This window comes from Glycine max, chromosome 8 (genome assembly GCF_000004515.6).
Source record: "Glycine max cultivar Williams 82 chromosome 8, Glycine_max_v4.0, whole genome shotgun sequence".
NCBI lineage: Eukaryota > Viridiplantae > Streptophyta > Magnoliopsida > Fabales > Fabaceae > Glycine > Glycine max.
Genome location: NC_038244.2, coordinates 37,567,413 through 37,639,501, shown reverse-complemented (window position 1 = coordinate 37,639,501; position 72,089 = coordinate 37,567,413). Strand labels below are relative to the sequence as shown.

At 38.0% G+C, this 72,089-nt stretch overlaps 1 protein-coding gene and 1 pseudogene across 1 annotated transcript; both read left to right on the top strand.

The window, feature by feature from the left end:
• The first annotated feature begins 26,360 nt into the window (after positions 1 to 26,360).
• On the top strand, positions 26,361 to 27,137 carry LOC100780701 (zinc-finger homeodomain protein 2-like; annotated as a pseudogene).
• Positions 27,138 to 46,831: 19,694 nt separating this feature from the next.
• Positions 46,832 to 55,086, top strand: LOC100780164 (ATP-dependent 6-phosphofructokinase 5, chloroplastic). Its single transcript, XM_003530568.5, has 13 exons — positions 46,832 to 47,400; positions 48,260 to 48,350; positions 48,848 to 48,921; positions 50,477 to 50,588; positions 51,004 to 51,099; positions 51,223 to 51,324; positions 51,451 to 51,525; positions 51,830 to 51,970; positions 52,076 to 52,192; positions 52,274 to 52,378; positions 52,496 to 52,576; positions 53,618 to 53,746; positions 54,510 to 55,086. The coding sequence occupies exons 1-13, from the start codon at positions 47,093 to 47,095 to the stop codon at positions 54,675 to 54,677; spliced, it is 1,599 nt and encodes a 532-aa protein (XP_003530616.1). The 5' UTR covers positions 46,832 to 47,092; the 3' UTR covers positions 54,678 to 55,086.
• The last annotated feature ends 17,003 nt before the right edge of the window (positions 55,087 to 72,089 follow it).

Below are 72,089 nucleotides of genomic sequence, written 5' to 3'. Positions count from 1 at the left end.
AGCCCGAGACATCCTTGAAAATAAAAGAAGAGGTAAAGAAACAATTTGACGTTGGTTTTTTGGTTGTCACTCGGTACCCAGAATGGGTTGCCAATATTGTACCAGTCCCTAAGAAGAATGGGAAGGTGCGAATGTGTGTAGATTATCAGGACCTGAATCGAGCCAGTCCCAAGGACAATTTTCCTCTGCCACACATCGATATCCTCATGGATAATACGGCCAATTTCGCTTTATTTTCCTTCATGGATGGGTTCTTCGGTTACAATCAGATAAAAATGGCACCGGAGGATATGGAAAAGACTACCTTCTTCACCCTGTGGAGAACGTTCTATTATAAGGTGATGTCCTTTGGACTCAAGAACGCCGGGGCAACTTATCAACGGGCTATGGTGGCTTTGTTCCATGATATGATGCACCGAGAAATCGAATTCTATGTGAACGACATAATTGCCAAGTCTAAGACCGAGGAGGAACACCTTGTCAACCTGCAGAACTTGTTCGAAAAGCTTAGGAAGTATCAATTGAGGTTAAACCCCACTAAATGCACCTTCAGGGTCAAATCAGGGAAATTGCTAGGTTTCATCGTGGCCAAAAAGGGATAGAGGTGGACCCCAAAAAGATGAAGGCCATCCTCGAGATGCCAGAACCCCGTACCGAGAGGCAGGTCCAAGGTTTCCTGGGACGTTTGAATTATATTTCCATATTCATATCACAGCTCACCGCTATTTGTGAGTCGTTGTTCAAACTCTTACGCAAAAACCAATTCGTCCACTGGAACGAGGATTGTCAAGAGGCGTTTGAAAGGATCAAACAGTGTCTCATGAACCCTCCTGTGCTTATGCCGCCAGTACCCGGAAGGCCTCTCATCTTGTATATGACGATTTTGGACGAGTCAATGGGATGTATGCTGGGGCAACATGACGAGTCCGGGAAAAGAGAGCGCGCTGTCTACTACTTGAGTAAGAAGTTTACGGCCTATGAAATGAATTACTCCCTACTTGAAAGAACGTGTTGTGCTTTAGTCTGGGCGTCCCACCGTTTAAGACAATACATGCTGAGCCATACCACCTGGTTGATATCCAAGATGGACCCGGTTAAGTACATTTTTGATAAGCCTGCTCTCACAGGACGGATCGCTCGGTGGCAAGTCTTGCTATCCGAGTTTGATATAGTTTACGTCACCCAAAAAGCGATAAAAGGAAGCGCCTTGGCAGATTATTTGGCTCAGCAGCCTCTCAACAACTATCAGCCCATGCATCCCGAATTCCTGGATGAGGACATCATGGCCTTGTTTGAGGATAAACTAGACGAAGACCGGGACAACTGGACCGTGTGGTTTGATGGAGCGTCAAACGTTATAGGCCATGGCATTGGAGCAGTATTGGTCTCTCCAGACAATCAATGTATACCTTTCACGGCCAGGCTGGGGTTTGACTGCACCAACAATATGGTTGAGTATAAAGCGTGTGCCCTGGCCGTCCAGGCGGCAATTGACTCTAATGTCAAACTGCTCAAAGTGTATGGGGACTCAGCACTAGTGATTCACCAGCTGAGAGGGGAATGGGAAACTAGAGACCCCAAGCTGATACCCTACAAAGCCTATATCAAGGAGTTGGTTGATTCCTTTGATGATATCTCCTTCCATCACATTCCCCGGGAGGAAAACCAAATGGCGGATGCGCTTGCTACTTTGGCGTCCATGTTCCAGCTAACACCGCATGGGGACCTACCATACGTTGAGTTCTGGTGTCGTGGCAGACCCGCATTGTTGTCAGGTGGAAGAGGAATGGGACGGTAAGCCTTGGTATTTAGATATCAAGCGATTCGTTGAAAGCAAAGAATATCCACCGGGGGCTTCCGACAATGATAAAAGGACATTGAGGAGATTGGCGGCCGGTTTATTCATGAGCAGTAGCATACTATATAAGAGAAAGCATGACATGACCCTCCTGTGATGCGTGGATGCCAAAGAAGCAAACCACATGATCGAGGAAGTCCATGAGGGTTCGTGTTGAACGCATGCCAATGGGCATGCTATGGCCAGGAAGATCCTGAGAGCAGGTTATTACTGGCTCAATATGGAAAGTGATTGTTGTACCCATGTAAGGAAATGCCATAAATGTCAAGCGTTCGCGGACAATGTCAATGCTCCGCCACATCCCCTGAATGTCATGCCCGCCCCTTGGCCTTTTTCCATGTGGGGGATAGACGTCATAGGGGCCATCGAACCCAAAGCTTCGAACGATCATCGCTTCATTCTCGTGGCAATAGATTATTTCACCAAATGGGTCGAAGCGGCTTCCTACACCAATGTCACGAGGAGTGTAGTGGTCAGATTTATAAAGGAGCTGATTTGTCGGTACGGACTCCTAGGAAGATCATTACTGACAATGGCACCAATCTGAATAACAAAATGATGCAAGAAATGTGTGCGGATTTCAAAATCCAGCATCACAATTCCACGCCTTACCGACCAAAGATGAACGGAGCCGTGGAAGCAGCCAACAAGAATATTAAGAAAATTATTTAGAAGATGACAGTGTCATACAAAGATTGGCATGAGATGTTGCCTTTTGCCCTGTATGGATACCGAACTTCGGTATGAACTTCTACTGGGGCAACACCGAATTCCTTGGTTTATGGAATGGAAGCGGTACTCCCGTTTGAGGTAGAGGTCCCCTCCCAGAGGATACTAGCAGAATCAGGCTTAGAAGAATCGGAGTGGGCTCAAACACGCTACGACCAACTCAACCTTATTGAAGGTAAGCGCTTGATGGCCATGAGGCATGGGCGCTTGTATCAACAAAGAATGAAGAACGCGTTCGAAAAGAAGGTGCACTTACGCAAGTTCCATGAGGGGGACCTTGTGCTAAAGAAGATGTCCCACGCTGTTAAAGATAATCGAGGAAAGTGGGCCCCAAACTACGAAGGGCCTTTCATTGTAAAAAGGTCTTTCCTGGAGGGGCCCTGGTGCTTACCAACATGGATGGTGAGGAGCTACCTTTACCCGTGAACTTCGATGTTGTCAAGCGATACTATGCTTAGAATCTGGGGCAATTGAGGAAGTCGCTGCATGTTCTTTTATTTTTATGTGTTCTTCTTGGTTTCCCCCAGGGATTCCTATCCGCTGTAATTTTTTTTGTCACAGTCTTTTAAAAAAGGAGAACATGAGATTGAGGCTTCAGTCCTTACTTTGTGCTTTAAACCATGTGCAGTTTTGATAACCTGAGCCTTGTCACTCAATTCATGGGATGCCCCAAGCGCTTAATTAAAACTGAACCTGACCAGCTTTCACTAAAAAGATTGTTGCATTTGAAAAAATCCATGCATACTCATACACATGCATATTTGTTATCTTATGACAGGAGCAGAATCGTCTTAGGCAGTGGTCAAAGGCCGGGACGAGGCTAAAGGCAGAAACCGATCAAGGTAAAACGGTAACGCGGCCACAGTTTTGTTGTGCAATGTCGTTTCCTACTTTCAAGTACTTAGGGACGGACACAAGTAGAGGCTAGGGTCATGACCGATAGATCGTCATCCCATGCCCAGCTCTGGACAAGCGGAAAGCGCCGCTGGGAAGCAGCCTAGTATCCTTTAAATTCCCAGTAATTATTACTATTGTGTCTTTAAAGTAAATATTGGATGCCTAATCTACCTTGAGTGGGTTCGAGTAAGCAAACACCGACCCGTAGAGAGCCATACTTATGTCTTCCCTAAAAAAAAGTAGAGGTTAGCTCGCCTGGGCGAGCACCCCTGCACCTGGAAATATAAAAAACGAGGGAGGGGGAGTTTTTCTCCACCCAAAACTCTCCCCCCTCACTCAAAAAATGCCAACACCACGGGAATTACGGATTTTCACCCCTAGGCCACCATTTTTGCGCTTTTACTTCCATTCTTAGTATTGCTACTCACTCCATCAAGTAAGTATCTCATTCTTGGGCTTTCTAGCTTTCCATTGGTGTATCTTAGTCTTCTTTTAGTGCTTTAAATTGTGTGAATGTGCCCAAATCTATGGAGCAATTTGGCTTTGTTTTATGCTTGTTGGTTTGAGTTAGGGGGTTGTAAGGGATGGCCCTAGGCCTATGGTGCATTCTAAAATAATGGGGCAAGCCACATTCCCCCTATCCCCTTTTTATTGGCATCTAAACATGCGCCCACCAAGTGTTCGGTGAAATGCCTCAATGGAATTTGTGCATGATTTTGTGAAACTTAGCTTGTGGAACGAATTATGCACATATGGCTGCCATTGTGAGTGTGTGGGCAGTTTTGTAGAAGCTAGACTAAAGTGCCAAAAGCATGACTTATGCCTAGGAATCTAAGTTTTTGGTTTTGAATGTAAAAGATGCATGAATATTAGAACATGTTTGTGAGGTTTTTGACTAGAATTTGAATTTGCTGCCTCATGAGGAGTACCTTGCACCTAGGTAGCATGAAAAATACCCTTCAATAGTATGTATATATGTTGAATATGTAGCATGAAAATGCCTTGCAAAGTGTGTGAATATATAGCAAAAAATGCCTTTCAAAATATGTATATGTTGGATAGGTAGTGTAAAAATGCCTTTCAAAATATGTATATTTGTGAGTAGGTAGCATAAGGAGCCTTTCAAAAGAAATGTGCATATATGTGGGATGTAGCATGAAAATGCTTGTCAAAAACATACGTGGATATGTGTCATAAAATGCCTTTCACCAAAAAAAATTATGTGTGTGTGTGTGTGTAAATGCATGTATATAGGTATGTGTCATAAAATAGCACATGCCCCAATGTGATTGTTTTGTAAAGTGCATGTTGACACTCACACCATATAAGTGTTGTTTGGCTCTTGTTCGTAATGATTGGTATTTCCTTTTAAATTAACTTTCCAAATGTTTGTCCTCGCAGGAAATGGCTCCGAAAAAGCTTTCCGCGAAGAGATCTAGGAGGGACGCCGCGGCTGAAGGGACCAGTGCCGCCCCCGAGTTTGATAGCCACCGTTTCAGGAGCGCCGAGCACCAACAGCGCTTCGAGGCCATCAAAGGATGGTCGTTCCACAGAGAGAGACGTGTCCAGCTCAGGGACGATGAGTACACAGATTTTCAAGAGGAGATAGCTCGCCGACATTGGACGTCGCTGGTGACTCCCATGGCTAAGTTTGACCCTGATATAGTCCTGGAGTTTTATGCTAATGCTTGGCCCATAGAAGAGGGAGTACGAGACATGCGGTCATGGGTGAGGGGTCAGTGGATTCCCTTTGACGCAGATGCCCTCAGCCAGTTCCTGGGTGACCCGCTAGTGTTGGAGGAAGGCCAGGAGTGCGAGTTCAGTCAGAGGAGGAACAGGGCCGATGGGTTCGACGAGGAGGCCATTGCCCAGCTATTATGCACACCGAGGTAGGATTTCGCCCGGACCACTACAGGGAGGCGGGTGAGGATCATGTGCACCAGCATGACCACCTTGACCCAGATGTGGATGACATTGCTGCTCAGCAATGTCTTGCCTAGTGATCATAACTCCGACCTTCCTCTGCCGAAGTGTCAGCTGGTGTATGCCATCCTGACATGGATGAGCATCCATGTGGCTCAGTTGATTGCTGATGCCATCTATTTATTTGCAGGTATGCCACCCACCAGGCACCCTCTAGACCCGGATAAGTCTAACAGGGCCCTGGGGTTTCCGGCATTGATCACGGGCCTCTGCCAGTCATTCGGGGTTCTCGTCACTCCTACTAAGGTGATTCGACCGCCAATCACCTGGGCCTTCATTGAGAAGTATTACACGCCTAGGCAGACGCAGGGTCATGCACCTCAGGCCGCAGACGTGCCGCCACCACCTCATCAGGCTGATCCCGCTGGGTCACTAGGCATGAAGCATTATCTACAGCACTTGGTTCGCCAAAAGGCGGTCAACCACCTGGGGCAGGTGCAGATACATGAGTGTCTCTACCAGCTCAGCCTCAGTCAGCAGGGGTAGGGTTTCGCTCCTTTTGCTTGCCCTACTCCAGAGCAGTTTAGGGCTGAGGTAGCATGGCCCGGAGATTGGCCCGAGGCCCAGGCAGGGGAGGCGCCTGCAAGAGCTCCCGGCGATGCAGAGGAGGCCCGTATGGATGAGGAGATGATGGACTTGCTCGGTTTCTTGGGAGGAAGCGGAGCCACGTGACCGAGGTCACCGCACCTTTTTATTGACATTTTTCTGTTAGTTTGCTATTGACGTTTTCTGTTATTGTCTATATTGTTGTTGACACTATTATTTTCTATTTTTGTTCATATGGTTACTAACATTACTATCATTATCGTTCATTTTTGTTAGAAATTTTTGGCGTTATGGCTCTCAGTTATTTCGTCACCGTTTTTTGTGACTTACCATTTCGTGCGTTTTTCGTTTACCTTGTGGTTAGACGTAAGTAGGTAGTGTGCGCCCTCGTCCGCACGACCTTTTCAGAGAAAAGAAAAAGAAAAAAAAAGAAAGACAAAAAAGAGAGAGGAAATGAACAAATGATAAATAATTTAAAAAAGGAAAAAAGAGGAAAAGGAAAAGAGAGGAAAAAGAAAAGAAAAAGAAGGAAGAAAAAAAGAAAATAATAAAAAATAAAAAGTTGTCTAGCTAAAAACAACATGTTTGTGAAAAGAGATAACTTCCAACTTTTCTTTGAAAAAAATTCACTGATCATAACCAGTTTTTGAAAAAAAATATGTATATACTTGAAGGGTGAATGCTGTGAAAGTTTTCCCGAATGCCCAAAAATGGACTCGGATGAATGCCGAATTGATAAAAGAACATATTTAGGAAACACTGGGTTGACTAAAGTAAAGAAAATGAACCATGAGCCCTAGCATCACATGACCAAAAATTCTTTCGACTCTTGAGTGTCCACATAGGTGCATGCATGACTAGTTTTGCATAAAATTTCCAAATCATCATTGTTGCATTTGTGTCATGGAAATAATGTGGGACATCCCCTTTTATCCTTGAAACAAACCAAAACCTGACATATATCATGTCCAGCTGTTCTACAAGCCTTGAGCCAAAATCCTAACTTACCATAAACCTTGACCCAGGGTGAGAATGTCAATCCTTGCCCTCGGAAGAAAACAAAAAGAGAAAATTCCCAATCAATGATTGAGAGAAAGCAAAAAAAGAAAGGAAAGAAAATTCCCGATCAAGGATCGGAAGAAAACAGAAGAAATACACAGAAAGGTCTTTGGACCAGACAATATCTGAACAATACAGAATTGTCACCAAGTAAACAAGAAAAAGAAAGGAAACCACGACCTAAAGTGGTCCTCTCCCTTTGATTGCCAACCAAAATCTTGTGTGCTAGCGACTTTCTCGCCCCACATTAAACAAAAACAGAAAAGGAAAAGGCCGAGAACACTCAAAGCCAAATTTCCCACAAAAAAAACAAGTCATGACATATCTATGGTTCAGAATTAGGATGAAACACTTACCCGTGTGAGATTGATACACTTTGACTGATTTTCTTCTATTTTTTGTTGAACCCAGTGTTTCCTCTAAATGGTCATTTAGAAGCGAAATGCTAAACATCCAAAATCTCATTTATGGTTATGAGAAAATTTCATCAGCATACTCTCCTTCCCAGATAGACACATTTGTTTTTCATCCAAAAAGCATATGTTGCTCTGATCAGTTGGAAGTTTTGTTTCTTTACTTAAGCATGTTCGCATTTTAGTGAAGAAAACACCGAGAATCCTTTTAGTCTCACAAGTTATCCAGAACTACGTAGGTCTGAGTTCCTCATCGAGGATATGTAGGAGCAAGAGCCTCGCTTTTGTCGGCCGCCCCACAATCTCTGTCATACTGACCCTGAGGTCATGTGACATGCGGAGACCAATTATGGTCATTCCGCTCTCCTTTTTGCCATCCAGACACAATCATGTCCGATGGCGTGTGGAGTTAAATTATGGTCATTCTGCGTCTTTTGTCACAATGGACATAATAATTGGAAATAGATAATGTCAAATCACGAGGGAAATAAAAAAATAATTGAAAGAATTAATGAAGGATAAATCACAAGTTTGGTGATTCCAGTCGTATGGCTTTGCCTCCTCCAAGGAAATCCGAAAATTCATCATCCCTTAGCTGCCTCTGTCTCTGTCTGAGGAATGACCATCCCTCGATGGCCTCGAAATGCTATTGATGTTCCATGCTCTGGAATCAGTGTTTTTCGAAGCTTGTGTCGGCTTGTGGGGCCGCATTGGAACCCTCTTCAATGGTGCCCTTCCTGTACCTTTTCGCGGGGAGCTTCTTCGTAGCCAATTCTAGGTTGCCTCCTAGTAGTGCTTCTTTAACGTCTTGAGCCGGATGCATGATGACGATTTGTTGATCATGGGTCCAATACTTGCTCGTACCTGCCTGGGTGGTTGGTCGCTTACTGGTCGGCCACGTGTCGTAGGCAACACTCCAACCTTTGTAGATGAGCTGAGGTGGACCCTGAAGGTGGTGGCGGTGCGTCTGTTGCCCCTGCTGGTCGTCCCCAGGCTGATGTGGTGCCTCGCCCTGCACCTGCTTGGGGGTGCAGTACTTCTCGATGAAAGCCCAGTTAATGGGGGCCTGGTGATCAGAGCCAGGAACCCTAGGGCCTTGCTGGACTTCTCCGAGTCCAAGGGACTCCTCATTGGGGGCGCAAACCCTACAAATAGTAGATGGCATCAGAAATCAGTTGAGCCACATGCATACTTACCTATGTCGTAACGACAGAGACCAACTGATACTTCCACAGGGGGAGATCGACATTGTGGTTGCCGGGAATAATGCTGCTAAGTAGCAATGTCATCCATATCTATGTAAGAGTGGTCATGTTGGTGAGCATGATTCGCACTCGTCTCTTTGTAGCGGCCCGAGTGAAATCTTGCCCCGGTATGCAGAGTAGCTACGCGATAGCCTCCCCCTCTAGTTGTGCTCGCACAGTTGGCCCTCCTCCAATATCAGGGGGTGGCCCAGGAACTGATAAAAGAAAACTACTAGCCCCTCACCCGGGAGCGCAAGCGTCGATTAAGCATTAAAAGCGAAGGACCTTGAGTTCTCTAAAGGCATAAATGTGGAGCCCTCTAAAAGCGAGGACGTGCAGCCCTCTGAAGGCGAGGACGTGCAGCCCTCTTAAGGCGAGGACGTGTAGTACTCTGAAGGCAAGGACATGTACTCCTCTAAAGGTAAGGGTGTGTAGCCCTATGAAGGTGAGGGCGTGTAGCCCTTTAAAGGCGAGGATGTGTAGTCCTCTGAAGGCAATGACATGTAGTCCTCAGAAGGTGAGGACGCGAAGTCCTCGGAAGGCAAGGGCGTGTAGTCCTCGGAAGGCGATGGCGTGTAGTCCTTTGAAGGTGAGGATGTGTGGTCCTCTAAAGGTGAGGGCGTGTCGCCCTCTGAAGGCGAGGACGTGTAGTCCACTGAAGGCGAGGACGTGTAGTCCACTGAAGGCGAGGACGTGTAGTCCTCTGAAGGTGAGGACGTGCAGTCCTCTGAAGGCAAGGACGTGTAGTCCTCTGAAGGCGAGGACATGGAGCCCTCTGAAGGCGAGGACTTAAAGTCCTCTGAAGGTGAGGACCTGTAGCCCTCTGAAGGCGAGGACATGCAGTCCTCTATAGGCGAGGGTGTGTTGCCCTCCGACGGCGAGGGCCTGCAGACCTCTGAAGGTGAGGACATGTATCCTGTTGGATCAAGTGGCCTCAGAATAATTAAGAAGGGGAGGTTGAATTAATTATTCATAAACCTTTACTAATTAAAATATTACTCTTCTAAGGCTTTTACTATGTTGTTAAGTGAGTAATGAGTAGAAGAGAAACTTAACCAAAAGTAAAAGTGGAAAATAAAATGCACAATGGAAATTAAAAGAGTAGGGAAGAAGGAGACAAACACACAAGAGTTTTTATACTGGTTCGGCAACAACCCGTGCCTACATCCAGTCCCCAAGTGACCTGCGGTCCTTGAGATTTCTTTCAACCTTGTAAAAATCCTTTTACAAGCAAAGATCCACAAGTGATGTACCCTTCCTTGTTCTCTTTGAACCTAGTGGATGTACCCTCCACTAGATTTGATCCACAAGAGATGTACCCTCTCTTGTTCTCAGTCAAACCCAAGTAGATGTACCCTCTACTTGTACCACAAAGGATGTACCCTCCAATGTGTTAAGACATAGATCTCAGGCGATTAAAAATTTGAAACTTTGTGAATGGGGATACAAAAGAATTCTCAGGCTATTAGTCCTTTGAAATCTTTTGTATAAGGGAAAGGGAAGAATCAAAAGAATTCTCAGACTGTGTCGTTTTGAATTCTTTGAAAAGGGAGAAGGGAGACACAAAAGAATTTAGGCGGTTAGTCCTTCGTTCTTTTGGAAAAGGGAGAATAGAGACACAAAAAGAATTCAGGCGGTTAGTCCTTGTCGAATTCTTTTTGGCAAAGGGAGAAGAGAATGAAAAGATATAGCACACTTTTGTTTTCTGTGAAAGAACAAGGTTTGGGAACCAGAAAACTCAGAAAGCTTTTGGCAAAGGAAGAAGAAGAAGTTCAAATATATGTTCAAAGAGATTCAAAGGTTGTAAAAGTATATATATAAAGTTATTGAAATGCAAGTCAAGGTCTTGCTTTTATAGACTCTTCATGTCTGGTCAAGAAAAACCATTGGAAGAGTTATAACCTTGAGAAAAACCTGAAAACCATTTGAAGAGTTACATCTCTTGATTTTTATTCAAAACTTGTCACTGGTAATCAATTACCAAAACTATGTAATCGATTACACAAAGCATTTTATGAAAAGATGTGACTCTTCACAATTGAATTTGAATTTCAACGTTCAAATACACTATTGCTCGATTACCAATATATTGTAATCGATTACACCATTTAAAAAACAATTAGAAAGTTGCAAATTCAGTTAAAAGCTTTTGAAATCAAACTTTGCCACTAGTAATCGATTACAGGAAACTGGAAGTCGATTATCAGAGAGTAAAAACTCTGGTAACTTAGAATATTTTGAGAAAAACTCTTTTGAAAAATAAAACTGTGCTATGTTTGTTTTTTGAAAAATCTTTTCAATACTTCCCTTGTGAGGTCTTCGTGATTTCTTCTCTTGAATTCATCTTCTCTTGAATCTTGAAATCAAACTTCACTTGATTCTTGAATCTTCTTGATTCTTCTCTTGAAATTTATCTTGATCTTGAACTTGTTGACTCAATCTTGAAATCATTCTTTTGAAATTTTTGTCATCATCTTTGTCATCATCAAAACTACTTGAATCAACTTGATTCATCATCATGAATCTTTCTTCTACAGTCTCTGCATGTCAACGAGCTCACTTGCCTCTGGTTGACAAAAGGTGCGGATAACCATAAGGTGTGTCCGCGTGCTACCGGACCCTTTGGTCACGATAGCATAAATGAGACTTTTTTGCGGTCTCGGCCGAAAGACGCTGACATCTCCGGGAAGGATGCAGATGACCACATTGGTCTCTGCGTGTCAACGGGCTCGCTTGCCTCTGGTTGACAAAAGGTGCGGATAACCATAAGGTGTGTCCGCGTGCTACCGGACCCTTGGGTCACGATAGCAGAAATGAGACTTTTTTGCGGTCTCGGCCGGAAGACGCTGACATCTTCGGGAAGGGTGCAGATGACCACATTGGTCTCTGCATGTCAACGGGCTCGCTTTCCTCTGGTTGACAAAAGGTGCGGATAACCATAAGGTGTGTCCGTGTGCTACCGAACCCTTGGGTCACGATAGCAGAAATGAGACTTTTTTGTGGTCTCGGCCGGAAGACACTGACATCTCCGGGAAGGGTGCAAATGACCACATTGGTCTCTGTGTGTCAACGGGCTCTCTTGCCTCTGGTTGAAAGAAGGTGCAAATAACCATAAGGAGTGTCTGCGTGCTACCGGACCCTTAGGTCACGATAGCAGAATTGAGACTTTTTTGCGTTCTCGGCCGAAAGACGTTGACATCTCCGGGAAGGGTGCAGATGACCACATTGGTCTCTACGTGTCAACGGGCTTGCTTGCCTCTGGTTGACAAAAGGTGCGGATAACCATAAGGCGTCTCCGCATGCTACCGGACTCACGGGTCACGATAGGAGGATGGGGTGGTCGACAAAAGCGGGGCTTTTGCTCCTACGTATCCTCAATTTGTGATGAGGAACTCATACCTACGTAGTTCTTGATTTTGTGAGACTAAAATAGTCTCGGTGTTCTTTCACTAAAATGCGAACATGCTTTAGTATAGAAACAAAACCTCCAATTGATTAGAGCAACATATAATTTTTGGAGAAAAAGAATGTGTGTATTGGGGAAGGAGAGTATGTTGATAAAATTTTCTCATAACCACAAATGGTCCAACTAAGAATAGAGAAAAAAACCACTCAAAGTGTATCAATCTCACACAGGCAAGTGTTTTATCGTAATTCCGAACCATAGATATGTCATGATTTGACTTTGCAACTCATTTCCTATCAAATCAAAGATAACATGCATGATCATGGATCAATAGGACTTTTTCAAGAATGGTGTTTTTGGTGGGAAATTTGGCTCTAAGTGTTTTGGCCTTTTCCTTTTCGGTTTTTGTTTAGTGCAGGGCGAAAAAGTCGTCGGCGCACAAGATTTTGGTTGGTAATCAAAGGGAGAGGACCACTTCCAGTCCTAGTTTTCTTTCTTTTCTTACTTGCTCATGACAACTATGTATGTTTTTTCACATATTGTCTGGTCCGAAGACCTTTTTGTATAATTCCTTTTTGTTTTCTTCCGATCTTTGATCGGGAACTTTATTTTTCTTTTGTTTTCTTCTGATCTTTGATCGGGAACTTTCTTTTTTTCTTTTCTTTTGTTTTCTTCCGATCTTTGATCGGGAAATTTCTTTTTCTTCCTTTTTTTGTTTTCTTCCTAGGGCGAGGATGGACATTCTCACCCTAGGTCAAGGTTTATGGTGAGTTGGGATTTTGGCTCAAGGCTTGTAGAATGGTTGGACATGATATATCTCAGGGCGTTGGTTTGGCTAGCATTTCAGGGATAAAGGAATGTCTCACATTATTACCATGACACACATGCAACAATGATGATTTGGAAATTTTATGCAAAACTGGTCATGCATGCACCCATGTGGACACCCAAGCATCAAGTTTTTATGGTCATGTGACACTGGGGCTCATGATTCATTTTCTCTATTTAAGTCAACCCAGTGTTTCCAAAACATGTTCTTTTATCAATTCATGCGTTCATCCGAGTCCATTTTGGGCGTTCGGGAAAATTTTCACAGCATTCACCCTTTAGGTGCATACACATTTTTTTCACCAAAAACTGGTGTTATGATCAGTGAATCTTTTTTCAAAGAAAAGCTGGAAGTTATTTCTTTTCAAAAGCGTGTTGGCTTTTCAACCGAAAGATATATTTTTTGTTCTTGTTTGTTTTTGTTTTTTCTCTTTCTCTTTTTTTTTCAAAAGATTAAAAACAGCTTGTAACCTGGTTGATGCCCAAGATCACATCTTTTTGAAAAAGGCGTGCGAACGAAAGTGCACAAGTCATCGTAAAGTAAGTACGACCATATGCCCAAAGCGATAAATTACTCGCAATGCGACAAATAACTGCATGTTCAGTTTAATCACAATGGACATAATAATTGGAAGCAGATAATGTCAGATCACAAGGGAAATAACAAAATAACTTAAAGCAATAATGAAGGATAAATCACAAGTTTGGTGATTCCGGTCGTATGGCTCTGCCTCCTCCAAGGAAATCCGGAAATTCATCATCCCTTAGCTACCTCTGTCTCTATATGAGGAATGACCATCCCTCGATGGCCTTGAAACGCTACTGATGTTCCATGCTCTGGAATCAGTGTTTGTCGAAGCCTGTGTCGGCTTGCGGGGCTGCACTGGAACCCTCTTCAATGGTGCCCTTCCTGGACCTTTTCGCGGGGAGCTTCTTCGCAGCCAATTCTAGGTTGCCTCCTAGTAGCGCTTCTTTAATGTCTTGAGCCAGATGCGTGATGACGATTTATTGATCATGGGCCCAATACCTGCTCGTACCTGCCTGGGTGGTTGGTCACCTACTGGTCGGCCATGTGTCGTAGGCAACGCTCCAGCCTTTGTAGATGAACTGAGGTGGACCCTGAAGGTGGCGGCGGTGTGTCTGTTGCCCCCTACTGGTCATCCCCAGGCTGCTGTGGTGCCTCGCCCTGCGCCTACCTGGGGGTGCAGTACTTATCGATGAAAGCCCGGTTAGTGGGGGCCTGGTGATCAGAGCCGGGAACCCTAGGGCCCTGTTGGACATCTCCGAGTCCAAGGGACTCCTCGTAGGGAGCGCGAACCCTACAAATAGTAGATGGCATCAGAAATCAGTTGAGCCACATGCATACTTACATATGTCGTGACGGCACAGACCAACTGATACTTCCACAAGGGGACATCGACATTGTGGTCACTGGGCAGAATGTTGCTAAGTAGCAACGTCATCCATATCTGTGTAAGAGTGGTCATGTTGGTGCGCATAATCCGCACTCGTCTCTTTGCAGCGGCCCAGGCAAAATCTTGTCCCGGTATGCAGAGTAGCTATGCGATAGCCTCCTCCTCTGGTTGTGCTCGTATAGTTGGCCCTCCTCCAATATCAGGGGGTGGCCCAGGAACTGATAAAAGCAAACTACTAGCCCCTCACCAGGGAGTGCAAGCCTCGATTAACCATTAAGGGTGGAGGACCTTGAGTTCTTTAAAGGCGCAGATGTGGAGCCCTCTGAAAGCAAGGACGTGCAGCCCTCTGAAGGCGAGGACGTGCAGTCCTTTGAAGGCGAGGACGTGTAGTCCTCTGAAGGTAAGGGCGTGTAGCCCTATGAAGGCGAGGGTGTGTAGCCTTCTGAAGGTGAGGGCATGTAGCCTTCTGAAGGTGAGGACGTGTAGCCCTCTAAAGGCGAGGACGTGTATTCCTCTAAAGGCGAGGACGTGCAGTCCTCTGAAGGCGAGGACATGTAGTCCTCTGAAGGTGAGGGCTTGTAGCCCTCTGAAGGTGAGGACGTGAATTCCTCTGATGGTGAGGAGGTGTATTCCTCTGAAGGTGAGGACGTGTATTTCTCTGAAGGTAAGGGCTTGTAGCCCTCTGAAGGCGAGGACGTGACGTCCTCTGAAGGGGAGGAGGTGTAGTCCTCTGAAAGCGAGGACGTGTAGTCCTCTGAAGGCGAGGACGTGTAGTTCTCTGAAGGTAAGGGCTTGTAGCCCTCTAAAGGCGAGGACGTGAAGTCCTCTGAAGGCGAGGACGAGAAGTCCTCTGAAGACGAGGAGGTGTAGTCCTCTGAAGGGGATAAGGTGTAGTCTTCTGAAGGCAAGGACGTGTAGTCCTCTGAAGGTGAGGACGTGTAGTCCTCTGAAGGTGAGGGCGTGTAGTCCTCTGAAGGTGAGGGCGTGTAGCCCTCTGAAGGTGAGGACGTGCAGTCCTCTAAAGGTGAGAGCGTGAAGTCCTCTAAAGTCGAGGACGTGCAGCCCTCTGAAGGCAAGGACATGTAGTCCTCTGAAGGTGAGGACGTACAGCCCTTTGGAGGCGAGGACGTGTAGTCCTCTTATGGTGAGGACATTTAGTCCTCTGAAGGCGAAGACATGTAGTCCTCTAAAGACGAGGTACTAGTACCCAAGGGTCCACCCTTATGAGAAAGCAAGAGATTGACTCACTGAGAGGGTCGGTCATCTCAAATTCAAAAGATTGGACATTAGTTGTAGGAAATCTATGCAGTTAGCACGATTTTTAGGGATGCTGATGCATGCAATCTTTGTATTGAAATGCGGTAATTGCGGACTTCGTATGCAACAATGCAATGTAATGGAAAGTTGTACAATGTTCATGACATTCTTTCCCTATTTTGTGATTTTGATTTGAGTTTTGAAAGAGGTGATAATTCATGCAACCTCATCCTATCTTTTGCAAATCTCTTCGGGAACTCACTCAGAGTGTATGTCCTATTTTATTTACTCACTTGAAAATTTTGGAGTGACGGTGATGGAGTTGTTTAATCAATCCACTGAAATCCCAGGGTTTGTCACTCCCCCTTTTTTTGTTTAAAAACATCGACAGGTGAGAACTTTTGACCTACCCCTAGGTTCGCCGGAGGCTCACGCATGGTGCCTTTCATTGCCCCAGTGTAGGGCTCTAAGGTATCCATCATTGTTTTGTTTTCACAACCTTGTAGCAAGGAAGAATGAAAGAAGCGGTTAATTCTCAAAAAGGATTTTCAAGGACGAGAAACAGTTGAAGGATTTTTCAGTTCACAAATTAAGTCAAATGACTCCTATTCTTGATAACTCACTTCTATCTCAAAAAGACAAACTTTTAGGAATGATAAAATGAGGTCACATAAATGTCTATATTTTTACTTGAAAACATAGTCAATCAAATGCTTTTTTTTCTTTTTCTTTTTGAACTTTTCTGCTTTACTCGTTGTTTACGGCATCCTCACCAATTGTGTAGCACGAGTAATTTTTGATTGAATGGTCTTGGAAGTCCAAACTTAGCAGCGCAGGTTGCTTGAGCAAACAAACCAATGGCTTGCACCCACATTCTAGTGGAAGCAAAGATGTAATTACAAGAGTATGAGGGACAAAGATGTCAAATTTATCCATTTTATTTAGCATTGTAACTGTGGTTTACAATAATGGCATAAACTTGAAAATCCTGATGAGTCATTAGAGACACTAACAACAGCTTTCAAAGTTGCCCCAAATGTGGTGTCGCTTGTCAATGTTAGGATTCACAAGCGATTCTCCTCAAATTTCAGCCAACCTGCATTAATTAGACTTTGCACCTTACGCTTCAAGGTCATACAGTGCTCAAAGGAATGTCCTGGAACTCCTCCATGATATGCACATGTTGCATTCGAGTCGTATCCTCAGAAAAATGGAGGTTGAGGAACCTTGGCAGGGGTTATGGCTACCATTGCATTATCAAGTAGATATGGGAGCAAATCAGCATAGGCGATGGAATTGGGGTGAATTCTACAGGCTTTTTCGCTGCAAAATTCATTTCTTGGTTGGTGTTTCGGTTTGCCCTTTACATTGGATGTGCGGCTAGCAAACTTTGTGGATGATTTAGGGATAGCCTTTATGGATGATTGGGTGGTGGGTAAGGAGAAGGGCCGATATTGGCTGAGCGATGACATTGTTGGGCTGGTGGGAAGTTTGGCCATGTAGGAATGACAGCCACAACACGGGTTCCTTCCTCATTCTCATCCTTTTCATTTGCCCTAGTTTTCTCATTCATCAAAGCAGGATGATCAAATTTGCCTATTTTTAGACCCGTTTCCATCCTTTTGTCGGCGAAGACCAAATCCGCAAAGCTTGAAGGTGCGTACCCCACCATTTTTTTCATAGTAAAACACTGGTAATGTGTCTACTATTATTGTGATCATCTCTTTCTCCATCATTGGAGGTGCCACTTGAGCTGACAGGTCTCTCCACCTTTGGGCGTATTCTTTGAAAGATTTGTGCCCCTTTTTGCACATGTTCTGTAGTTGCATCTTATCCGGAGTCATATCAGAATTGTACTGATACTGCCTAACGAAGGTAACCATTAGGTTCTTCCAAGAATGGACTTTGGAAGGTTCCAAGTTAGTGTACCAGGTAACAGCTACCCTAGTAAGACTTTCTTGGAAGAAATGTATCAGCAGTTCCTCATCTTTTGCGTATGCCCCCATCTTCCGAAAATACATCTTTAGATGGTTCTTGGGGAAAGTAGTCCCCTTGTACTTGTCAAAGTCCGACACCTTGAACTTGGGAGGGGTGATGATATTGGGTACTAGGAACAACTCTTCTAGGTTAGCAAAGGCATAATCTTCTCCTCCTTCACTGACCCTGAGCCTTTCCTCTAGATGATCCAACTTTCCCATTTCTGCCATAGCATGAGGGTTTTTACCCGCTGTGGAATGCAAGGGGTGTGGTTATGGGTGATACTGAGGGCCCTCCAAAGTGTTTTGCAGGGGTATACCACCAACTGCTTGCCCTTCAGTGGCATATCCGAGGCAAGGCTCGAAGTCGGCTAGATTGTGGTGGGGCATTTTATGTGTCTCCCCCATGGGTTGATGTAGAAGCAAGATATTTTGATGTTTTGATGATGCCAAAGGATCAAGTGCTTCTCAAGTTTTATTCAAGACAAGAAACCAAGAATCCAAGAAAATCAAGATGTATGATCAAGTTGATCTCTAGAATATTAGGAAGAAGTTTCCAAATTGAAAAAGAAAAAGGTTTGGCCAAAGAATTTTATCTAAATCATTTTAAATTTAGATTTACTCTCTGGTAATCAATTACCAAAGGATGTAATCGATTACCAGTGGCCAATATGCTTTTTGAAAAGGTTTTAAAAGGTTTTAAATATTTTAAAAAGCATGTAATCGATTACACATGGCTTGTAATCGATTACCAGAGGTTTGGAACGTTTTAAAACAGCCATAAGAAATTTGAATTTAAATTTCAAAATTGTGTAATTGATTACAGTAAGTTGTTAATCGATTACCAGTGTTTAAATATTCATATTTCAAATTAGAAGAGTCATAACTCTTCAGAAGTAACTGTGTAATCGATTACACCATTATTGTAATCGATTACCAGTGAGGATTTTTGAATATAACTCCCAACAGTCACATATTTTCAAATGTTTTTGAATGGGCATCAAAGGCCTATATATAAGTGACTTGGGATACGAAAATTCTTGAGAGTTTTTATTGCCCAAAAAGTCTTACCCTCTCAAAAGATTAAGAGAGTTTTTCTGAACTGAAATGTCTTATCCTCTCAAAAAGGATTCTTTGGTCAAACACTTTTATATTCAATAAGGAATCTTGATTGATCTTCAATTGTAATATCTTTCTCTTTCAAGAGAGATTTCTTTTTCTCTTCTTCTTACTTTTGAAAAAAGGGATTAAGAGACTGAGGGTCTCTTGTTGTAAAGGATTCCTGAACACAAGGGAAGGGTTGTCCCTATGTGGTTCAGACTTTGTAAAAGGAGTTTTACAAAGAGAGTGGAAAATCTCAAGTGGGTTGCTTGAGGACTGGACGTAGGCACAGGAAATGGTCAAACCAGTATAAATCAAGTTTGCATTTCTCTCTTCCCTTAAACTTCTTTTATTTATTGCTATTTATCTTTTGCTTTAAAGAAGCTTATTTTGAATTGTCTTTTGAGTAATTCATGTTAAGGGTGCATTGTTAATCCAAAAAGAGAGAGTGAAATTTTAATTGGGGAATAGTCTTTGTATCTTAATTCAACCCCCCTTCTTAAGATTTCTGAGGCCACATGTCTAACAGTTGAGAGACATGTGTATGATCAGATTGAGGTTGTTGGCTCTCAATGAGTATAGGAGTGGAGTTATTGACATTCTCATTGGGTAGAGTATAATTCAGAGGCAAACCATATGGCAGGAAAACCTGCTTGTTTTGGACTTGCACAAAATGGGGGTCGCCCGTATCCACGGTTGGATGATTTATTAGGTTGAGGCCAGATAGGGGAGTCGCGTCCACCCCATAAACTACATCTGCATTGACTTCTATTATCTTCTTCATGCTCATCATGGCCTCCATCATTGTGATCATCTATTCTTTCATGGCCTCCATGTTGGCCTTCATCCACTCGTGCACCTTGTTTACTTCAGCCATTACTCCAGCTCTAGCATGCGTTCGGTAAGGGTGTTATAAAGTGTGTTCTTCCCTTATGATAACAATGATTAAAGTTTTGTTTTTAGGGAAAGAATGCAATGAGCAATGCAACCAATGAAAATCACGGATGTATGCGAATGATGCATTGTTTGAGCTTTATCGTGACTTTCTTTGTTATGCAGAGGAAAATGTAAGGATCAAGCATGAGTGAACATGAAAAAGGTGTGCAAAAACATGTTAGATGCAGATGCATGGTGAAGAAATGACTTATGCAAAATGCAATGCATGAAATGATAAGTGACAAATTTAGGAACGATATGTCCATTACGGTGCCATGAAGAGATGCTTATGCGATGGATGATATGAATGCATTTATGGACACGAGAGCCCGGAAAATCATCTCTTCTTACTTGCGCATTTGGGGGCGAGTGCCCCATGTGTGCAGTTAAGAAGGTGATATGGACCTTATGGCTTCCCGTTACATAAGACGAGACCAACCTACAATGTGTGTGTGATGACATGATGCAGACGCGCAAAAGCACAACACAGGGATGTACACAGTATGGCAATATCCATAAATAATCATCCAACAAAGGCGTACATGACATTTAGGTTATATGCATGGCAGTGTTTAAAAGGCACGCAGCGTATTCGCTTCGTGCCCCTATTTTAGGGACCTAACAGGAGGAACTAAAAGGCTTTTAGTGATAATTCTCAAGGTGGTCATATCTCTCTTGATGGTTTCTAAAGGTATCATCCCCTTCGAAAAACATATTGCAGCAGTAGGGACTACCATCAACAATATGTTATCAAAGAGAAAAACTCTAGATGAGGGTTCACTGTTATGAAGCAAGTCGGAGACCCAGCATAACCACATATTCACCTCCACTTCTTATGTTCCCATGGACCCGGGTATAAGGCCCCTTTTCAACTCACTGTGTGTGCAAAAAGTTGTTGGTGTTCGTGTGCATCAAATGAATAAATATCTATTTCATGCATACATTAAAAAGCACACCAAAAGCATCAAAGAGTTATATACAAGAACGTAAGAGAAATAAAGGGAAACAAACAAAAGAGAAGTCATGGTAAGGAATGCACATAGATCAAAATGGCCCAACTCTCTTAACACAGTCCACAGTGGAGTCGCCAACTGTCGCAACCTACCCTTCGGTGGGAGGGCGACGCGGGGCTCATGGGTGCGTCTTCCAAGAAAGGAAGGCGCGCGGAATCACCACCAACGTTTATTCGAGGAAAATGTTGAAAAAACCGGAACGTGTGGTCTACGAACTTTAATTGTGAAAGGTTCGGGAGTTGTTTTTACGCACGAGGAAGGTATTAGCACCCCACGCATCCATCACAAGGGACGACAGCCTTTAATCAAGTGTGCAAGACATGACTTCAAAATTATGTATTTTCCCTTTTTTATGTTTTTGTGGTTTTCTATGGGGCATTTTGTATTTTTTATCTTTTTGTGGTCGACAAGGGTGTTTCCCTTGCTCCTACGTATTCCTCAATTGCGACGAGGAAATCAGACCTAAGTAGTTCTTTAGAACTAAACATTGGTTAAGTTGTTTTTTTATCTTTTTTCGCAAGATATATTTTAACCGAACAAAAGGTCATTTAAGGCGTTGGACCATTAAACGATCTTTTGATTTTGAAAGGAAAGAAATGTTAAGGCATTGGACCATTAACGATCTCTTGTTTTTTAAAGGAGAGAAACGTTAAGGCGTTGGACCATTAACGATCTCTTGGTTTTTGAAAGTAGAGAAACGTTAAGGCATTGGACCATTAACGATCTCTTGGTTGTGAAAGAAGAGAAACGTTAAGGCATTGGACCATTAACGATCTCTTGGTTTCTTTGAAAATGGGTGGTCGACAAAAGTGGGACTTTTGCTCTTACGTATCCTCGATTTGTGGTGAGGAACTCAAACCTACGTAATTCTTGCAAAAGCGGTAAAGTTACGTGTTGATTTTATGCTTTTGAACGGTCCATGTTAACCGATAAAAGCAAAGAGGATCGTTTAAGGCGTTGGACCTTAAAACGGTTTTTAGTGATTTTTACGGACAAAGCTTGATTTATGAGTTGATTTTAGCCTTAGCTTCACTTTGGTTATTAGTCAATTCATTCAAGGAAACTTTCAAAGAAAAAATGTCTGATTAATTATTTTGATTATTTTATTATTTTTTTTTCCAATATATTTTGATTATTTTATTATTATTTTTCTTTTTTTGGTTTAACCGAGGTTACAGTGTGAACGATCGGTTAGATTTTGCTTTAACAGTGATTAAATGAGAGTACAATGCAAATGATCAGTTGAAATTCATTTTATCATTTATTAGGTGAGATAACGGCTTAAACGATCAGTTAAAGCTCTTTAAAAATGAAAGAAAAGAAAATCGAAAGTAAACGAAATAAAGATGAAAGCCAACAAAACAAGAAATGAATTGAAAGCCTCGGATTCGAAAACTCACCGCGGTTGAAGAACGAAGAAATGAATTGAAATCCTCTAGGCCCAGATTTAAAAATTGCTATCTACACCCCCTTTTATTAAATACACCCCTCTCTTGAGTTTTTTTATCGATTTCTTTCCGAAACGTTGTGGAACTTTACGGATTATGCAAAGATACCTGTTTTCCTTTTGAAACATCACAAAACTCTACAGATTACGCAACAATGCTTGTTTTTTATTTCTAGAATGTTGCGAAACTTTACGGATTATGCAACAATGCTTGTTTTGACTTCCAGAATGTTGTGAAACTTTATGGATTACGCAAAAATGCTTGTTTTGAGGGTTCCGAAGGGAGCAAACAAGGTTCGAAAGTCGACCGCAAGTACCCCCGTACGAAATTAGGGTATGACAGTTGTCATCATAAAAAAAGGGGAGAATGTGAATGTATATCATGCAGGTTTTGATGATGCCAAAGTATTACCTAAAGATGGTTGTCATCATCAAAAAAGGGGAGAATGTGAATGAATATCATGCGGGTTTTGATGATGCCAAAAAGGTTACTTGATGAGTATGGATTGAATCAAGTCAAAAGAACAACGTCAAGTAAATCTAAGATAAGAACATAGTAAGTTTGTTTAAAGAATCTCAATTTGAGAGAGTTAGGCCATTTTTATCAAAGGCTAAATCAGTTCAAAAAGATATTTTTGAACTAGTAATCAATTACCAGATTGTGTAATCGATTACCAGAGATTTTGTGAAGATTTTTTTACTAATGACACAAAACTGTTTGAATTTTGATATGTGTAATCGATTACCAGTGAAGAGATTAAAATTTCTTTTGAAAAGTTATGACTCTTCAGAAATATAACTATGTAATCGATTACCAGAATCCTGTAATCGATTACCAATGAAAAATCTTCAAAAAAGCTTTTTGAAAATACTCATCTCTTCAAACCATTTTGAAAAGGCACAATGGGTCTCTATATATGTGTGTCAGAATTTGAAAAGTACAAGAGAGATATTTTAAAAGAGAACTTAGTTGTCAAATGCTCTCTAAACAACTATTGGCCAAAAACTTGCAAATAAATTGAGTATTCTTCTAAGACCTTCAATTTGTATTACCATCTCTAAAAGAGAGAAATTTTTCTATAAATTCTAAAAACATTGTTGTGATCAAGAGATTGTTCGTCTCTTGACTTATGAGAATCCTGAACACAAGAGAGAAGAATCCCAAGATGTGTTCAGAAGTTGTAAAGAGTTTACAAAGATAGTGGAAAATCTCAAGTGGGTTGCTTAAGGACTGGACGTAGGCACGGGGAGTGGCCAAACCAGGATAAAATGATTTTGCAATTCTCTCTTCCCTTATCTCAGTTATTTTATTGAAGTTTACTTTGTCTTGCGCATTTAAAAGAACATTATTAAATTGATTGTTTCTTTTTCTTCTTCTGCATTCTGAGTCTATCATGTATCATTTAAAAGGGGGTTAAAATTTGTTAGCGGGAAAATTTTAAAATTTAATTAATTCACCCCCTCTTAAGTTATTGAGGTCACTTGTCCAACAAAAAGTAATAGTCTAGAATAAATCAAATCTTCAACTACTCCCTGAATAATCCGCCCATTTATTATATTAAATGAATTAATCACACCTCCTAATAAAGACTCGCATTTATTATTCAATTAAATTAACATGTCTTTAATGCATTGCTTAGTTGAACACATAGTTTCGAAGGGGCATTGAACCTTAAGTGTAGTTAAGCTTTATACTAAGGGTTAGTCTCATAATTGGTCTAAAGAATTAAAACTAATGGAAAAATCTGAGGAACTCATTGAAGAATCAAAGAACCTAATTACAATTATCATAAACGATTAAAACTAATGATCCACCGTAAAATCACATCTTTAAATGGTCATCAAAGAATCCATTAATTTATTATTAAAACAAATTAATCACGCCTCCTATTAAAGGCTAGAATTTATTATTCAAATAAATTAACATGTCTTTAACGCATTGCTTGATTGTCCCGAACTACAATGCATTGCTTAGTTGAACACGTATTTTGGAAAGTGCAATGAACCTTAAGCGTAGTTAAGCTTTATACTAAGGGTTAGTCTCATAATTGGTCTAAAGAATTAAAACTAATGGAAAAATCTTAGGAACCCATTGAAGAATTAAAGACCCTAATTTCAATGGTCATAAACGATTAAAACTAAAGATCCACCGTAAAATCACATCTTTAAATGGTCATCAAAAAATCCATCAATATATTATTCACACAAATTAATCACACCTCCTATTAAAGACTAGCATTTATTATTCAAATAAATTAACATGTCTTTAACGCATTGCTTGATTGTCCCAAATTACAATGTATTGCATAGTTGAACACGTATTTTTGACGGGGCAATGAACCTTAACTCTAGTTAACCTCTATATCAAGGGTTAGTTTCATAATTTGTCTAAAGAACTAAAACTTATGAAAATATCTTAGGATCTCATTGAAAAATCAAAGACCCTAATTATAGTGGTCATAAGCGGTGAAAACCAATGATTCATCATAAAACCACATCTAATCACAAAAAAAATCATCAAACCATATCTTTAAATGGTCATCAAAGAATTTTTTGATCTACTATTCAAACAAATTAATCACACCTCCTATTAATGACTCACATTTATTATTCAAATAAATTAACATGGTTTTAATACATTGCTCAGTTGAACACGTATTTTGCAAGGGGAAATGAACCTTTAGTGTAGTTAAGCTTTATATTAAGGGTTAGTCTCATAATTGGTCTAAATAACTAACATTTACACAAATATCTCAAAATCCCATAGAAGAATCAAAGACCCTAATTATGGTCGCCATTAAAGGTTAAATCTAATGGTCCACTATAAAATCATATCTTTAAATGGTCCTCGAATAATCCATCAATTTATTATTCAAATAAATTAGTAACGCCTCCTATTAAAGACTCACATTTATTATTCAAATAAATTATCATGTCTTTAATGCATTGTTTGACAATCCCAAACTAAAAGAGTAGATTACAGTAATATCCCCTAAGATTTCTTGAAATTACACATAGTACTCCTAAGTTTTTACACCTACACTAAACCCCGATCCTTGTTTGAAGAACAATATATTGACACCGGTTACAAATTATATTAACCCCCCTTAATTGTTTGAAAAATATTATACCATGTATCCTATAAGGGAGGTTGTTGCATTGGTAAAAAAAAAAAAAGAGGTTTATGTGTAATTTCAAGAAACCTTAGGGGGTATTGTTGTAATTTAGTCACACTAAAATGCATTGTTTAGATGAACACCTATTTGGAAAGGGACAATGAATTTTAAGTGTAACTATTCTCCATATTAAGGATTAGTCTCATAGTTGGTCTAAGGAACTAACACTTATCAAAATATCTCAGAATCTCATTGAAAAACCAAAATCCTAATTACAGTGATTAGAAAAAATAAATTGTTTAGTTAACAAAATTTGCTTGCTTAAAATGGTTTTATTACATAAAAATAATAACAAAAAATGACTTGAGTATTTTAAAGTGAATGTAAGGTAAAATAAGTAATTTCAATCATTTGAGAAAATTAATGATTGATATTTTAGAAAATTCAATATTTGTTGTGCATATAAATGTAAAATCAATCATGGATTTTCTCATCAACATATAAAACTATTTTTGTTAATTTGCATGAAAAAAACTTTAACTGTCAATTATTTGGAAAATGCGGGGAGCATGAGTTAAAAGAAATGTGTTATAAAATGAGTCGGTAACAATCGTCTAATATTAATGACATATATTTAATTTGCATTATAATTACAAAAGCATACTTGTATATTATTTACCAATAAAGTCCTTACATCTACAAGATTTAAATCTTCATTATTTATGTAAGATAAGATTTTTACCCATCAGATTAACTTTTGTTTGCTTTCTTATCTATCAATATTAGGAGTGATAATAATCTTAGATTAATGTTTTCCACCAATAAGAAATTCATGTCTCCTCAAACATACATTAATGCTTTTGTAAGAGAGAGAGAGAGAAATTACCAAGGTAATTGGATTTACCCGGTGGAAGACAAGGATGAAGAATTAAGAGTTGCATAAGAGGGGATATCGGGGATAAAACAGAGAAGCGGAAAAAGTGTATGAAATTGAAACTGCTATATGAGAGAGAGAAATTAAAAGAGTTCATTCAATACTTCTTGTTTGTTTCCTCTTCAGCACTTGTTTATATGTTCAATCACCCACCACCCTCAACGATCACACCTTTCAAGCAAGAAATTCTCATATTTCCAAAATGGAACTTCAGGAGAATCATGAGGAAGCTGAGCTTGGGCTGCCCACAGCAGTAGCAGCAACGAGCTATGAAGAGTTTGGAATGCCACCGAATCATGACGAACAAGAGCCAGTGGTGGAAGTGGTGCCAATGGTGGTTCCAATGGCACCACCCACCAACATTATGGCCCAAAATAGTGGCAAGTGAAAGTACCAAGAATGCCTCAAGAACCACGTTGTCTCAATCGGTGGACACGCTATCGACGGCTGCATTGAGTTCCTACCGGGGGGTGAGGAGGGCACCCTGGACGCGCTAAAATGCGCTGCGTGCAACTGCCATCGAAACCTCCACCGTAAGGAGACCCACGACACCTACTCAGTGCCCTTCCGCCACCACCACCACCCACTGCTGCCACCCCCAGTGCCATTAGCAGCTTACTATCGTGCCCTGCCGGGGTACCTACACATGACGGGGCACCAATGTGCCATGCTAGCACACCCGTCCTTGTCGGGAAGAGGTGGGCCCCAGCCCCCCTGGGAAGACCTGGAGGACTCAGACCCTACGAGTGGTGCCACCACTCATGATGGGTCTGGGTCGAGCAGCAAAAAGCGCTTCAGGACCAAATTTACCCAGCATCAGAAAGACAAGATGTTGGTCTTCGCTGAGAAACTCGGGTGGAGGATGCAAAAGAACGATGAGAGCATCGTGCAAGAGTTTTGCTCCGAAATCGGTGTTCAACGTCATTTGCTAAAGGTGTGGATGCATAATAACAAGCACACCTTAGGTAAGAAGCCCTAGAGGCTAGAAGGAAAAAATAAATCCACCCCCTTTCCCTCTTTCTATTTCTCTCTCTTGCTATATGTATGTGTGTGTGTGTGTGTGTGTGTGTGTGTGTGTGTGTGTGTGTGTGTGTGTGTGTGTGTGTGTGTATATATATATATATATATGCTTCTATGTTTTTAGTTAGCATAACAATAATAACAGCCATCATTCCAAGCTGGAAGCTCAACGTTGAAGCCTGGGAGATTGCGTTGCTGAATGTCTAATAAGTCTGGTCATGCCAGCTGATCAAGACATTAGTTCTTATGGTTTTTTTCTCTTTATGATCACCTTGTTTAATTTTAATTTCTTAGGACATGGGAGAAGGGTGGGGGTATTTTCGATAATCCATTTGGTTATGTTGGTTAGTATAATGTTTGAGGATCCATGATTCTAATTCCAACAACATTGTTGTTGGTGGACTGGTTTACTTGGTTCTGAATATCAATCGACGGTGTTTGTTTTTCTCAGTGCATGTTTTGTTACTTAAAAAAAAGAATGTTGATGTGATCCTGACTAGCCTTTAGCCTGTATTTGGCCAGTTTCAGGATTCTCATCAAATGTGCATCAAAGATTAATTCAATTGTCGACACAAAAGACCAAATTTACGGGGATAATGGGGTTTCACTGGTGACCCAAAAATTCTAATTATGGTTATTACAAAAAAAAAAAAGTGTGTGATGGTCGATGAAACCCGTTTTTGGAACATTATTGCATTAACGAAGGAATAGGGATTAGTTTTATTCTAATTTGAGCACGTGAATAGTGACGTTGACAAAGGTAATTGAATTATTTTTGTTTTTGTTTGTTGATTCTGAAACTTTCATATGGTCCATATCCTAAGATCACATGAGAGCCAACAACTCTAATTACGATCATTATAATAAAAAAAATGTGTTATGGTTGGTGGAACCATTTTTGGAACATTGTTGCGTTGATGAGGGAATAGGTATCAGTTTCATTTTAGTTTGCGTGCATGAATGACAGTGGTGACGAAAGCTAATTGGATCATTTTTATTTTTGTTTATTGATTTTGAAACTCTCATATGGTCTCTTATATCCTAAGATAGTTGTTGGGAGGAGAAACTTTCTCGATACCATCAATCTCTTCCCACTTGCATTTTTTAGGCGAAAAGATATAAAAGGGGTAATTTGTTTCTAAATTACCAAATGGGGTAAATTTTAAATAAAATTATTTATGATTTTAAAGTTGCAAATCTACTTTTATTGTAAGCAAACATTAGGATGTTCATTTTACAAAGTTGAACAATCTAAAAAATTGACACTTGTCCAATTGGAGGCTATTTTTGTCAATCCACTCATTTTTTCTTTTTGTTTCAAAATCCTCTCCCCCATGCACCATCTAGGTATTGTTGAATAGATATGCACAATTTAGCCCTCATTTTGAATTTTAAAAATATTCTCCACTCATCTCACACAAACAGCACTACCACACCAGCATCACTGCGCTGCATCATCTCCGACCAGAACCATCTTCTCCATCCTTCATCCGCCATGACCAAAATTCGACCACCACCAAACAACATTGTTGCTCCATCGTTGTCGCACCTCACTAACAGGTATTTCAATGTGATAGATCAAGTTTGAAATATTTTTCTTTTTTCGCTTCTTTCTTCTCATTACATATGGACTTTTTATTTGATATAAGTTCCAATTTTTAGCTGATGTTTTTTAGTCTTACTTTTGCTTCTTATATCATAAAAACAAATTCTACTTAAAATTGTTGAAATTTGTTTTGCTTATGAGGTGTTTAACAAAATGCCTCACCCAAATTCCATTATGATTTCTAGCAAGTCTTAGGTTACAAAAGCAACAATGACCATTAATTGACAGACCAAAAAAATTGCAAGCTCTTGTACACCATCTAAGCATATGGATATTGTTGAACACCATTGATGAAATGTTGAAGAAATGTTGAAAATTGTTTTGCTTATGAGGTGTTTGACAAAATGTCTCACCCAAATTTCATTATGATTTCTAGCAGAATCAAGTCATGATGGTTTTAGTGTCAAATTTCCTTTTTTTGAAGGATGCAACAAATGTCACTATTGTCACTAACTATGAGTTTCTATTTATGTGGGTTAGGTGTCAAGGAATCAAGGTTAGAGCAATTGGATGAAATTTAAGTGAAAGCTATCAATACTTCTATTGGGAAGAATTTGCCTAAATGTCCAACTTTAATCTTTGAATTCACAGGTGTTGCTTTTGGTAATATAGTACATCTCTTTGAAAGTCTTGGGTTAGTTCCTTAGCAAGTTAAATTTTTTTTCTTTGAAAGTCTTGGGTTAATTCCTTAGCAAGTCTTGGGAGAGTTTATATATACATATAACATTGAGTAGCTTATGAAATATTTTTCTTTTCTAGATATGACTATGAGGTAGGTATGCATCGTTGTAATTGAAGTTCAATTTTGTAATGTATTATGGGCATATTTGTTTTAAATTGTTTGATTTTTTTGGTTTTGTTAAATTATTGTTATTCTTATTATGTAGGTTCTAGCTGAAGGTCCTTTAATTCAACCGCGAAACTTTGTTGTGATGATGGGATTTCTAGTCTATGTGAGTTTTATGCTTCACATGATACAATTGTATCATCAAATGAGTTTTGAAAAGTTTTTTTTCTTTTTCTGTGGCAGCTCTTTGTGTTTGTATTTTATTCTTCAAAAATCTTCCATACATGCTCTTCATTTATTTTGATCAATATATATTTTTGGATGTGTGTCTATTTGGTATGAAGTTTAAATTCGATTGAGCTTATGTAGTGTTTGTCTAAGTTGGGTGTTCCCGGCTTCCACTTTCTTAATATTTAAAGAATTAGTACCAAGTTTCTCCCTTTTCTCTTTTCGCTTTATCTTTCTCTTCTAATTTCTTTTCTGAATCTGATTTTGTATTTGGTAGTAAAGGAAGATGAGAAAACACGATTTATTCAGCAAAATGTTGGTATAAATTTGAAGTTTGATGATGACAGCTTAAGAGTTCTCTACTTTTGGTAAGTCTTCCCATTTCTCTTTCCAACTATTTGGTAGTACAGAATATATTTATATATAAAGAGGGATATCATGTTCTCTATATACACGATTCATTCCTCTTCTCTCTCTTATTCCTCTTTTTTCATCTATTTTTTTCTTTTAATGTTTCATTCATATGATTTTATTAGTTTTTGTTGTTCCATTGATTTTGGTGTGGCTTTATTGATGGGTTATGGAGAAATAGCTAAATATTTATTTGATTTTATTATGTACTACTTTGCGGGTTAAAAGCTATGTGTTTAGTTAAATGTCCAAATGTACTTTGAGATTTTCTTTGGCTATGTGGAAAAGATTTCTACTCGTTTGTTCTTTTAATGTTTTATCTGGATAATGTTATACGAGTCTTTGTACATTTTGTTTGAATGATATTGTGCTTTTTTATTCGTTTTGGACTGATTTATGAGTTGTAAGTTATGTGTTTGATCTAATATCCAAATGAAATTTGAAATTTTCATTGGCAAGCTTTATTGGTTGGTTTTTTAAATATAAACATTATATCGAGTGTATACTCACTATCACACTACATTCAGAATATAGTTTAACTTTTTTTAGTGGACAAGTTTAGAATGATGTATGGTTTTTGGACTCTATTATATGGGTTTTATTTCTCAGTTATTTTCTTTTCTTTTCTTTGAAGCTTAGGTATGAAAAAGGTTGTAAAAGTTTGGATTAATTTTTTTGGCAGCCCCATGACAAAAAATTGTAGAGCAAGATATGAAGGCAGAGTAATTAGAGAAACTAGCAAAACTAGAAGATTGGTGTAAGCAAGTTCTTATTATTACTTTCTTGATAAGGGTATGCATTTTGCCAGTATTTTTAAGTACATATCTTTTTTATACTAAAGAAAAAATTAAAATTGTAAATTATTGATTTCTTTATATTCGTAAGTGTGCTAACATGGTAATTTTCTTGATTTGTTTTTACATGGATGTTTATCCATGTTTGTTTTTGTGGATTGATGGGATAACATCATTATCCCAGGCAAAACAACCACATCTGGTGATGTTATTACTGTAATTTTTCAGATTGAAATGGGAGATTTATTTATTGGATGTCTCTCAACAGGTGATTTCATTGTTCTTCAATGCTAGAAGATAATTTTAGTTGTCTTCTTGGGGAGTTATTTGGAAATAATTGAGTGGTCGAAATTAAAGGATTTACAATATGGTATAAGGAGCAAACTTGGTGTGTATTTTTCCCTCCTATATTGTAGTATATTTTAAAGAAACATGATCAATCTGTAGCATTTTGCAGATTAAGTATTCTATTCCTGTATGCAAATCTTCATGATGAACCTTTCTACTACCTTTATCTGTGAGTTCTCCAAGGGTGCACTGGACAAAGTTATGTCATAAGGATTCTTCTTTGTTAAATTCAAAGAAAGAAAATTTTACATATTGATTTTAATAATGTTCATTTTGGGATTCAGATATATGGACTACGTTTTTGGAAATGAGACTGAAGCAAGAACATTTTCTAAAGCTCAAGGCTGGGAGGTAATCATTAATTAATAGGTTTGAAGGCTTGCCGTTTTTGTTTAAGTTTTAATTTGTCATGTATTTTGACTCTTTTCCTATTGTCCTATTGAGCAAACTAATAATGTTGAGGAAATAGCTTTGAAGATTTCTCACTTGCCAAAAGCATCATAAAACATAAAAGGATTACCGTTATCACCCAAGGTGCAGATCCTGTTTGTGTTGTTGAGAGTGGGAAAATGAAATTGTACCTTGTGATACTATTACCTAAAGACAAATTAGTTGATACAAATGGAGCAGGTACAAACCTATTATTTAAATGTTAAAGTTATATGTGTAGTTAAGTTTATGGGCAATTGGTATGCTCATAAAATGCTTTGAATAGTAAATCATAGTCATGCAACCAATACATAGATATTGCATCTTGATGATACTGGCAAACTAGATTATGATTTTATCTATTCTAAATGTTTGTAGAATGACTTAAGCTACTTCATAAAATGTTTTGAATAGTAAATCATAGTCATGCAACCAATACATAGATATTGCATCTTGATGATACTGCCCATAGTTTTTTTTCTTCGGTGAAGGATATGTTGTTGCTAGGTACAATGACTTGAGCTACTCCTTTAGCTTTTGATAGGAATCCATGTAGAGTTATAGCTCAAGTAAAAAATATTATCATCTGATTCAAATACAGAAAATTATTTGCTTTCTCTATCAACTATTTTTTTCTATAAATATATATTGTTTACTACAGTTTACAATAACAATTTAATTATATTTAAAATTAATTTTAAATGGCCTAAGATTATAATTTTATGATATTCAATTTAATTATATTTAAAATTAGTTTTAGATTTAAAATTAGACAAAAATTATGTATTTTATTGTTTATAAAATTTTAAAACGTGAGTAACCATATATATCATCCAAACTAAATAGATAGTATTATTTTATAAAATATATTACATATCTCAATCTTATTAGTTTTGATTTTTATTTATTAAGTTTTACACACTTACAACTAAATATATGCTATTATATTATACATTTAATTTTTTGTAGATTATTCGTGCTGGGCATGGATACTATACTAGAATAGTGTTCTTTCCTTTTAGTTGTGTCTATTGAGCTAAAGTTTAACACCAAATATCACATATGTTTTGATTGTTGTTTTCCATACTTTAGTGCACTTTTGATTATATATTTTAACGTCGTAAACAATAAAGTATAATAATAATTATACTTAAATTACATATTTTTGTTTAAATTGTTATTCTTAAATCCATTAAAACTTTAATACACCCCAATTAAAGTCTACGTTATTTTGTATTATTAATTTTGATTATTAATTTATCTCAAATTCTCATTTTTTTAAACATTAAAAAAATTAACTTTTTATTCTAAGCACAATTTCAGTACCAAAACAAAAAAATAGTGGAGCAACTCACGGTAACTAACTAGTAATTTATGATTTCAAAGTCAAATTTAAAAAAACTAAGTTGTAAATTTTTTATGACTTCAGTAAAAATAAAAAATAACATTGGTAAAATAAGTATATCTTATGATTTATCCTTTTTTATATTTATTTAAAATATATCTTTGATAATTTAGTAAAAAAAAATTCCCTGAAGAGTCGTTTAGCCTCATATTCCGTTTTACATGTCTTTCTATACGTCTATGGGTCTTCACTTTCTTCCTTCTGCTAACTGCAAAGTGCGCAAACCATTACAACTCCTCCACGCACTGAAAAAAAAAAAAAAGAAAACAAAGTGGGGGAATTCTAATTAATCCCAGTGGCTGCTATGGCCCTACACCTCCTTCATGCATTTTCTTTTATTTTTACACAGAACCTTAATTGTTTCGTTATTTCCCTTGTTGTCACCATTTTTTTTTTTTTTTTGCTTTATATAAATGAATTAAGCTTATATCTATTAATTAATTAATTAATTAATACTACTATAAAATGTGCTAGTTAATTAACTCGTCGGGTTTCTGTTCCCCTATACACAGGGTGTACTACGTATATCCTTTTGATTTTTTGTGTTCACTATTTACAAAGTGAAAAACCATTCACCCGTTCAGGAATTCAGAACGTACAAATTAAAGATTGGATGAAGCTTATTTTTTCTTGGTCATCCAACTTAGATCAACTTAAAATATATGTTCAAGATCTCAATCTTCTAATCTTTTATTTACTATCCAAAAATTATAAATGCATTGAATGTATGGAAATGTGACTGCACTGAATCCATTTCCAAAACATTTAAGCATATAGTATGACATGGAGTGATATAATCTCTTCTTTTTTTTTTTTTACCAAAATATAATATAATATAATACAATTATAAGTTATAATTGTGTTTTACGCTTAATCCGTTATGGAAGGTTGAACTAGGGACAAACACAAAGGTTTGTATCAGCCATCGAGTTCTCGAATAGGGGCACGTGAACTCAAATGAGAATTTTTTTTTGCAGACTCAAATCCTTATGTGGGACAAACCCATGTTGGAGAAACAATTCAATTATCTCCTCTTTATTTGATATTTTATTTATCTATGTCTAGCCCTTTCATATTAATCTTTCTCATTGTTTTAACCAATATTGTGTTTTAAGAAAAATGAGAAAGCTTTATGCTACCACCCTAGCAAGAAGGTAAAATTTGTTGGGTAATCAATGCTCCTACAAATAAAATTACTCACACCCACAAAAGATCATGAGAACATAACAAAAATTACGCCGTATGAAAAATAATAACAAACACAAGAATTTAACGTGGTTCAACACCTCTTGCCTACGTCCACAAAATCGTCTTAAAAAATATTTCATTATCACAAAAATGATTACAAAATTGTAACCCACCCCAAATAGTGTATCACTCTACAAATCTAAGTACTTCACTCAATGGTTACAAGAAATGATAACACTCTTACACAAAGACATTTTTCTCTCAACAAAGTGACTTGGTTTCATAATCTCTCTTCTCACACACTCTCTCTTCATGTGTTGTGTTTTTTCACTAATTCTCTTCTTTATTTATAGTGAAGATTGTCACCAACTATAATAAATAAACTCTCTTAAAAGTTAAAAAAAAACAACTTCTAATGCCTCCATTCAACTAAGGTTCATCTAGTAAAATGCAATTTTTCAATTTGCATTTAAGCCACCTAAACCTTAGTGATAAAAATTCAATTCCCAATGTGCATGCACTTTATCTTTTGACTTAAAACTCTACAAAATTAATGCATGCATATAATAATGTAATAGATATGCACACACTAGATCGATCGAGGGTGTCAATTGATAGAGGGACATGACTTTTTTTTTTTGCAACTCTCCATGCCATCTACTACCTATCACTTAGAGTCACGTGAATACTTGAGGGATAATCTCTCTATTATAATATATACTTAAATTAATTAAGTTGCACATTTTTTATAAGCTTAAAATGATACTCCCTCAACTAACTTAAGTATATACCCTAATAGGCAGCTTAATTATATATGCAACCTAATTAATTGTAAGAGACAACTTATGGGTTAGTATAGCTTTAATGTACACGCTAAAGGAGGGACCTGATTGATTATTTCTGGTAAAGATAGAAAAATGTACTTAATTTGGGACCTTTCCTAATTTCTGATATATTTAAAGTATAGTAGGAGGACATGTATGTATATGTGTGCTTTTTTCTGAACAGTTAACTTTTTAAGGAGTCCAAAGTTTGGGGCCACATTGAAGATGCTTTTCTTTGCTTGTTTTGGGGGACTTAAGAATCAGTTAAAGTTTTGTAGTTTTATATATGTGGTCCATTGTCCATTATTGCACTATGTAATGAAAATCATTGGCCATAGTTAGCAGTTGGTATACAGTTTCAGGTCCATAGGCCGATCCGTTAAGCCCGCGAATCGGGCGAATAATGTGTCTTTTTTTTTTTGCAAACATGTATAATTATAAGCAATACATCAGTCTGGTCCGCTAAGTTCACAGACTTAATGGATTTTATCCGCGGGCTCACGGGTAGCTCATATAAGAAAAAATTAGTTTTAAAATAAAAATTATAAAAATTAAGTATTTGAGTTGAGAGTTGAGACTTCGGACTTTAAAGCCTCCCCTTCCCCAGTCGTCTCCTTTCCTGACCCTCACTCCACTGCGAGGCCTGCGACATCACTTTCTCTTCCATGGCTCGTGTGTGCCATCCCTATCAATGCGTCACACCTCTCTCTTTCACGTCGTGCCTCTCTCTTGCTTGTGGTTGTGCCAAACAACCAAAAACATATTTTTATTTATTTTTAATTACTAATTGAACTCGCGAACAAGTCCGTTCATCCGCGGGATTGACGGACCAGATATAGACCTAAAAAAATCCATATATTTTGCTGAACGAATTTACCCAGTCCGCATAAAACGCGAGTTTCACAGGCTGGGTCTTAAACGGACCAAACCGACCCATATACCCACCCTTAGTCATAGTTTAGGCTCATCAGATAGTAAGAAAAGACTTAAATAGCCTTATACCCCTCACATATATAGACATGTTTATGACTTTTGTCTATATGCTCCCTTCAGTGATTCTATTATTGCACAAGCACGTTATTTTCTCGGTGATCTCTCTCTTATCTATCTATCTTTCCCCAAAATCACAAAATGGGCTAGTTCAGCCCACGTTGGCATTTGTATTTCGACCTGACCTTTGACTACTAGAGGTATTTTTTTATTATACTCTTGAGAGAGTGAATTTTGGATTTTAATTATTTAACCTAATAAAGCAAAAAAGTTTTGTTTGTCTCAATAATCTTGGTTGCATGTAATATCCCATGTCACATATTCACTTATCATCATTTTTTTGTTACTATAAGTATTTCAATATTCTATGATTTATTTCCATGTTCTCATGCCATAATACACTAAATTATACTTTTTAATTTGTCATTGAAATGTTGGCCATCTCGTACCATAACTAAAAAGCCACTTTTTGGACAAACAAATATTCAAAAAAATGACAATTGATGGTTACTTATCTTTAATTTATTTTTAAAACCTTTAAAGTCAATGCGCCCTATGCAAAATATTAGACATGTTGTCATTCTAATTCTAATATGGAAAATTTTACTCAGTATGTGGGCCAATTTGTTGGACACCCTTGCCTCAAACACTCCTCACCAATAAGGGAGTTGAACCCTACACCCTCGATACCTGTATCCCACATCTCCCAACTACCTTTGAAATTATTAAATTACCCGTAATGAATGACACCCTCAACCCTAACACCTTTCTCTTTCAAAAACTCACCCTAACACCTCCTTCCTCGCGATAGCAGCACCCCTCATCTGCCTACAACCTCCTTATCACCATTGAAGGTAAGTAAGTTCTTTTCGTCTCTTTTGGCATGGGGTGGGGGTTGGCTTCTAGTTTTGGTGGCAGGTTAGTGGAGGGTTAGGTTTTGGTTTTGGTGGCAGAGAGTGGTGGGGGTTGGGTTCTGGTAGAAAAGATCTACAGCTATTTCAAAACAAGTGTCTAGAAGAACTATTTTGGAACACTTGTTTCAGAAATAGGTGTTCCGAAATGCTTATTCTAGAATAGCTATTCTAGAATTGGTGTTCTAGAATGCTTATTTTGGAATAGTTGTTTCGAAATAGCTATTTTGAAACAAGTGTTCTGGAATAGCTATTTCGAAATAGGTGTTACGGAGTAGCTATTCTGAAACACCTATTCCAAAATAGGCATTCTGAGACACCTATTCTGGAAGCCATTTAACTATTTTTCTAATTTGTGTTGCATATGCATTATGCAGGACATTTAACTACCTGTATGATGAACTTGAAACTTGTTGAACATTTGGTTGAATCATAATAGTCTGTGTAGTATATCTTATTGGTATTTGATAACAATGACAAACACATTTTATGAGTACTTGGAAAAATGCTACAATTTGATTTTAATTTGAATGGTTTAGAATACTTGGAACTGCCTAAGAGAATTCATCTAAACATGTATGAATTTATATTCATATATGATCATATTTTATGAGTTTTTGACATTCAACAAGTGTGAAACTATACTAATTTTTGCAATGTTTTTAACCTATATGATTGTATAATATAATGATTCAAATTTAATGCTCAAATGGCAAGTACAAAAATAGTTAGTTTTGATGGTGATGATGACAATGACAGACACAATAAACCTACAATGTCTAAACGGAGACAACATGTAGAAGCTCAACTGGTGGACCCTTTGGAGCAACCTATGCAAGTAGACCTTGTCGAGCATGTTGACCAAGTCCGGGCTATTTAAGAAGTGGAGCCTATTGAACATGTCTAACCTACAAAACAAAAGGAGCTAGAACCACATGTTGTCTCTCCTAACCTCATACATTGATCATGTGGTTTGGGAAGTATGGGGTGGCATGGTAAACTACTAAGTTTGTTTAAATACTTAAAATTGATTCAATCATTGTAAGGTTTTTTTTTGGACTTATTTAGTAATTATATATGTTGTTGTAGGAACATGGTGGGCTAAAATTAGTATCACATAGGAAAAAGTTGCAGTCAAAGATTGTGCTACATGACCGAATACAAGATGTGGTCAAGGGGTTTGGTTTATACCCGTTGACTACATGAAATTATCAAATAATAGACAAAGGACTCTTGTTTGCTTTTGCTGAGAGATGATACAAAGAGACAAACATGTTCCATTTGCCCATGAGAGAGATGATGATAACACTTGATGATGTGGCATTGTTACTTGACATTCCCATTATTGGCATTTTTTACAATTATGAACATATAGATAAGGAATCAACAATTATTGTGATTATTGAGTTACTTAGAGTTTAATATAAAGATGCCTTTGATGAGACAAAGAAAACAAGAGAGGGGACAAGTCTGTTTAAGCTGGTTGTAGGGTGTGTATGGGGAAAGGTGTCAAGAAGAGAGATGGATGAAGCATTAAGAGCCTATTTGTTTCATCTAGTCGGTTGCACCTTATTTTCTAATAAAAGTGCAACCTATGTGGAGGTAAAATTCTTAGATTTTTTCATGACCTCAAAGGATGTGGCAGGTATTCATGGGGGACAGCTACCTTGACATATCTTTATGAGCATCTTAATAGTTCTAATTTTTCTAGCACAAAGAAGATTGGTGCCAATGCCACTATTCTTCATGTAATTAGGTGTTAGGTCAATTTCTTGTTATATTATTAACAATGTCATTGATGAACTAATTATATACTTTTCTTGGTGACTCATGGATGGATTTATAAGCACTTTGTAACCATTGGTGCCTGGGACGATGTCTTGGGATATGAAGAGACATCTCCACGTGCTAGTCAATGGTCAAATAAGTTATCTTTGTCAATAATCCATTACAGGAAACCAATTGATGAGTTGGCCATCAAGGAGTTGCGTGGACTCTATATGAAAAGCATAGGACTCATTGTCCATTTGAGAATATATCCTTATTCTCGGGATATAGTCATTTGGACCTAGATTTTCACCTTCATTTTCCATAGAAGGTGTTGCGCTAGTATGGGTATCGTCAGAATATTCCCCGACACCCTTTTGTGTTTATTGATGAGATTCCTACCCCACATCAGGTTGATGATAGGTGGTTGCATTTGTAGAATCACTTGATCTAACCCACAGTGCCTGTAGTTTAGCCATTAAATTATGATATGTGGTACTATGTGTGGTTCTAGAGAATCTCGCATCCTTTTGTACAACCAAGTTGTTCTACTCCACCCCTTAATGCAAATATGGATTAAGCACATCCCGTAGTTCAGGCACATCCTGCAATTGCACATAGAAATGAATTTACTTGTATAATATGTATATTGTTATAACATTTACTTACTACTTTGTTGTATCTATGGCAAGAAACATGTCATAGGATTGGTCGACTATTGCAGCATATGATTGATCATAGGTGGGTTACCTATGGCACAAATGCATATTTTGTGACTGAAGAGGCATTAACATTAGCATGTGGAGTAATTGATGATGGTACTGTGAAAACCAGTAGGGCACGGGGAGGCACCAGAGGTGGAAGTGGCAGAGGAGGATGTTGATGGTTGTTGGAATGTATTAATGCCCAAATTTTCTATTTACTTGTTCACTTTATGTCTATGTTGAGATTGATTGATTAGTTGTAGTAATTGACTCATTGTATTTATCATTAGTGAATGTATGAAATTATTGTTTTTATCTTTAGTGAAAGTACGAATTTATTGTATTTAACAAGTTATGCATATGTAATTTATTTAGAAGAGGATATGTCAATTTTTTTTTATAAAAATAAGTAACTACATAAAATGGTAAGTAGATGAACATAACTGATTGCAACAGAATTGACCAAAATGTTACATAAATATATCATCTCCAAGGTTGACTTAATCACATCTAACAACTATAAATTGTGAAAACTATTGTATTCGACCAACATAAGGGGGTAACCCATTCTTTTGTTGGTGGATGACAATGTGTGGACCTTAACACATCAGGCCCTGGTATTGGACAACAATATGTCAAAAGAACCTACATAACATAATAAAAAACATAGTCACAATGTGAGAGTTTACTTTATAATATGTCATTACTTCATATGGTGTGAAAGCTAAATTAAAACTGTTATATCTCTACGTAATAAAACATTAACCGTTGAGACATGATCAACAAGTAAAGATTGTTTTATCTGATAGAAGTGAGCATATCCTCCAAAGATATTTGCATACTCGTCACACCATTGTCCCAATTCTTTATGCAAATCATTGCAAACTAGAGGCCAAGAATCTTCACCCATACCAAGTAAAGCTATAACTGCCCGATATCCATAATGACCATCTAATCTTACATCAATAATGTCTAAATGTACAAATGAAGGTTTCTATGAAATTAATCTAAGATGTGAATCTTTCTCTTGTGTGTTGGTTGTTGGGATGATGTACCAGGTGACTTCCATGAAAATGAACTATCATGCAATGAATGTAATGCATCCACATGCTCAAAGAGAGAAGGATGACGTTTCATTGACCGTTCAAATTTACTTTCATGACCCTTTATTTTTGACCTTGTCAGCAGGTAGACATATAGAAGTCATATCAGGGAATGCAATTTCACGAAGTTTATTTTTTATAGTAATTTTGTCAGCTCTGTCAACCTCTTTCAAACATTTTGTTATAACATCAAATTCTTATTGCACAAAGATTTCGTTGTTTAAATAAGTAGACCCCATGTCATTGAAACTTAGTCTAGTCCAGTACAAATGAATTGCTTAAAGAGGTATGCTACCTAAAGCATACCTAGCTAGTTCATAAGCACAAAGTAACCCATGTGTAGATCTTACAATGCATCCACAATGAGACGTGTCTACATAAACAAATTGCATTCTATGAACATCATCTACAATATGATTCAATGCATACCTCAAAACAAATCCACATAGTCTCTTATACAAGTGTACATTAAAAGTGTGATCGACAACGTGAATGCCACGTTCAAATGAGGCTTTAATTTCATTATGATGCATGGTGATCATGTTGTTCATTGCATCCCAACATTTACACAAGTCTCCCATGCTAGTCTGCAGCAACCGCTTCAATGCCCAATGGGCAGACTCAACCCTACAAAACAAGTTTGAGACAAATGTCCCAATAAAAAGAACATTGTATACAAATACTAGTTTAATAGACCATGGGTTATAAGTTAAATACTTGTTGGTTGTTGTGTTACCCAAGTGCATAACTTTATCTATTCATGCCTTTACAAATCTTTCTTTGTGTGGGATCAACCAAGTATTTTTCACATAGGCAACAAACTCATGCTAGGGTGCATAGACAACTTCAAACTTTGTAAGATGATCTTCATAGGCAAACTCTGCAGGACAATCCATAACAGAAATCCAAGCCTCCATCGCTTGATCCCAGGCCTCTTTGGGAGTTACATGTTGTTTGCACTTTGTTTCACATTCTTATCAATATGAAATTGACACAACAAATTATGAGAATAAGGAAACACAATTTGTACTGCATTCATCAAAGATAGATCTCTGTCTGTGACAATCATTTTTGGCAATTCATCATGTTTGTGAAAAAGGCATTTGAACCTTTCAAGTGCCCTCACAGATTTTTCACATTCAACTTCCATATAAGCAAAAGTAGCAGAAAATATCAGCCCAATACAAGTAACACCAATAATCTCAAGCAAAGGTAGCCTATACCTGTTGGTTTTGTATGTACTATCCATGAATAACACTATGTTAAATGCATTCAAAAACTTTACTGCATCATGATGTGTCCAAAAAATGTCACGCCCAACTTCTTCATCATTTATTACATGTCAATGAATGGACATATCATGCTCTAACAAATACATTAAATGTTGCATTTCTGTTCCGGGGCCTTCCTTTGAGAGATTTTCAATATGTAGTTTTAGCAATATACACTTGTATGATAGTGGTGACATTTTTGTCATTGTGTTCTTTCAATGTCAGAAGAATATTTTTAGGCTTCACCATATTCTTTATCATATCAGTAAGTATTGTCTTCTCATTAAGGGTTAGTCAACCAACATATGGATGGTTGACCAATGTCTCAGCAACATCATGATTATGAGACCCACACAGAACCCTAAGTACCCATCCTTCACCAATCTTTAGTTGTCTTCCTTTCAACCTAAATGGGTAATCATATTTTCTAGTCCCAATGGTCGACTTTGCATCTTTTTTGTATTGTCTATATTTGTCACCCCTCTCATAATCCAAGACGACAAATGTGTCTTCCTTCCAAGTTGTCTTGTTATGTATGACCTCAAAATGACAACAACAAAACCCAACTCAAATGCAACGTCTCAAACCCATTTCAATAATTCATGTTGAGTATCCAAAACCTACATAAACAACATACAACATTTTTTTGGTCAAAGTTCACCTTCCAAGTATTAAATAAACTACCTATTAATTACACAATAAAATTACCTCCGTAGTTGTAAAATAATTGCTACAATCTTCATTTTTAACAGTATCATCCATATCTATGTCAACTTCATCAGCCATCTTGTTATAGAAATAATCATCCTCCATACAAACTAAATCTGTAAAATAACAAAATCAAATTTAATTAACTGTTAAATAGCTTCTAGAACGGTCATTCCGTAACCAAAAAATGTTTTCAGAATGGCCACTCCGTAACCAAAAAAAGCTTTTGGATTGGACATTCCATAACCAAAAAACCTTTCAGAACGAGCATTCCATAAGAAAAAAAGTTTCAGCAATGAGATTCTGGAAATGGGGTTCTAGAAAGTATTATTGGGCTTATGAAAAGCCCTCTCTAGAAGAAACAAGTGCACTACAGAATAAGCTTTCTAGAACGACTATTTTTGCTTCCAGAAAAGGTGTTCTATAAAAGGTTTTCTAGAAGTAACAAAGGCATTCTGGAACAGTTTTCCTTCCAGAAAATGTGTTCTAGAATGGTCATTCTGGAAGCAAAAAAACTATTTTGGAAAGCCTATTCCGGAAACATGTCCACAACATGAGTGGGAAACATTGAAACGTACCTGGCGTGGAGAGTTGGAGAAGGAGAGGGACTTCTGTGCTGGAACCTCTAGCATGGACAGTTGGAAGAAGACTTGAATTTGAGAATAAGAGAAGAACTAAAAAGCGGGGTGTGTTGCGGGAAGAAGAAAAGAGCGAATGGAAGGGTGCACAACTGTTGGGGGAGAAAAAAGAGGAATTAGATAGAACAGGTAGGTTGGGGTATTTTAAAAAATAGGAGGTGTAGGATGCGATTAGGGAGGTGTAGGATATAAAATCCCACCAATAGACACTCAAGCCCAAACAAAAAAAAATAACACACAAAATGATAAAGGGGTCAATTGTTGGTTACACTTCATTGTGTTCCTGCATTTACAAACAATCATTTGCTTTACTTCTCTTGCTCCTACACCAACATATGCTGCAAGCAGGTCTCTAAGTCCCAAATAGTATGTGACTCACACATCAACTATCAATTATCATGGTTCTTCTCAACAATTACATGTCTTATCTTCTCACTACATGGGGATGATAAGAAAACAAAAAATTAAAAATATAAAACATGGGGAAGGAAATTTCCAAGTATTTTTGCATCCCAATTCTGAATTACAAATTTAATTACCAATCCTTTCAAAATACTATTGTTGGTGTTTACAAAAAAATTATTTTTAACACCAAAAAGGATTAGATGAAATGGTGAGTAGATGCACCTTATCTAACTATGTCAAAAAGCGTACATTTTCACTCACCTTATTGTTCTTCACTATGTAACTCCTGGTTCTACTCATCTAGTATTTTGCCTACCATGTCTCATACATCTGAAGTCTCAACCTGCTACAATAACACAAATGAAAACTCTCTCCATTTGACACATCAAACTACATACTTTAGTAAGCAAATTAAGAATCAACACACATCTTTCTTACAAAAATATTAGTAAGCAATAAAACAAATATTATTATTCTTGCAAACACATACAACCAAACACACACAAACCAAGCACCCCCCCCCCCCCCCCCCCCCCCCCCCACAACACTTTAGGAAATGGATAGAAACTATCACCTTAACTATACAGAAACTAGATAAAAACCTACACACAACAATCGACGTGATATCATACAACAATATCTTTTCAATTTCACTTTGCAAACCTTCACTTCCTTCAATTTGTTGACACAATTAATTCTCCTCAAATCTTTTGTAGTGTATAAAGTAACATAAATCTCCTTCACGAACATAGTCCCATGGGAATCAACTTGTTTAATAAACCAATTTCCCTGTCTTTACTCAACAACCCTAATTCCAAATCCACTTATCCTGAAGACAAATGTGAAACTTTGCACTTCAAAATACACAAGGTCAAATAGGTAAAATTGATATGTATAAATCGCTTTTACAAAACTAATACTCAAACAATCAACTTAAGCAAAAGGCTACATGATGTGGCTTAAAGTAACAAGTGGAGTGTTATAATTGGTTGGCCAACGAGAGGACAATAAAACATGGTGTCTGAAACTTGCATGAAAGGAAATCCTCAAAAATTGGGAGACCTATTGAAGAAACTAACCAGATAAAAAGAAGTAACCAATCAATTCAAAACATTCTCTGATAAAACAGAAAAATCGACCACACAAAAAGGTTAGTTTTGTCAATACACTACATAATCAACAGTAAAAAAAAACACGAATGAAAGATAGATGACTGTAAGGTAGTAGATCATGTTGAGAGATATGAGTGATGTAGATAGGATTTGTCCCTCCTCCTATATAACAAGAGTTACATCTAAAGGACTTTTGATAGAGAGAGATGTGCAATATGCGTGACCACGTGATAATGGATTGATATGAGATATTGAGCTCATTTGTATTTAGATGTCTACTTGGGTATCAAGAAATAAATTATCAGACTTAATGAGGATCACACTCTTATTCCTCATATTACATCAAGACATTTGGATGAATAGATAAAGGTTACACAATGAAAATGGTTGTGGTATGTTTGTAACTGAATAATTGATTATCTCATAGGTTGGGTGATAACAATGCATTGCTAGATAACAATCATTGTCTATAATATTATAAAGATAATATTATTGCTTGTCAGGTGGGAGCTTATAGGGTCACATAAATAGAGTAATCAATTGGAGCAGATGAATAAATTAAATGTAATTTACTTTAGTCCATAGTTAATTAATTAAATTATCCATATTTAATTAATAAAATATGATTTAATTAATTAACAATATATTTAATTAAATTAGACACAATATGAAAAGATAACTAATTAGATATGATTTAATTAGTTATCATCTTATATAATTAAATATGATTTGATGAGATAAAAATATGTTATATGTAATCCAATAAGATTTTATGAGATATGATTAGTATTTGAGATAAATCACTCATCTATATATATGAGAGAGAAGTTGACATGATAGACACACATGAAATTCACTATTGAGAGAGAGAAAGTAGTATGTTTACCAATTCCGAGTGCATCTATTTTATGAAGTTATTGTTGGTGAGATCGAGGTGGTGTCGAAGAATATGTTGTTAGAGGTCAAGGCGACAAGGAAACACCATCGCAGAAAAACACAATTGATGGCAACAAATGGTGGTTGGTGATTCGGAAAAGGGTTTCAGGTAGAATAATATTGTATGAAAGATGTAGAATTATAAGGGGAGGATCATGTTGATCTAACAATTCAAAGTCATAATCCTTCATAGATCACTTATTAAGGTGGTAAATAGAAAAAAATGTGATTAATATTATATCGAAAAACTAAAATGTCACTTATTTTTAGACTTTTTTTTTTGGCTAAAATATGTTTTTCATTCTTATAAAACCGAAAATGTTTAGATTTTGTCCTTGAAAATTTTAGTATATTTTTCGTCCTCATAAAATAACATTTATTTATTTTTTTCTATAATTTGTGGCAATTTATTTTGCAATTTGTGACAATTCTTAACTTCTAAAAATCCTCCTGTAGGTCTAGATTTACTTGAATATAGCTTCTAACAAAAATTTGACATATTTTAATTTTATGAGGACGAAAAACATGCTAAAAATATATAGGAACGGAATTCAAATATTTCTAATTTTAGGAGAAGGAAAAATATATTTTAGGTTTTTTATGTGACACTTATTATGATAAAAAAAAAAACATGTATCTAAATTAATTTAAGATAAATGACTCATTTGATTTCTCAATGTGTAAATTGGTAATAATTTAATCTTTTAAAAAACAAAAAAAATCTAATTTAGTCATTGATGAAAAAATTATTGACAATTAATTAATGATAATGTGTGAGTATTATAAACTCAATAATATTAATCTTTGATTCATACATATAAAAAATAAAGAATCAATAAAAAAATCTGTTTTTTCATGTTAGAAAGAATCAATCAAAATTCTGTCTTTTCATGTTAGAAATAATCAATCAAAACAGAACAGAACATAATTATGGCTATTCAATAATCAATCAAAATTTTTGTTGGGACAAAATTATACTAGGAACCAAAATGGTAATTCTACCAATGGCATAGAAAAAGATTAATGTCAAACTTTCTCTTTTTTCATGTTAGAAAGAAGAAGTAGACGGCTTTGTAGTTTTCCGACACTTGTCAAGCTCCAGAAACTGTTTGACAACAACAAAAAGTGCACTCACTGTCTGTCCCTTTCTCCTCGGTGTTTCTTAGGTAAAATCCAATCCAACCAACCTCCCTTGTCTCCACCTCTCTTTCCTCGTTCCCTCCGACCGATCCTTAATTACCAATTTACCATTGCTTCCTCCTCCTCCTCCTCCTGCATTTTCAACATCCATCACTCTCTAAAGTCTCAGATTCTTCATTCACAATCTTACACTCGCAACAAAGACTTTGATGGGTTCCACCACGCACGTGATGACCAACACCAACCCTACTCTCCCTCATCTACTACCCTCTTCACGCTCCCACTTCAATTCACGTCTTCTCTCACTGCCACCCACCAGAGTCGCCAATAAAGTTGGTGTCTTTGCCGAGCGTAGCAACAAAAGTAGAAGCACTTCCACCGCCGCCGTCGATTTCAGCGACCCTGATTGGAAAATCAAGTTCCAGGAAGATAGGGAAGCACGTTTCAGACTTCCCCATCTCACTGATATCTTTCCAGATGCTCCTCCGATTCCTTCCACGTTTTGTCTCAAAATGAGGTTCGTTGGTAGGTCTAGTTTCCTTCACCCTTTGTTTGGTACCGCGGAAACAAAACTGGTAAGAGGGGTTTTTTAGTTTTTGTTAAAATGATGCAACTAAAAATGCAACTACACAAGGTTAGTAGCGGAGGGTGGTGTAAGGCACAGACCGGAGTATGGAATTGAGGGAAACGTTGAATAAAATGAAAACATAAGTTTTTTTTATGTCTAAGAATCAAATTTAAGTACCAGAATGTTTACAACAACTCACGGACTGTTTCTGTTTTTAAAATACTAAGCTAGACTTCTAGATGATTAGACACTCTAGATTGTTTCTGTTTTCTGGTTTTTAAAATACTTGTTTTGAAAATAATTTTCAAATTTTAATAGATTTTGGATTTGAAATTGATTGCTGAATAGTGAAAAATTATTTTAGAAAACAATTTTTAAAGCTGTTTAATTTTCACAATACAACTAAAAATGCAACTAAACAAGGTTACCTGGCGGAGGGTGGTGGAAGGCACAGAGGAAAACATGGAATTTGACGGAAACCTTGAACAATGTGAAAACAAAAGAAAATGAGAAAATATCTGCGGCTGTTTCTGTTTTCTTGAAAATAGGTTTTAAAGCTTAACATATTTTAGACAAGAAAATGATTTCTGAGTAGTGCAGTATTGTTATAGAAAACAATTTTTAAAACCAAGAAGTGAGAAAAGAATCAAACAAGCCCTTACTTTCTCTTCTTTTTCTTTTAATTTTGTCTTCAATCAAGGAAAAGAATATGCATCATTGTTAGTATTTTTTTCTCTATTTTCTTTCCTCTCATCTGAACATACTGTTAGGGCTGTGTTGTTTGTTAACGTGTTTTGTCTTGGGACAGAACTCCGATTGATAGAGACTTTCCTGGTCATTATTCTTTGGATGAGGAGTGGCATGGATATATTAATAACAATGACAGAGTGCTTCTTAAGGTATGATGGTTTTTGTTCATCCCTGGAAATTAAATTCGTCAAGAAGTGTTAGATTAATCAACAACTCTTGATAATTTGGGCCTGTATCAATTGAGCTACAGTCTTGTTGGCCTTTTCTTTTTCTGTTTATTTTCTTTGTTCATGATAGTCGGGCTTTTTGTGTTGCTTTCATGTATTTGTGATCTTATTAGCTCTTTATGTACGTGCATGTGATGATATTATGACTACTATTTAGATTAGCATGAATTGAGACCTTAAGTTGTGCTTCCTGGTTAGTTGTTTTGAAAAGTTGTTTCCCTTCGCACACTTGGACCACTTTTACAGTTTATGCATTTTTTATTGTCCTTGCATTGATATGTTGTTGTCTGTTGAGAGTGTATGCAATTGAATTACAGTAAAATGCTCCGTTGGATATTGATTGATGCTTTCATTCAATCAAGTTTAAAAAATAGGAGTTGATGCTGGATGTTAATTTTCTGTTTGCTTTGCTCTTTCAGACAATATACTATTCGTCACCTACATCTGCTGGTGCAGAGTGCATTGATCCTGATTGTACATGGGTGGAACAATGGTAACGCATTTAATTCACAAATTTTAAACTTGAGTATATTCATTGATTAAACAGATTCCAGTCAGTTACATGAGTGTTTGATAGGTTTGTGAATTAAATGCTGGACAGGAGTTGGAAGTGTTCGATAGGTGGCACTGAAAACTTAATCATACTAAAATGTTTCTTTGAAAGTTTCTCTAAAATTAAGAGAAAATTTAGAGCTTTTAGAATTCAATGCCCCTTTCTAGCAGGATATCATGATCATGATTTTGATGGTTAAATCCATATCAATATGCCTGCTGATTACCATTCAATTTACTCTTAACCTGTGATAGTTTCTTGTATGTTTGACTAGAGTTGTATACACTCCTTAATTGTTTAATTTTTCTTTTTTGGTTTGACCAATTGTTCATATTTTAGTATTATTTAGTATTGTCCAGATACAACTATCCCTTATCTCACTAGGAGATGTTAGCTATATACCTATATGAATGAATATGTTCTACTAGGCTCTATGAAAAACCAAAATTTTCTTAACATCTTATATCAAGGTCCTTTTATAATGATGTCTTCTACTGTTTCCTTTGGTCTTATTGGATTATCTTTAATTTGATCCACCTTTTCTCATTTGAGCCACCATTGGTCCTCTTCTTACAAGCCAAACTGACTTAGGCTAGTTTTCATAACCTCCTAAATAGTTGTTTCTCTAAATTTGTCAAAGATACATTCTTAAACCTATTTTTCTTGTACCTAGAGTCATTAACCTACCTCTGCATTATTATTTCTGCTACACTTGTTGCTTTTGTTGGCATCGCATTTCATTGCCCGACATTCACTACCATAGAGCGCAACTGTCCATATAGATATTCAATGGGGTTTTCCTTTGAGTTAGTTGTTCTCCATTCCATTCTCTCAACTTGAATTCCATGTATGGCATCCCCATCAATCTTCCCTTCACTTTGTAATTTATATCTGCAACTTTTGGCTTGATGTGATCTCCACTTTTTGCCTCCAAAACATTGCTGACTGGCATCTTACGGAAATTGCATTCTGAATACTCTGTTTTACTCCAACTTCACCTATAACCTGTTGATTCCACACCAAAGCATAGCTTACTAATGTAAAGATATCTCAAATGAAGTTAATATTGGCAAGGTTGCGTAATCTTTATTATTAATTTATAAAGCTATGTGGTTCTTTTTTCATATGATAACAGGAAATACTTAGATCTGACTGCTTCACAAATGCATTTATCTTGTTTTAGTGTTTAATTTTGCAATGAAAAATAGCACAAATGATATGAATTTGACTGATAGGCACCTGAAAATTTGATACACAATTTGTTAAATCAAATAAAGGTTAAAAAATGTAAAAAATTTGTTGGACATTAGGATGAGAAAATTGCAATCACTTTAACGCTTCTCTAATAACAATTAATTTTTTTTTATTCTGGATTACCAAATAGTTGTTTTACTTCTAGTTTATGGTTTCAATATTTTTAGTACATCTTTGTGTTGTATAGAATGCTGTTTCCTAATATTAACATATATGCTAAGTAGTTCTGAAATCCTTTTAGGGTTCATCGAGCTGGGCCTCGTGAAAAGATATACTTTAAGCCAGAAGAAGTAAAGGCAGCAATTGTTACTTGTGGAGGGCTCTGCCCTGGTCTTAATGATGTCATCAGACAGGTTAGTTTGTGATTAGATTGCCTTTCACAGTTTTAACCTTTTCTTTTGAATATAGTAAGGCCTAGCTGGTGCTCTTGAAGTTAAGGTAGTGAAGATAGTTGTAACATTTTAATTTATATTCCTGACTATATATTACTAATTAATCTTCTCTAAATTTTCTGGGCAATAAAATACTCATGCCTAAGCAATTGACTAATTTGACCTCAAATATATTCTTTGCTTTCATCTTAGTGTGTCTTAAATATGTTATAAGCTTTCCCTCTCCATTGCATTTATGTATAAAATTCCAAGTGCTTTTATATCATATTGTGTAAGATGTTCTTATTTCAACTCCCTTTTGTAAACTTAGTTCTAGTTATTTTTGGTCACTATATTGTTTCTCTGTTTAATGGCTTCAATAATGAATGCCCTGCAGATTGTAATCACCCTTGAAATATATGGTGTAAAAAACATCGTGGGGATTCCTTTTGGTTACCGGGGATTTTCTGACGAAGAATTGACAGAAGTGCCGGTAATCTCATTTTCCCCTCCTTGCTGATTTTGGTGTAACAGATGATTCATCTAAAGGTACAATCTGTAGCACATAAGTTCTTCTTCCTAATGACTCTTAAATATATTGGGCTTTCATTTGCAGCTGTCTAGAAAAGTAGTGCAGAATATTCATCTTTCTGGTGGAAGCCTGTTGGGAGTTTCACGAGGAGGACCTGGAGTCAGTGATATTGCGAACAGTCTGGAGGTGGTTGATTGACCTAATCTATTAACAAACTGATTGATGATTTCACAGACAAGTTTAAGGTTTTTTATGATACAGGTGCTAATTTTTGAGACTGATATTCTCCAATATGAATATTATTGATTACAGAAAAGAGGGATCAACATGCTTTTTGTATTGGGTGGAAATGGCACACATGCTGGTGCCAATGCAATTCACCACGAGGTTGTTAATCCATAAACCTTTTATCACTTAACTGGTTATTTGTGGTCCAGGTTGAGTCAGTAATGTGGAAACTTTTCATTGAAAATTCTGGAAAGTCAATTTTCGAATTGACTTCACTTAATGTGCCTTTTTTGGTTTTTGTATATTTCAGTGTTGACATTAAGCTGCACATTAAATTATTATTTGAAATGTGAATTGTGTGATATTGTAGGTGTTCAGCAATTTTTTGATGGTGTTTTAATTTTTAGGCTTGTCATGCTAATTTGTGGCTCATTTGTGAACTGATATTTCTTTTTTCTTGTAGTGCCGCAAAAGACGGCTGAAGGTATCTGTAATTGGCGTGCCCAAAACTATAGACAATGATATTTTATTGATGGACAAAACTTTTGGCTTTGATACTGCTGTTGAAGAAGCACAAAGAGCAATAAATTCTGCCTACATTGAGGTATATTACTTATTGAGTCATGTTGACTCAGTTCATTGATAGTTTCTTGTCAGTACTGACAGTACATATTAAAATATTTACATTTCTTTCCTTATCTTTTGCTAGGCACATAGTGCATATCATGGAATTGGCGTTGTGAAATTGATGGGCCGTAGCAGTGGATTCATAGCAATGCAAGCATCCCTATCTAGTGGACAGGTTGACATATGCCTGATCCCTGAGGTATATAAGATACAATTTAGTTGGATGGTCTTGTTTTCTTTCATACTGATAAACTTATACCAGTTTTGACATGGTTTGAAGGTACCTTTCAATTTACATGGACCTCAAGGAGTATTGAGTCATCTCAAGTACCTTTTAGAAACAAAGGGATCAGCTGTAGTCTGTGCAGCAGAGGGAGCTGGACAGGTGATTTAGTTGATATAATCAATATCATATTACCAAATTAGCATGATCACCCAAAAACATTACTGAATTTTACTTTCAGACATAGAAACTTGAACTTGCTAACTGATTCTTTTGCAGAATTTACTCCAAAAGACTAATGCTACAGATGCATCAGGAAATGTTGTATTTGGAGACATTGGCGTATATATTCAACAAGAGGTTTGTGTTATGTTTATGGGGCACACAATAATGTAAATGGGTTGATACCTGATGATAGAAAGAGTATATATTTTTTAATTTGTTATACCTGATAAATTTTGAAACAAAGATCAAACATCTAAACTGGCTAAAATTACTACCAAATTAATGTGACACTTGCTCAATCTATGTAGAATATTTAACTTTTAGTTTCTTCACATAATTAACCAATGTGTATTTTAAATTATCAATCTATGACTATGTTTGTGATTTTGGTCTTTGACTGCATCAAAACTATAGCATTATTTTGTAAATATTCATATTCAATTTGAAGCCAATCTCCATCCAGTTAGAAATGAAATCTTTGAAATTGAGGGTCATCCAATCATGCTATTTGCCTATTTGTAAAAGGAGGGAGGTTTTGGGCGTCTTGAAAACAGAACTTTCCACATTTTAAGCCACAAATATGTAAATCTGTTATTCTGTTTATGAAAATAGCAATGTTGACAACTTAATATCTTTACAGTTGTCTGTGACTATGATGGCTGTTTAAGAGTGTTACTATTTTCTGAAAAATCAACTCTTTGATCAAGCATAATAATTTTTGGATAAGTTTCCTTAAAACACGTCTTGTTGTCCAAGCTTTAGAAGTTCCGACATGACATAAAACAGCTTATGATAATGCTTTTTTTCTTTTCTTATACATCCTGTAGACTATGCTTTGGCCAAAATAGAAAGTTTATTCATGAGTTCATTTTGAAATGTTCGAGACAAAATACTTTGAACCTTTCAATATTTTAATTTTTAATAATGTGTGCTCTTGTAAATTTCTGATATTTAGCTGCTTCCCTACTATGTTTCTGTTAACAATAAGTGATTTCAACTGCAATTTTAGGTGTAATGTCTACTGTGTGTTAGTATGGTTTATGCTGCATACGGTACTATGATTGTATTCTATCATGGTGAACAAATATATTGAGTTCTTTTGTAATGTAGATAGCTTCCTTTATTTAGAGTTTTTATTTTACCACATATTTTATGCTGACAACTGTCATATTGCAGACAAAAAAATATTTCAAGGAGATTGGTGTTCATGCTGATGTGAAATATATTGATCCAACGTATATGATCCGTGCAATTCGAGCAAATGCATCAGATGGAATTCTGTGCACTGTACTTGGACAAAATGCTGTTAGTCACTCTCTCTCTGCCCCTTTTTATTGTTGGTTCAATTACAGCAGTTAGTTTTGAATGTGTCTTCTGCAATCTAAATCCCTTGCTGCTAGCCAAAAAGCCAACTTATAGTGGCTTCCCTCTTCCCATGTTAGTGCATATGTAGAATGACAGTTTATTAGTTTGTCAAATTTGTATATCATCAACATTTTAACTGCTAACTCTTTCCAGATATCATGCTAGTGAAGCGTCTATATGGTGTTTTCTGTAGTTTGTGATTATTGGATAACATATGACCATAGAATAAAGGGTTAACTAAGTTTTTAGTTCCTAATCTTTTTCGAAATTAGATTTAGTCCCTAAACTTTTGTTTGACTGGTCAAGGTTCCTCAACTTTTTCCCATTGAGGTTTTTAGTCTTTAAACTTTTGTTTGATTGGTCAAGGTCCCTAAACTTTTAGAAATTTCAGTTTTTAGTTTTCGAACCAAAGTTTGAACCCTTGATTTTTATTTATTTAATGAGATTTCAAGGACTACAAACTGAATTTTTCAAAAGTTCTGGGACTAAACCTTCATGGAAAAATATTGAGGGACCTTGACCGGTCAAACAAAAGTTTAGGAACTAAAAATCGAATTTTGAAAAAGTTTTGGGACTAAAAACTTAACCTTAGAATATAAATACAATTCCTCCAACGTCTAATAGTTACCTGTATGTGTATCTCAGAAGATGTGTATTTCTGTTATTTTCTATCTGATACTGATCCACAGCTTTTGCATTGCAGGTTCATGGTGCGTTTGCAGGATATAGTGGCATTACAGTAGGTTTATGTAACACCCACTATGCCTACTTTCCCATCCCCGAAGTGATATCTCATCCTAGGCTGGTGGACCCCAACAGTCGAATGTGGCATCGTTGCTTAACATCAACAGGTCAACCTGACTTCATCTAATAATTTATCCTTTTTTTTCCAATAAATTCAAGAGGCTTGGAAATTCAGGTTTCCAAAGAGCATATCATAAGAAGCAAGGTTCAAAATACGTCTGGTCAATTTGTATTGAACAGGTATATGTGAAAATAATGCTAAACTAGTGCGACTATTGTAAGATGTAACATTATTTAACCGATGTTAGGGGCCAAATGGCCAAAATTTAATGAGTAAATTAGCTGATTAACTGTCGTGTTTGAAATTCACGCCTTGAATACTGGATTGCACGTTAATAATTGCAGTCCCTGGGGATGAATTTTGTGGCTAAATTGTGCAAAGGTTATTTGCAAAGCATTTTAAGGATATTTTGGCACCCATCATGGTTGGTGCCTCGGTGAAAAGAGACAAATTCAGTAAATTACCCTGACACTCATACCCTGTGTTTGGATCACATTTTGAGCTGGTAATGTAGCTTTTCATAGCTTTTTTGAGATTGCACATAATTTTTCCGCATTTTTAATATTTACAATAACTTTTCTTACAAGACTACACGATATAATGTTTTTCAAATAATTAAAGGGGCTTGGTGTAATATACAATGAGTGCCAATGTAATATTTTTCAAACATTTAAAGGGGCTTAGTGTAGGAATAGAAAAAAAAAAGGATATTGTATGCAACTAAAAAATTAGAGGGTGAGTATAATTTACTCGAAAATCCTGTATTCATTTGTATCCTTCAAACGTGATCAGGCCAACTCACCCAATGACCCAGCAGTTGACTGACCTGACCTAAATACAAAGCAGGTATCTTGGAACTGCCTTTGAGGGATTTATGCTCTCACTTATTCATATCTTATAGGAATTGGCCAGATCCTATCATATCTCGTCATATTCTATCTCATCATATCTTATCTCCAGGAATTAAGAAAATAATATATGATAAAGTTATATTTTAAGAACTACTATATAATCCATGTTGACTTAGGAGCGAGGACAGATTATACAATTGCATGTTCTTGGTAGGCGACCTCAAACCATAGAAGAAACCTATACCGAAATATTTGCTCCCACCGTGGGCCCTGATAAAACTCTTCTGGCAGCTGCTATACTAGCAACCTACGACCACATGGGGAAAATAACGTTCTTCCTTGAGTTTGAGTTGCCCACTTGCCTCCAATCTTGGTTAGCAGTAGCATCTGGTTCATACTTCTGATAATTTCTTCCAATAGAGTTGAAGAAACAAAAACTAAGGCGATCTAGAACGAATCGTCATATCGGATCGGTAAAGGCATTTTTTGGGGACATGCTAGGTGCACCTAGCAACATTGTTGGTGCACCCAGCAATTAGGTGAATGGGTAAAATTGTCCTTGCGTTAAAAAAAATAATTTCTTCTTCCGAAAGAAGGTTCTTCCGGAAACTTTCCGGAAGAACAATTTGTGTTCTACCGGAAGAACCTTTTTCCGGAAGCTTTCCGGAAGAACCTTCTTCCGGTAGAACAATTTATTCTTCCGGAAGAAGGTTCTTCCGGATGAACAATTTGTTCTACCGAAAGAACATTCTTCCGGTAGCTTCTCCGGAAGAAGGTTCTTCCGGTAAAACAAATTGTTCATCCGGAAGAACCTTCTTTCGGAGAAGTTACCGGAAGAACTTCTTCCGGTAACTTCTCCAGAAGAAGGTTCTTCTGATAGAATAAATTGTTCTACCGGAAGAACCTTCTTCCGAAAGAAGGAATTATTTTTTTAATACAAGGGCAATTTTGCCCATTCACCTAATTGCTGGGTGCACCAGCAATGTTGCTGGGTGCACCTAGCATGTCCCCATTTTTTGTTTATAAATTTGGAATGATGGTGAAACTCTTCAGACCTAGAATTTATCTAACTTTGCTATCTCTATCTTATATTTTCTCATTTCTTAAAAAATTTATTTCATCATCCTTTAACTCTTTAATTTTGAGAATTATGCGTATACAATGCAAAGATCAAGAATAAATTGGAAGGTGTTACGGTGTTAATCGTCAGAATGTGTAAAGCGTGATTGAACGAGGGAGAAAAGATAAATCATAAAGAATTTAGAGAGAGAGAATGGATTCTTCACAATGAATCATAGTTGTCTTTATTTGTGTTTGGTTACAATATTTATAGGGCCGCTAAAAAGCCATTTGGTCAGAAAGCTAGTTATGTCACATGTTATTTGTTATTTGTGTTAAATAGTCTACATTGTGTGTTATGCATGTGTCATTCTCTTTACATCAGCACAACTTTACAAAACCCGACCTATTATGTCCAACATTGGGATAATTCCCATAATAGTTGCCCCCAAGTCAGTGTTGCTTTGTGGAAGTGATGTTGGCTTAAGATGGTGAAAGCGAATGTCATTCTTATAGCAATTGCCTCTAAGTCGGTGTTGTTTCTTAGAAGTGACGTCAAATTAAGAGTGTAAAAGTGAATTTAATCCCTATAACAATTGCTCCTAAGTTGGTGCTGCTTTGTAGAAGTAATGTCGACTTAAGAGTGTAAAAACAAATATCGTTCCTATAATAGTTGCCCCTAAGTCGGTATTGCTTCGTAGAAGCAATGCTGACTTAAGATTGAGAAACCGAATGTCATCCCCATAACAGTTGCCCCCAAGTTAGTGTTGCTTCGTAGAAGCAATGATGATTTAAAAGTGTGAAAGCGAATATTGTTCCCATAACAGTTGCTCCCAAACCGGTGTTGCTTCGTAGAAGCAATGTCGAATTAAAAGTGTAAAAGCGAATGTAATCCCCATAACAAAAGGTGCATATATCATTCATATATTTTGATCATTATCAATCTTTGGCAAGAAATTGTTACATCCTTTAAATTACTAAATGTACATTTTTCGTAGTAGTTTTTTTTTTAATTGTGTTTGGATTAGTGGTGAAGACTTTAAAATCAATGTCCTATTATAATTTTCCACCACACTCGATACTAAGCTTTGCTATATCATGTGTTTTTTCAACATAGTCCACTGTTCCATGGTCTATAATTTTAAATTTCTAAATAAACCTTGAGCAGAAAGAACCTCATCTCATGGACCACACATTATGCAAGAGTTACTAAGGATTTAGAGGTTTACCTTTGTAGCATGCTTCAAACAATGGAGAGGTTGCCTTTGATTGCTAAGTGATGAAAGTATGATGCTTTTACTCAATCCACACAACATAACAATCGGAGCAACAATCGGCGTGTCTTATCATCTTGTGTCTTATTTAATTCAATATGTCATTAATTAATTAAATTATATTTTATTAATTAACTGTGTGTCGACTTGATATCTCATCATATTCATGACCTATGAAACATGATCATCAGTCTACTCACACAATAGTCCCAATGCATTATTGTCGTCATAGTTAACAATAATACTTGACTACAAATACTAATTTTAGAACAACATTTCATTGTTCAAAGAATGTCAAAATCAAGTCCCACTTGATTTGTCATTGAATGAATTGTTTATTCTAAGAACATTATTGCACTACAAAACTATTAACATAATAATTGACATTACTCATGTATAAATAAAATATATAAACAAAAATCATGATACAAATGTAGCCTAAAATGGATTGGCCACTAGGGTTCACTCCAGCAATCTCCCACTAGAAATAGTGCCAATCGGTATAAACCGAATACCCATTAATCTAGTGTAAGCATTATGCTTCTACTAAGCAAGGTGTTCCATAAGTAGGTCAACAACATTCTCTAATGTTGGTTGTCTGCATTTCTCTTGAATGAGATGGAAGCATATAAGTATGAGTTTAGATCATTGGTGCGATTTGTTTTCCTTAGCATGCACGATAACTCCATTGTTATTACAACAAAGGTAAATCGAGTCTACGATGCTAGGAACGACTCGAAGTTCAACAATGAACTTCTTGATCCAAACATCCTCCTCAGCTTGCACTAAAGGCATCTATATACTTAGTCTTTCTAGTAGAATCAACGATTGTCCCTTGCCTAGAACTCTTCTAGCTTCCAACGTCACCATTCAGGCAAAACACAAACCCTAATTGTGATTGGGAATCATCCCTATCAGTTTGGAAGCAAGCATTAATGTAACTCTTTACAAAAAGCTCTTCCTCACCTCCATATGTCCAAAATGAATCCTTAGTCCTTCGCTAGCACTTTAGAATATTCTTAACAATGGTTTGATGATCGTTACCAAGATTAGATTGGTATATTCTCATCATACTCAAAGCATATGAGACATCATGGTGTGCATGATAGATCCCATTGCCGAAATATATGGAATCCTACTCATTCGTTGCCTTTCATTTGATGTAGTATAGTAGGGCATTGTCCCTTGGACAAGTATACGCCATCTGATATAAGCAAGAAACCCTTCTTGGAAATAGAAGAGAAAGAAAATGTATGAAAATAGAAGAAAGATAATTAGATAAAAGAGAAATAGAATTGAAATAAAATAGAATGTTAGGTTGGAGAGTTGCATTTAGTTCGCTCAAGATAAAAGAAAATGTATTAGTTTTATTCACTCAATATAAATTCCATCATGTCTACTAAAGAGGATGTTAGTGATTTGGAGGGTTGCATTTAGCTATTGCATTTTCTTTATCACTACCAAACTTGAAGTTTTAAGGTCATTTATTTAAATCTGAATTCAACCTAATCTCTTGTTATAAACTATTATTTATTAAATAAAAATGTTTATTATTTATATATAATAATTAAAAAACTTATACTTAAAAAAGAAAATAAGAAATCAAACCAAATTAAAATGACATGAAACATAACATAAATTTATTTTCAAAATATATTAAATCTACTAACATGTTGGTATGAGTAATATTAAATTAAACTCAGAATTTCTTAAACAATATTTCATATTCAAGTCATATGAATGAAAAAATGTGATTAGAAAATAATATCTTACTAAAAGTGATTAATCAAGTTTTTATCATAAAAATTTAATCATCAACAAAATTAATAAATACTCTACACTAATATAAAGATGAAAAAAATGCATCAAATCTAATTTTTAAGTATAAAGTTATCAAAATCAATCAGAAAATTAAAGCAATGGCAAGTTATAACTTATAGCTCCCCTACCTACTTAACTACTTAATAATAACATACCCCACGGACTGAAAACATCTTCATGTTATCTATGATATTTTTGACATTTTTCAGGCATTGGCGAAACTCCCATCTCTCTCCTTGGATCTCGCGTTTGCTTGTGATCGAATATCTACTATAGTACTATGATCATGAATCATGAATCCAAGCATAAGACTACTAATATCATATGGCTAGCTTTACATCTTAAAATATATCCATACCAACACCTAGCACTAATTAAAACTGTGGTCACTATATTCACTCAAAGCTTGGTCAGTCCCGCGCTGTGGCGCCACTTATCACTGTTTTGGTTCCACAACTAACACTGTCAGAAATACACGTGCATAGAGGCACTTAGATGCGACACCACAAAGCTGACACATGCATAAAGCTCAGCGAGTTATTCTTCTTACTTCATGATGCCTCACTTGTTGATAATTATTAATTATTTATCGAATAATTTAGCTCTAGGTTTAATTATAATTATAATCTTTTAATTTAATTTCTAAATTTAATTTTTTCCTCTTATTATTAAAACATTCAATTAAATTCTATAATTTTAAAAGTAATTCAATTAGGTTCTTTTTTTAAAATATTTTAATTAGATCCTTATTTTTTAATATGAGTTCAATTTGGTTTCATTATAAATCAAATTCAGTTCTAAATTTAATTTTTTCCTCTTATTATTAAAACGTTCAATTAGATGTAATTCAATTAGGTCCTTTTTTTAAAAATGTTTTAATTAGATCTCTTATTTTTTAAGATGAGTTCAGTTTTATTTTTCAAAATTTTTGAAGCAAATAAAAGAAAAATAGGATTAAATTAAACTAATTTTAAAAATAAAGGATCTAATTGATTCTTATAAAAATAAATGGATGATATTGAATATTTTTAAAAATTAGAAAACTTAAGTAAATCTTATAATAATAAGATCATCAAATTGACTTAAAAAATAAATTAAAGAACTAAAATAATAATCGAACCTTAGAAAGAGAATTGTCTGCCATAACTTATTTAGTTCGTCTCATATGCAATGCATATCCGGGTTTATATCTATTATCGGGATCCATTATATATAAATATGTACTTTCGGTGCTTATCAGTTTTATGGGTTAGGTATATTAATCCAATTGAACATGCTTGGTTGTTTTAAATCAGTCAATATAAATTATTTTATTATGTTGTTTTTCGTAACGTTGTACCAGTAAGTTTTGCCTCGGTTAACAGCTTGAAAAGTTGTGCCAATCAGTTTTTTCTTCTCTTATATGACTGCAGTGTTTAATCATAATTGTATATCATTAGATCACATTCAAAACTTTCTAATTTTGTGGATCTCTTAAAAAGTTTCACAACAAAAATTGATTTATAATGTTTTTTAAGTGATTTTATATTGGAGGGTGCAACCAATCTATTTGTATGGGACACAAGCGGTACAATTAAACGTCCCTTACAAGTGACGTTTCCTAAGTTAGAACCTTTTTCTTGTACAAGGTATCATTAAGGAATATTTTAATAATTTTAAAAAATATATACAAGAGAATATAATTTTTTTTTAGTAACAGAGAATCATACTGCAGAGTTCAAAAAATACACGTGGTAAGCTATGTAATACTTTGTTACATACATCAATCTTCCATGTTAGTCTTGACATAGGAGCACAAACATCATGCCCTTAGCAGTTGAGCTCTCAACTGATAGATTATCTCTAACCTCTTATTATTTGAATATATTGTCATCTCCTGATCACGTGGCAAGTAAATAATTATCTCTAAGCTACACATTATCTCTAAGCCATCATTATTTATTGGTTATTATCTACAAGCCGGTAATTATCTACAAGGGTTGTTACGTCACCGTAACAGCCACTACAAACAAGGGGACCCACAACTCCCACTCTACACTATAAGTACTAGGTTACCTCGTATACTTTTCATACTCATTCATACTCTTTTAACTTACGTACTTACTTGAGGGTTAGAGTCTTTTGCTTTGTAGGTCCCTCCTCTTATCCTCCTAACAAAAGTCACTCTTCGTCCGACGTGCGAAGTCCAAGAGCCCACCTTAGCCATGTCCATCCTGACATGTGCTAACTTCGGATTTTGGTAAGTACATTTGGCACTTACTATGGGATCGTGGTAAAACATACCTCTCGGTCTCTCTTTCTCTCTCTCTCTCTCTTTCTCTTTCACCCATGGTTAGCACGCGGTCTGGCCTCAGACACGAGACCCCATTTGAAGGCTCCAATCCTCCTCCCACAACCATGATGGACACTAATACTCTCCAACAACTTGAAAACAACATTGCAGATATGAAGTGTTGTCATGAGAAGAAGCTTAGAAAGCTAAAGCCTGACCATAATCAGTTGGAGGCTCATGTCAGATGCCCCCAGCGTGACGAGCACTCTGCCCATACATTACCTAAGCGCACCTAAAGGGAATCACACCCTCGACGCACAATCAACACTCAAGATTATCCAAGTCTCTCCCACATGCACCATTTTGCAAGGTGGACTACTCGTCGACACCCATTTGTCAATCGATCATGGAAGCCGACATACCCTTAGGTTGGAAACCACTCAACCTAGAGCGATACGATGGAACCACCGATCCAGATGAACATCTGGACGCTTTCCTCACCCAAGCAAACTTATACACAAATGAGGATGCAATCCTGTGTCGTGTCTTCCCAATGTCCCTCAAAGGAGCGGCATTAACTTGGTATGGTGGACTGCCTCCAAGGTCCATCGACAGCTTCGACACTCTTGTCAAGCATTTCAAAGCGTAATATGCAACCAGCCGATCACATTGTATGACATAAGCCGCTCTAGCCAGACTGCGACAAGCAGACCATGAATCTCTCCAAAAATTCATGGACAGGTTTGGACGCATGTCTGGATCTGTAATCCGAACCCAGAGGTAGCATTACACTCTATGCTACTCACTCTAAGGCCTATTAAGTTTGTAGATAGTCTAAGCAATACACACCCTAGTAGCATGGATAAGTTGTGCGAACGCACCAAAAGCTACATCCAGATGGAAGAGATGTCTAGGTTCAAGAACGAGGTTCAACAAGTCGAACAAAAGCGCAACAAGTGAGAAGGTAGCACCAAGACCGACTCATACAAGTCATAAAAAAGGCACAAGCCGAACAAGTGCCAGCCTCTCCCAAAAGGGCCTAGGTACAAGCGTTACACACCCTTGACGGCCAATCGCACTACAATCCTCGAGGAGGCTTTCAATGCGGAGGTACCAATAAAACTACCTATGCCACTTCCACCCAGGCTGGGGTTAGACAGTACCAAATACTGTAAATAACATCACAATTACGATCACAACACAAAAGATTATTGGGCCCTGAAAGACAAAATAGAAGAGCTCATAGAAGCTAGATATCTAGTCCAATTCGTGAAGAGGCCGGACAATCATGTAGCAGGAGCGAGACCCGGAGGACACCAAGAGGATTGGCATAGGAATCACGATGCGGACAAAAGAAGGGACAAAGCAAAAGATCTAGGAAGACAAAGACACCACCAACAAAGACGCGATCAACAACCTCTGCAAGAACGAGAAAACGAGCCCACCCAGTAAATCAGAGGTGTAATCAACACCATTGCGAGTGGATTTTCCTACGGAGGGCAGTCTAGCCAGTCCCACAAGCATCACCTCCACGTCATCCAAAACATCAACATCAACTGTGTTGATACACCATCACCACGAAGTCTCCCTCTTATCACTTTCCCTAATAGAGACTTTAAGGGTATCAACCAGGACGACCCCATGGCTACCTCCATCGTAATCGCCAACTTCATGGTATCCAAGGTCCTCATCGACCAGGGCAGCTCCACTGACATCTTATATTGGAAAACATTTTAGAGGCTTGAAGTTTTTCCTGACACCATTCAGCCTCACGTTGGTCCACTCTTTGGCTTCGTAGGAGAAAAAGTAGAGAATAAAGGCTATGTTGACCTAATAACCACCTTCAGTCAAGGATAGCTCTTGAGGAGCTTTACAATCAGGTATTTAATTGTCGATGCAAATACCTCTTACTTTGCTTTGATTGGCAGGAAAACACTCAACGAGCTCGGAGCCATCGTCTCCATACCGCATTTGAAGATAAAGTTCCTCACCTTGACGAGAGAGATTGTGACTATCAAGGCAGATCAAAAGTAGGCACGATAATGCTATGTGAAAAGCCTGATAGTGGCACCCTATCCTCCCACCAGGGAGCCTGCCAAGCCTCATCCCACAACAGATGGTACCACTCAAGTCATGAGCATAGACGAAGGGCCTCCAGTCCAAGCCCTGACTGTCTACCAACAAAGTCTAGACGACGTATTTGATGTAAATCCATGCGACAACACTTCTGATAAAGGCCCAAAGCCTATTGAAGAACTTGTCAAGTTGTAACTCGGACCCAAAATTGGGCAATGTACGCAACTTATCAGGGACCTCACCAGCCATGAGAACAGACGCATAGCTGATGTCCTACACATGAACGCAGACCTGTTCGCTTGGCAGCCATCTAAAATCCCAAGAATTCACCCCAGCATTATCCGCCACAAGCTCTCCATCTGTCCCCAGGCCAAACCAGTATCATAAAAGAAAAGGAAGCTACGAGAAGAATGATGCAAAATGGTTAAAAAAGAAGTGGATAAGCTCTTCAAAGTCAATTTTATCAGAGAAGTCTGGTACTCTACCTGGTTCGCCAATGTCGTCATGGTCAAAAAGGTCAACGGCAAATGGCGAATGTGCACCGACTCCATTGTAAAGCTAGTCGATGGAGTGTCCAAGTTCAAAGTACTAAGCTTCCCAAATGCCAACTCCGGAAAGAACTAGATCTGGATGCACACTCTAGATGAGGAGAAAATGACATTTATCACTGAATATGCCAACTTCTGTTATAGGGTCATGCCTTTTGGCCTAAAAAACATAGGCACTACATACCAGAGATTGATGAATTAGATCTTCAAACAATAGATCAGACGAAATGTCGAGGTCTACGTCAATGACATAGTCGTCAAATCCCATAACATAGCCCAACACGTGACAGACTTGGAAGAAGTATTCAGATAAATCCGTAAATACGACATACGCCTCAACCCAGAAAAATGCATTTTCGGGGTTGGTAGAGGCAAGTTCTTGAGCTTTATAATCACATATCGAGGAATAAAAGTCAACCTCGACAAATGCATACTCGAGATGCACAGTCCTACCAATGTCCAGAAAGTTTAGAAGTTGAATGGTAGACTAGCATCCCTGTCCAAGTTCCTCCCCAAACTTATTGGAAAGGCGAAACCATTCTACAAACTGCTTAAGAAAACTGAGTCATTCCTATGGGACGAGACCTGCGAACAAGACTTCTTAGGTTTCAAGAAGACCATTGCCACACCGCCATCCTTGAGTCGACTCGGGCCAGGAGTACCCCTACTCATATATCTCTCAGTAGCTGACGAAGCCGTTAGCTCAACCCTCATACAAAAGGAAGGGAAGCACCAGCTTTCCATTTACTTCACCAACTGCATACTCCATGACACCGAGAAGTGCTAACAAATGATAGAGAAGGTGGCACTAGCACTCATTACCTTGGCCTGACGTCTCAGACCATACCTTTAGAGTGACCAAATGTTAGTCAAGACAAATTACCCCATCAAATAGGTTTTACGAAAGTCTGAACTGGCAAGAAGGATGGTAGCATGGTCAGTAGAACTTTCAAAGTTCAATGGCAGACTTTCTAGCAAAATTCACTAGAAATGACCAAACCACCCTAGGCTAGTGGAGCCTCTATGTTAACGATGCGCTCAACATGAAAGGGAGCGAGGCAGGAATCATCCTCGAAGGACCTGACAATGTCATTCTAGACCAAGCTCTCAAGCTTAATTTTAAAGCTTCAAACAATCAGGTTGAGTACAAGGTGCTTATTGCAGGTCTAAAACTTGCAAGAGAAGTCAGGGCCAAAAAACTACGATGCTACACAGACTTGTAGCTTGTCTAGGGGAAAGTTGCTAATAGATACCAAACTAAGGAAATAGTGTTGCTCAAGTACTACCATATTGTCGAAACTCTCATTGACAACTTCGAATGCTTTGAGATGTACTACATACCTAGGGAAAACAACACCAGAGCAGATTTGCTCTCCAAGCTGGCCAGCACCAAAAAAGACCGGGCGCTTCAAGGCTATCATCCAAGAGACGCTCCAAACTCCCACCATAGACACTGAGGAAGTTATGGCTGGAGAAGAAGAGGAACCAGACTAGATGACCCCTTACAAGAATTTCCTAATTCGGGGGGTGTTACCATCAGACGAGAATGAAGCTTGACGCCTGTAACAGAAGGCTATCTACTATGTCATCCATGATGGCAAGCTATTCAAAAGAAGGTTGATAACACCTTTGTTAAAATGCCTAAACAACCAATAAGAAAACTATTTTACGACAAAACTTCACAAAGGGATTTGTTGCCTTTATATAGGGGGATGCTCCCTTGCAACCAAAGTGGTGCATGTCGGCTGCTATTGGTCGACACTCAGGGAAGACGCCCTCGACTTCACAATGAAGTGAAGACGATGCTAGGAATTCGCTGACGTTTTTTGCACCCCTCCTGACAATCTCAATAGCCTAATCTCCCCTTGGCCCATCGCTTTGTGGGGAATGGGCATACTGGGATGACTGCCAAAAGCCTCAAGAGTAGTCAAATATTTACTAGTCCCCGTCGACTATTTCACCAAATGGATTGAGGCAACACCATTGGGAGAAATCATAGCCAATGAGGTAGAGAAGTTCACTTGGAAACACCTCATATGTAGGTATGGTCTCTCGTACACCATTGTCACTAACAACGACACCCAATTCAAAGCTTGGGCTTATGAAGACTTCCTAGCGAGGCTAGGCATCAAGCACCTCATAACCTTTGTCGAACATCCTCAAACCAACGGTCAGGCAGAGGCAGGCAATAGAGTTATCCTCAAGGCCCTGCGTACTAGATTGAACAAGTCTAAGGGTTTATAGAAGGAGGAACTCCCCTGTATACTTTAGGCCAATCATTGTTCTCTCCAGACAACAACCAACAAAACTCCTTTTCGACTCATATATGGCACAAACGCCATGATCCCTATCAAAATTGGGAAACTGTCGACAAGGAGGATGCTTTTCCAGGAACAGAAGAACAAAGAAAGCCCACGAGCTCCTCAAACCTAAGGTCCTCCATTAATGAGTCTCACATGCTCGTCAAACCCAAGGTCCACCCTTGGTGAGTCTCGTTTATCCAAAGGCTCGTCAAACCTAAGGTCCAGTCTTGGTGAGTCTCACAGGCTCGTCAAACCCAAGGTCCACCCTTAGTGAGTCTCATTTCTCTAAAGACTCGTCAAACCCAAGGTCCGCCCTTAATGAGTTTTGTTTCTCCAAAGGCTTGTCAAACCCAAGGTCCGCCCTTGATGAGTCTCATTTTTCCAAAGGCTCGTCAAACCCAAGGTCCGCCCTTGGTGAGTCTCATTTTTCCAAAGGCTCGTCAAACCCAAGGTCCACCCTTGGTGAGTGTCATTTCTCCAAAGGCTTGTTAAACCCAAGGTCCACCCTTGGTGAGCCTCGACGTAGCTCTACAGGCTTGTCAAACCCAAGGTTAGGCTTGGTGAGTCTTGCCAAAGCCCAAGGCAAACAAATCCCTGGCTCAAAGCTTGTTAAATCCAAGGTCTGCCCTTGGTCAACATCTCCGTTGCAATATTTTGCATTTGCTAAAATCTAAGGTACGCAAGGTCCACCCTTGTAGGTTTCCCTATTATTCACTTTTATATGTGCAGGAAAACAAGTCCGCAGGAACACTGCAAACCGAAGGTTTGCCCTTGGTACAAAAATCCAAGGTCCACCCTTGTAGGTTTCCTTATTTTTCACTTATATATATGCAGGAAAATAAGTCTACAAGAACACTACAAACCGAAGGTTTGCCCCGTGGTGCAAAAATCCAAGGTCCACCCTTGGTACGCACTCCTACAATACCCAAGGCATGCCCTTGGTCAGCTCATTCCTTAAGAACTACGATGACCACAGTCAAAGGTCTAAGTTCCAAAAGTCTAAACAAACTACCATCAGATTGGTCAATAAGACCTTCAACCAGGTGGAAGTCATACTAACTTCTCATAACCATCAGGGGAGAAGCTCAATAACTCAAAATGAACTACCACCAGACTGGTTGACAAGACCTTCAACCAGGTGCAAATCAAACTAGCTCCTCATAAACATCAGGGGAGAAGTTTTGCAAAGTGAAAGGAAGCATCACTAGATGAGTGACAAGACCTTTAATCATGTTGAAATCAAACCTGAGATGATTTCATGTCATCTACTTCTCAATTTCACAAGACCACCAAAGTCTTGCTTCCTACACCACCAAGGTCTTGCTTCCTGCGCCGTAAAAAACCTCAAGCCAGGCTATCTTTACTACCACAAGCAACAGAGCATCACATAACAACATACAAGACATACAAACGGTGCAAAATTCATCATCAAAGGAAAGCAAATACATTATCAAAAAAAAAGTTGTCATAATTACATAGCCATCGCGGCCAAAATCAAACAAAGAAGAAAATAAGCAAAAGACAACCTAAACATTGGCACCATCGCCTTACTCTTTAGTGCCTTGCTCTTCGCCAGCATCCTCCTCCTCAGTAGCTATGTCTTCCTCGTCAAGCAGAACATCGTCCTTCACGCCCTTAAAAGGATAAAAAAGACCCAATTCAAGTTCCTTGGCGAAGAACCCAGCCTACCTAACGACCTTGTATAAACCCTTTTCATGCTACTCCATGGCCTCCTTCTTGTACATCAACAACTCTTCTTCAAGCTATTTGCTAGCCTCTGTCTCCTTGGACACCTATAGCTTAGACTCCTCTAGGCTGGACTCTGAATCCTTCAGCCAGGCCTCGAGGTCCGCCACCACCTTGGCAAGCTTGTCCTTCTCCACCGTAATTCTCTCCACCCTGCCAACCAAGTCTTTTTTCACTTTCTACAAGTCCTTGTAGCACCCAAACAACTCATCTCTATCCAATCTGGTGCGTAGCAACTTGGAAAGGACAATGCCAACCTTGGAAGATAGTTGGTGGTTTGACTTCACAGCTTCAGTGAAGGCAACGGTGACATTAGCTACCTTAAGGGACTTCACTCTCCAGACTGTGCGAGCAGCAACCCTCCATTTGGCAACCTCAGCCTCCAAGGATGCCACCTTGTTTGGTGCCTCTTGGTGCCTTTGTCCATTCTCTTTTAGGATCATCAAACTTCGTTGGAGGAAAACCTTGGCAGAATCCATGGCATGCTGGACCCCAGCTGACCGGATAAGTTTTTTTATCAAAGGCTAACACAAAGCCAGTTGAGGTCTTCTGTTTAGGCTTGTAACCCATACCCCATAGTGAATCAACATCGTTGGAGGTGTAGATATGGTCCAGAGAAACACAAGGGTGAGAAAAGGTGGTAGGCGATGCCAGCACCAACACAGCCGAGGGGAGGAACTAGGGGAGCTGAAGAAGGAGGATGTGACATCTAGGGAGCACATGTGGCTGTCACACCGGCACTCAGAAAGGCTGTAGTGGTGGTGGATGTAGGAGCTATGACTAGATCGGCCAAAGCATCCGTGGCACTAACTTCAGCAGTTGGAATGACCTCTTGAATAGGCACAACAGGAGGAGCAAGAGCAACAATAGTAGCATTAGTAGTAGAAGCAAAAGCCTTGACGATCGATGGAGCTTGGGGCAAATCTTACGAACTTGAAGGGCGACCCGAACCGAGAGTCAACCCTACAGCCTACCTCAGTGCACGAAGGCTAAGAGGGCCCCTCGACTTCTTATGGCCTGACACCCCAGCCCCATCATCTCGCTTCCTCTTAACCAAAATAGAGGAAGGAACATTGGGGAGACCTCAACAATACCAGCAGTACGACCAACCTCAATAGCTGGTTGACCCCCTTCTCCAGTAGGAGGAATGATAGTAGACGGTGGTACAATCCCACCAGTAGGTCTGACCTGCTTCACTAGTGACCTACAAGCAAAGTCACCCATAATAACTGCAAAACAAGCATCAACAACACAATAAGTGTTAATTCAAGCCATAAAGTATTTCAGACACAAAAGAGGAAGACAAGGCAAAACATTTATCGTCCAAGGCAACGAGGGGATCGCTCGCTAAAGGAAGAGACAAAATGGCCCATGCATCCAGCGAGGCTAGCAACTGCTCAAAGATGGCCTTGTTGACCATCTCCATAAGGGTTAATAGATCCTCATCGAAAAACTTGAACCTGGTAGGGTCAAACTGCCAGTAGAATGAGAAGTAGGGCTCCCCATCTTGGTTGAACATCAGTGGCAAGCCATCAGCCACGACGTCAGTAGCCATAACCTTGAAGAAACAATCCTAGAAGCGGCGAAATACATTTGAGTCAAACTCAAACAGCTTCTTAGACACTTTTTTCAAGGAGATCCAACCAATTTTGCCCGTCAACTTCATCCATAAAAAATATAGAAACACTGGCACACTGAACCAAATGTTGAAGAAAGGGCACAAGACTTCAAAGGCCCTTACTATGGCCTAATTTTTGGGATGGTTGAGAAAAGGCCATGTTCAAGTGCTCAAGCAGAGCACACTAGAATGCGGTCAAAGGGAGAATCAGACCCAAGACCTCGAACAAACACCTGCACATAAAAAAGAAGGGTGAACTGCCCAACGTCGCCCTCAGAAAAGGAAAGTCATCACTCCCACAAGCCTGGACGACAATTTTGCAGGAGTCCTCAGGGCTTGCCAACTTCATTTGATGGAGGACCTATACTTTAGCACATCATCCCTCACCCATTCAAAGCTAGCAGTAACAGGTGGGGACGATGGCAACTCAGCACTATGGCTACGTCACACACGGGGGGACACCCTAACATCTCCTTCACCACTACTCTTCCTTGCTCGCCCAAAAGCAGACGGAGGAAGAATCATGGCGATCGAAACAAGTTCCCTGACCAAAGAAGTAGCGAAAGGTTACGCCCTCCCATGGAGGTGAGAAGTGCCTCCACCAGCACGGTGCGAACCCTCAACCTCTCTAAGGAAGAGGATTCATTATCAGAAGCCCCATCATGAGTCTCCTTCGAGGAGGAAACACCGATGGAGATGACCTATCAGTCTACCAGAGGTTGTTGAATCGAACCCCCAAAGCCACTATCACTTATGCCAATGGCGGAGTCAAAAAGGAAGGAAGACATTGCCAAAAGAAATGTACCTTGGAAAGAAAAAAAGCCAAAGGAAGAAGGAAGGGAAAACCACAAGCAGAAGAGCGAAGAAATTTTGAGAGAAAGATAACAAAAGTCTGAAAATGGTGGCGATCAAAAATCAAATGTCTACTCCATTTAAAGTGGATGCAAGCTCTTTAGTAACTGGTGGAAGCTTAAATGGTGCACTATTTTTTCGCACCAAGACGCAGATCCACTCACCCACGCACCACGTCTTCAGTATGTGCCCACTCCACAAGGGACATGTATGCAAGAATATTGTTCGTGCACTGCACATGTCTGCAGCAAAAGATAAAACGTATTGTTTGTCTTCAATGCATCCTCCAATGGTCAAAAAAGGGTAGAATCATCATTAACATGGACTTCCCTCACCTGACACGTCTAGTTTCGCCTGTAAAGCCAAAAGCATGTCCACCCTGGACAACTTGACAAAAGCAGCCCGGACAACACTTGTCTAGGCTGGGGGGGCTTGACATGCTTAACAGGCCTATAATTCTCACACTTGTCAAGGTTGCCACTCTCAACACTGAACAATAATTGTCCATGCTTGGGGGCTCGACAAACTTGCGACCCTTCTACTTGTCAAGGCTACTACCCCCGACATCAGACAATCTTTTTCAACACAAGACAACCTCTTTTGCCCACAAGCCAGCTCAGAGCTTAGGGGTTTATGTACTGTCCAGGATCCACAAAATACACATGGCAACCTACGTGACACTCCATTACACATGTCAGCCCTCCATGTTAGCCTTGGCACAGGAGCACGAACATCATGCCCTTAGCAGTCGAGTTCTCAACTGACATGTTATCTCTAACATCTTATTATTTGAATATATTGTCATCTCTTTATCACTTGGCAGGTAAATAATTATCTCTAAACTACACATTATCTCCAACATTATCGGTAAGCCACCATTATTTACAAGGGTTGCTACATGATCGTAACAACCCCTACAAACAAGGACTCATAGCTCCTTCTCTACACTATAAGTATTAGGTTCTCTCATACTCTTTTCATACTCATTCATACTTTCCTAACTCACGTACTTACTTGAGCGTCGGAGTCATTTGTTTTGCAAGTCTCCCCTCTTGTCC

Excerpts from the sequence above, each read along its gene's own strand:
- LOC100780164 (XM_003530568.5), top strand. The coding sequence starts at position 47,093 with ATGGGTTCCACCACGCACGTGATGACCAACACCAACCCTACTCTCCCT. Across the intron at positions 50,589-51,003 it reads TTAATGATGTCATCAGACAG|ATTGTAATCACCCTTGAAAT; the intron begins GTTAGTTTGTGA and ends AATGCCCTGCAG. Across the intron at positions 52,577-53,617 it reads GCGTATATATTCAACAAGAG|ACAAAAAAATATTTCAAGGA; the intron begins GTTTGTGTTATG and ends GTCATATTGCAG.